This window comes from Centroberyx affinis, unplaced genomic scaffold (assembly GCF_046629955.1).
Source record: "Centroberyx affinis isolate AG114_WGS23_722 - 3 ecotype Tasmania unplaced genomic scaffold, CSIRO-AGI_Caff_v1 ptg001260l_1, whole genome shotgun sequence".
Classification (NCBI taxonomy): Eukaryota; Metazoa; Chordata; class Actinopteri; order Beryciformes; family Berycidae; genus Centroberyx; species Centroberyx affinis.
The window spans coordinates 161756-232993 of record NW_027279771.1 but is presented as its reverse complement, the minus strand read 5'-3'; the positions used below and the strand labels follow the sequence as shown (position 1 = coordinate 232993).

Here is a 71238-nt window from a genome sequence, read left to right as displayed (position 1 = left end):
GTCCTCAACCTAACTCGCCCACTCGCATTGTCTCTAGACTTTCCTCAAGAATGCTGATTTCTATGGCCAAAGGCAGGCCAGACAAAATTGCCAATTGCATTGTCACCTCTTGCGGTTTTTCTCTGTTGGCAGCAGAGTTCAGGAGAAACCCTCTCAAGGCTCAACAAAAGCATCTGTTTTTGTAAATGCTGGAGTGAGAAACAGCCTTATGTAAAGGACAATGCTGATGTTACTTAAAAACATAACCCTCAGTATGCGTAACACAGTATTGCCCCTCATTTGACCAAACATTAATTTCAATTTCAATTCAAATTCTAATGGAATCAATCATGAAATCAATAATGTGTTTAAGTTTGAGTCAAAAATGGCAGCTGTAACACCGGAGCACGCTCCATACCCTGAGTGCTTTTTTATAGTCTGAAAAGAAGCTATGATGAAGGCCATTTGCCTCCTTCACTTCAGCACAGCAAGAATATTTCTCTCATTATCCTGCATTCAAATACAGGGTGCTCTGATGCCACAAGAGGAAGTGGCTTTGGCAGAAAATGCTAAACTAGCGTTTAACTGCAGGATTGAAGCTGGTCTGATGTGGATTGGATCAACTTGTTAAGTCAAATGAAAGGTCAAGATATTTTCCACAGCGCTGTGCAACCCGAGGCACTGCTATTTAAACTGCTCTTAAATGGAGAGTGCCGCGCTGGTCACCTTATGTGAGCGAGGCAAATAAGCCCAGAGATGTAGAGTGAGGCAGAAAAAATTCAAATAGAGACAAATTTGCATGATTACATGGAAAAATAGATAGTTACCTCTTGCTTTCATGGTAGTGCAAACTCTGAATTTCCCCCCTAGGTGTTTGGTTCTGGTTCACCGTTTCTTACATCACTGCCCAACATCTAATCACTCAAGAGTTTTTGGCAAATTTAGCAGAATATTCCGGTCTCCGCCTGCCGGTTTCAGACATGAGAAGTGAGAGATGCTGCTGAGGACGGCGCTCACTCGGCCCCCGTCTACTTTCTGTCATGTCAGCAAAAGTGTCCATCTCCTCCAGGCCCGTACCTACAGCTCTTTGTGCCACTGTCAACACATCTCACAGGTATTGGGTTCCTCGACTCCCTCACTCTTCTAAATGATCTGTTTGTTTGTCGGAGGGCCTCGCTACAGCAGGGAATTCACACATTGTTGGTTTTAGACAGCCTCAGCTCACCTGGACTCACACGGAGTCGGGGTTCATCCGTTGGTAACACACCATCACCAGAGGAGAACTGGCTCGATTCAATTCATTTAGAAATGGAATGGATCACTCTGAGTTAGGGACGATATGTTTATCTCATGATGCGATTCGATGCGTGATCTTGGATTCCCGATCCGATACAACTACGATATGACGTAATAAATAAAGGTTCAACGACAACAAAGTCTGACTGCGGAGAATTATGTTCATTTCTGAGACACACATCTTTCTAGCGATGGCATTGTCTTGCTAGAATGTAAACAACAATTTAAAAATGTCATTACAAAGTGCAAATAATATAATTTGGATGGAGAGCTTGTGAAATTGTGATGGGCGAGCTGTCTTATTTGTGATTCCTGCAGCAGAATAAAATGGAGCTAATATCACGATTCATATTTCTGCCCCACGATACGTATTGTCATATTTTTGTATGGCGATATATTGAATTTCGATATATATCATCCCATCCCTACTCCTACTCTACGTCTCAAATGCGTATGATGATTCCAAAATGTAATAAAATGAAATTTTTTGGGGCTCTGTTCACGCGTCGGTCGTTTAAAAAGCATATAAAGTGAGTCTCGCTTTGTTTTCTCACATGGCTTATCGCGCCTCACCTCGGCTTTATGAACTGGCTTAAGTGGTTTCATGGAAGCATGAAGAGTATTGGAAATGGCCCCCGTACGTACATGTGAAAAAGTTTTCATTTGCGGTGCCAGCTGAGGGGAAAGTGCTTCCCATCGAGCTCATGCCGGCCTTGAAGGACAGATCTGCTTTCAAACTCAGTAACAACTTCTGACACAGTTCACTCGCCTGCATGCTGTTACAGAAATGTCTTTTGGGGTAGGGGAGAGGGGGCCAAAAGCTAAATACACTGGACAAAACACCAGGGGAGGAGAGGCGACTGTACTTCTTGTGTAGATTTATCTCTGGGTGTACCTGTATCGGATGAATCTCCGTATGAGTCTGTGCGCTCGACGGCTTGACTCTCATCCCCTCCTTGCACGACAACGCGGTCGCTGGGGTTTAAACCCAAACCAGCTGGGTGACGAGAGGCCCTGGTGTGCGAGGAGACAGAGAGTTAGTTTGTCAGATAGGAAATGAAGGAGCCGACTCAACATCAGGATCTACTCAAGTCGAATGATCAACCAAAGTTGTGCTTCTTACCTGGGCGAGGGGTGAACTGTTCTCTGCACCTGGGGGTTTTCAAGAAGCGGTTCATCAGTGAGCTCAAGAAAGCTTTTTGTCAATAAAACAAGCTTTTGTCTGCTGTTGTTTCCTGGGAAAGGGCAATGAACAATCCCTTAAAATTGAGCCCATTTCAAGTATTTGAGTTACATGACAGTCATATGCTATGACACGGGGTCATAAAAGACAACCAATTACTCATGGTTCCTGAACGACACAATTCAAATAAGTTAATTATTCATCGTCTAATCCAATTAAGATGCATGTTTAAGTGTGAAGAGGGCGGATGATGTAATTTGTGGAGCAAAATAGCGAGGGAAGATGGAGATCTTGTGTTCCTGGATCGACCACAAGCTATTTTCTCATTGGCAACCCTTGAATGCTGGGTTAAACCAATTAAGATAAAGACAGATCAATCTTCTGAGCGCCATCCCCTCTTCTCTTCTCACTTAACCAATTCTTAATTGTGTATTTGATACTGCTGATGACTGTCATGCTCTCAGTGGGGTCTTGGGATGGGTTGGACTGATGATGCTGCGGAGGCCATCTTGTACTGCTGACTGTATATAATATGGGATCAGGTTAGAAAAGCAGACGTAGATTGTATACACCATGAAAGAGTCTACATCTTCCTTGGCAAAGCGACGACATTCTTGCAGGGAGATAATTATTGAGTTACAAAGAAATACCGAATGTACTAAAATGTAATCCTAAACTGACTTGATGAAATTTAATGCACAAGGAAGTGTCAGTAAAGTGAGCTGTGTTCATTATAGCAGGCCATACTCTTGGTCTGCAAGCATGCATTGCTCATAAGCACATAAACAACAGAACACATTAATTACTGTGGAATAATTAATAGTTTCATCTGCTGCAGACTTTTCCCCAAGAAGATGGTTCTTTGTTGGAATTCAGATAAGACTATTTTTTACTTAATTAAACTATATTGCTTTTTTCTCCTGCTGTCAGAAAAAAACAACAACATTCAGGCCATAATGGTTATATAATGTTTGTGTCATTATTGTTATTGTGGTGTTATTATTTTTCTAAAACAAAAAATCAAGCAACTCGCCCATCATCCGTTTTAAAAGCTAGACGTGAAACAGTTAACTGTCAGAGCCTGCTTCCTTCCAGCTACATGCAGTGGACTATGAAATATTTCGAGGACAATTGGTTAAGTGGAGTTAACCGTTGCCTTTTCTCCCTGAGGTATCTTCCTTTTTGATCCTGCCGAGCCTGGCGCCTTCCAAAACACAACTTGTCTGGCTTATTAAATAGTTTGACCTGGAGAAGAAAAAAAACGCCTGTTGCTTCTCAACTGAGGCTATTGTGGGCCGAAAAGGGCCCATGACAGGCCTTAAATTGCTGTAATGCTGTGTGACCAAGAGTCATACCTAATCAATTTCTTTTCTCGTTGCGCACGCTTTCTATTTATTTTTTGTTTTAAATTCTATTGCGTTGCTTATGTTTTTTTTATATATATATAAAATGTATATATAATTAATTTCTTAAAATAGAAATCTTCATTGTTACTAATTTTCCACGCTACATCTGGCGGGTCTCTTAGCCTGTGGAATAGACATATTAGAGCCAGGCTTACCCCAAAAAAAGACAGCATATGGCTGTTTGATAAAAGTGTTATTCTGATTTTGACTGTCATTCTTTCGTTTCTATCCAGCTTTACGGTGGTAGTAATTCAACGAATGGTACCAAAGAGAAACCCGGCTAATGGATGTAAATGGTCAAGAGAGTCCTCCCCACTGGTTAATTGCGCTAAAATTGGTCTACTTTGTGTGAGCCATCAATAGCCCCGCGCCGCATGGGGTCTGTATGATTAACTTCTCCTTCCTTTCAAAGGCCTCTTGATGTCCCCTTGGAAGGAAGCGGGCCAATCAACACCAGGGTCGGAGACGTCATGAGGCCAGCTTGACGAGCTGATTGGTCGGGCCGGGGAGGGGGAACAGCCCCTGTCCTTTTATAGACGACCCCGTCTAGTGCGTAAAGCTACTGGGCACCGCTGACAGCGCGGAGACGCATTGGACACTATACACCTCACCGACTCCATTCCGCTGAACGGGCCAGACGGAGGTGCATGGCCCCATCCCCTTGTATAATGATGAATCCTATACAGGGGTCGCCGTCCCAAGACGCCAAACAAGTTCCTCAAAAGGAGGAGACGGACACGGAGGGCGAGGAACTCCAGCCTAAAGATATGACAACCGAGAAAGGATACAAACCGCGGAACAGCCTTCCGTTCAGCGTTGAGTCGCTGATTTCCAAGAAGACCACCTGTCGGACTTCTTACTCTCCCACAGATTTAGGTCTGGCCCTGCCGAAGCCCGCGGCGGCGCAAGGCGCACAGTTCTCTCCAAGGACTTTTTACGCGGAGAGGAAAGTTTCCGCGGAAAGCTCGCAGAGTGTTTCCAGTAGTCCGAGCGACGACAGTCCGCAGTTTTGTGAGAAAGATCAGAGCACTTGGTTCCAGACGTCCTCCTTTTCTACTCCTCCTCGTAAGTCCGTCCCTCTGCAGCTCGCACGGCTCCTGAGAGTTTTACTCAGCAAACAGCCAAACAAAGGAAATAGCATTCATTCATCATGTCTAGTGTGAATAATCGCGACCACATTTATTTATTGTTATTGCAGCTGCACAAAATAAACCGCATGTTGTTTCCCCTTGTTGCGTCAAAGCAACATTGTGCTGTGGCTCCACAGACTGTGCGTAAATATCTTCCCTGCGTTTTGCCTTTCACTAATCTTGTACAAATACTACAAATGTATTATGGCAATGCTATTATACAGTGATAATACTGTATTGTTCTCTGCCAAAGTGCATGTAAATAGCATATTTGGCCGCATAGGGCGTCTTTGCCAATTTGTTCTTTCTTACATTTCGGAATATGCAAAAGAAAAACATTCGCCCTCATTACATTTGTTATCTTCGTCTGTATATTTTTGAGGATGATACGATGCACATCTGCAGGTTCTGCGTATATTATTTCCATCTGTACATCTGTGGAAGATAATGTGTTTGCCTTGACAATGTTTATTTGCACGTCTGAACAGCCAGTGATGCACACTTGCACATCCGCTTCATTTGTAAACAAATATGCTGTATCTTTATTTGCTGTATTATATTCATTATGTTCGGTTATTGTAATTAGGATACTGCTTTATAATCTTCAGTACTCTCCATTTCTCTAGTTCAGGCCTATTTATATCCTATTCTATCCTGCTGTGACGACCCACATTTCCCATGATGATCATTAAAGTTTCTTCTAATCTAACCTAAACATTTTTTTTTCTTTGTTGTTTATCCCCCACAGGGAGCACAAGTCCAACTGCGTGTACTTTAAGGAAACACAAAAACAACAGGAAACCTCGGACGCCCTTCACTACCTCCCAGCTGCTGGCGCTGGAGCGCAAGTTTCGGCAGAAGCAGTACCTCTCCATCGCCGAGAGAGCCGAGTTCTCCAATTCTCTCAACCTGACGGAGACTCAGGTCAAAATATGGTTCCAAAACAGGAGAGCCAAAGCCAAGAGACTGCAGGAGGCCGAGCTGGAAAAGTTTAAACTGGCCTCCAAGCCCGTGCTGCCCGCCTTCGCTCTGCCGTTCCCCCTCGGTGCGCACATGGGCTCTCCGACGTGGGGACCGTCAAACGCCTTCCCGAGGCCCAGCCTGCCGGTCCCGGGACTGTTCAGCGGACCCGTCACTTATGGGATGTACTATTTGTCTTAGTGTCCCTGTGTTTTTGCTTTTGAGAACATAAACAAAATCTTGCTGTCTTCTGATCATGGTTGCAATACACTTATGAATGAGGATGATGCATTTTTCTCCATCTAGGAAAACCCGTTTGTATTTTCATTTGGGAGTTTTAATATGGTTTTAATTTTTCCTAACCTCCAGCACAAAAACAAATTAGAATTTGGGACACATCTTGAAATGTAGAATTGGATGTATAATTGGACTGAGTGAATTAACACGCTCTGCCCAATTATAGAGCCAGATAGTTCAGATGTGTCCAGTGTTGTGGATTGTGGATTCACAGGCCCAAACCACTCAGGCGACAGTCCAAATGTGAATGTCAGGTTTTTAAACGACATGCCTTAAATATCTCATTCCAAACCGAACCACCGTGTTCCTTATTGCTATGCTCATGTTTGTGAAACTGGACATTTCAAGCTTGTCGAGACATGAACGCAATAACCTACTGTAGCGAGAGAAAAAAAACTGCTTAAAAGCAACAAAAAAGTACTTAAACGGCATCAGTGCCTTAAGACCAGCGTGCTCTCTAGATAATCACTTGAAGTGTTTCTCCTCATTCACCATTTGACTGTTTGTGTCCTCGGGTAAAACTGCAGTTTCCAGCAGAGTTGCTGTCTGAATGTCTCTTTCCTTACAGCAGTTCCTTTCATGAATTCTATATTTTGTAAACCTAAGGAGCAAAATTATATTTTAGAAAACATATGTATTAGGTAAATGATTTTTTTTTTACTCTCACAACGTGGCCTTTATGGGAGTGATATGATAAGGAATAGATTTTCTCTTTTCTTTTTTTTTTCTTTTTTTTTGAGAAATTTTGCTGTAACGATGTAAATAAAATGTGTAGTGTTCATAAGGCCTGCAGCATCGCTTGAAGAGCACGCAGGAAAGTGGTATTTATTGAATATCTTTGTATCTGTACTGTGTACATACATTCTCCTATCTAAGTCTTCAGTTACTTGTAAAAACTGATTTCAGTAAATAAACAATATAAATTACAGGAGTTGGATGTGCCCCGCTCATTGCAAAGCCCTTTGACTGTTTTCGTTTTGGTCGACAGGTTGTGGGGGTAAATGAATATGAACTGATACAGACTAACAATATAATCACGAGAATGGTCAGTTTTTTCAACGCCTAATAACACTCAGGCTATACTGTAGGCTATAGGCCTGTGCATAGTGAATCAGTGTAACAGGAGTGTGGACATGGGCTTTAGGTCCATATTAATACAAAGCTTATTCTCCACAGTTCCTGAAAATGAGACTATTCCTGTAGCTGACATAGGCCTGTATGATTTAGATGTATTGATTTTTATTTTTAAACTAAAATCTGTGTTTGGTAAGTGCAGGCCTTATGCATCGACTCTATAGGCCTACCATCGGTGTTAGGCTACCTAAAATTGCATTGCCTCATCTACATTTATTTTAGGCTATTGTTATTATTAGGCTATCTTATTTTAAAACGGTCCAATAGGCTAATCGCCGTTTATTGTATCGCCTGCCATACCATTAGATACATTATGTTATTGTTGGAGTAGGACTGAATGCTATCCATTTTTAGTTAAAGTCACACAACATGCATAGGCTGTCATTGATTTGGTTATTTATCATTGACTGCATTGACAGTAAATTGTCAGGCAAATTTCAACTGTAACGTAGGCTAATAAGCTAATATAAATCATAAATCAAATCATTTGTGCCCTTATTCTATTAAAGTGGTCGTTTAGCTTATAGACAAAAACCTCATTGCCAGTAGGCTAAAAGTAAACCACACTTTCACTGCAAATAAATATCTCCATAGGAGAGCTTTAGTACAACTGAAATGAGAACAACTTTATCCCGATGCTGCCCATTTCAAGAAGCGCCTCTGCCCATCATGCCAAATGCGTGTCTAGGTGCTACCTTCAGGTGCTGTCGGAAATATGAGCGCATATGAACAACCCAACACAGTAACTGTAGATACAACTGGGAAAGTGACAGTATGATACCACAAATGCCAACATATGCGATTTAGGAGGCGAAGAGCATAGAGGCTGTGTCAACAACTGATGATAAAAGTAGTGTATTATTATTGTAAATAATTGTTTGGCATTCTGTGTAAGACATTAGTAGCTATTGTATTTTCACTCTTTGTTTAGGTGTTCTAGAAGTTCTCGTGCTGTTTGTGCATACTAGATCAACATTTGACTCATGGATTAATTAAAAATCATTTACATGCCTGATGCAGATTTTCTCTAGGCCTCCTTCTTTTGCCACTGCAGCAGAAAGTAGTCCTAGGCAGCTTTTTAAATGAAACAACAGCCAAAACTACTTTTGTTACAGAGTGCATTTTGTTATTATTTACGACTAAAAGCACTTGAATGCAAAAGTCGTTGTTGGGACATCCCAACTCACATATAAAGGCTTACGATGACAACTGAAGGCAACATAACCTATAAGTAAGTGCTCTGCTCCTCCAGCAGAGGGCGACAGCGGGCTCACTGCTGGGGTGTATTTCTAAACGAAGAAGAAGAAGCACTACCGCAGTTGCGCACTGTCAAACAGAACGCTTGGTGCTGCGAGGTGAGTCTTTTGAGAGAGCAGTTTAATTAATGAAAGAACAGTAAATTAAAATCACATTAAACGACGCTTCATTTAACCCACGCATTTACCACGCGTGCATGAGATGCAAAACTAAACGTCGCCTTCATTTGGCATTTTGGGAAAACACTGGTGAACAGACTGTATTCTCTGACCTTGGCTAGCTACAATGAGCTAACGTTAGCTAGTCTGTCAATGGTCTTGACTTTAACGGTACATGCGTGCTGTCAGTCACTTAAATAAACATATATATCTGTCTGTCTTGTGAAAAACATGCTGTATCATGGAGTGCCTGCCTTGTTCTTGTTAGTCCCCTCTTTAGCTTGAAGGACTTAAAGAGTATTAGTCTATCTTTACTGCAAGTTAGCTAGCTTACATAATGAAAAACACTTAAGTGACTGCATAAATGTCACTATCTGTCATCATACTAACGTTACCTGCGTTGCTTGTCAGCGTGATTTTCGCAAACAACAAAGTGACCCCAGCCTGTGCATGCCACGCTTTGAATTGAGCTGTTGCATTGTAAGTAAGTGTCTACTGTTTGGGGAGTTTGTGAGGACTTAAACACAAGTTCCCTCTCCCTTTCCAGAGTCAGGATGGCAGGTCGCCGTGTAGCCCTGAAGGCCATTGACTGGGTGGCGTTCGCCGAGCGGGTCCCACCCAACCAGAGGGGCATGTTCAACGCGCTGAAGACCCGCAGCGACGCCATCTCTGCCAAGTCAGTGGTACCAACAGCAGGCTTGAGAAACAACTGAGTCTCTGCACACACATGAGGCTTTCTGTTTACCAATTGGTAGAGTCTGCATACCCCCTTAAAGTGTCAGTTTCTCTCTTTTTGTATGGGAACTTATTTCCCAACTTTCTCACCACAGGAGGAAGTATACTGAGTAGTGTGAATCAGAAGTGTATTGGGAATATTGCTGCCTGGTGGATCACATGTGCTTACTGATAAGCAAACATTAAACTGCTGGGATTCTCAAATGAGTTTGATTTGATGTTGTCTCCCATGTAGGGCTGGGTATCGGTACTCGATACCTTTAAGGTATCGACCGAAATAACCCAGTACCAAGTAGTATCGAAACTTCTCCAGTCAAACGATACCTGCATTCGATAATTTTTGTACACAGATCTAGAAAAAAAAGACTATTTGTATGGTTTTGCTCGCAGCCAATCACCGCAAGCGTTCTTCGATTTAATGCAACGTGTGATTGGCCCACTACCGCTGCAGCCCATACAGTCTGTGGTGGTGAAGTCGAGCGCAGTGTATGTGACGGAGTTGGTAGTTCAGTGTGCCGAGATGCCACCAAAACGTAAAAAAAAAAAGGTATCGAATGAAGTACTCTATTGGTATCGGTATCACTTTAAGGGTACTGGTATTGTAATTTTTTTAAACGATACCCAGCCCTACTCCCATGCAAAGAGAGAAACAGAACGGCACAATCAGGGCTAAAGTCAGAACTAACTAATTACCACATTACTCAGACATTTTTCAAAGAGGGGTTTGATCAAAGTTACTGAAGGTGCATCCTGATGGAGCGCATGCAGCATTGTCAAACGTGTGAGGGAAAAAAATTCAAAGCTGCAAAGGGTGTCTGTGGCAAATGTTAAATTACATTGCCTGACATTTTGTTTGTTCTTTACTGAATCTTGCATGCATCGTATCATGTCCTAATTACTACCAGAGTATTGCACTGGGTTATTAGTTTTTCATTTGGATCTAGTCTCCCAAGAGTCCTTTCATAAATAATAATAATAATTATTATAATAACAGAAAATACATACATACAGTAACTTACATATCTACAGATCAAAAATAATCAAAATCCCAGTAGAAAAGGGGGAAAAAAGAATAATTTTCTTGCCAGGACACACCTATTATTTCATTGATCCCTTTTTTTTCCTTTTTTTGAATATGCATGCTCACACTTTTTGGTTTCTATCACTTGCCCTCCTCTGTCATCTCTTACACTCCTATCTTCTCTCTACACCAGGCTAACCTCCCTGCCAGAGACTCCTGCAGCCATCGACTGGAGTCACTACAGGAGCGTAGTAGCCAAACCTGGGATGGTGGATGAGTTTGAGAAGAAGGTGAGCTTGACTGGAGGTTGGTCGGTTCCATAGGTTATTGTACAGTAAATGTCTTATCCTATGGGTGTCCTGTGTAAGAATCGCCATGTCATATTGACTGGTGGTCATCCAGCTCAGTCATAATTATGTTAGATAGGAGTTTGTTCATCATTTGTTGATGTGTCGCAATGGTAACTAGTGCTGAAAAGATTAGTCGATTAATCAGTTAGTCAGTGAACAGAAAATTAACCGATTTTCATTTGTCAAGTAAAAATACCAAACATTTGCTGTTTACAGCTTCACAAATGCTAAGATTTGCTTGCTTTTTTTCGTTTCAAATTATTATAAAATTAATACTTTGGGGTTTTTTTTGGCTGTTAGACCAAGTAAGCAATTTGAAGACATCACTTTGGGCTCTGATAACTTGTGATGGGTATTGGTCATTATTTTTTTTACATTTTATAGACTAAATGATTAATTGATTAATAGAAAAAATAATCAATAGATTAATTGATGAAGAAAATAATCGTTAGTTGCAGCCCTAATGGCAACTTTAATGTTCCTGTTCTTTATGCACACAGTTCAAGGCCCTGCAGATCCCTGAGCCTGTCGACACACAGACCAACGCCATCAATGCGCAGGAGGCTGAGGCTGTAAGTGGTCGTTTGTTTATTGGTCAAATTTCAGGTCTGTTTCAGCAATCTAGAATGTTTTGAGGACTGTTAACTTGAATATTGTTGCTGTCAAACCAAGATTGGCAATAATATATTTTTGTGAGTGTGTGTATATAATGTGTATAAATGGTCCAAGGGTCATGAAATTCCCTCAACACACAAAGGACAAAATGAAGAACACAAAAGCTGAAGTTATGAAGCTTTCAACATGACAGCATTGACATATTTTGTTGTTCTCTACATTTTGCATCATCAGAGGTAACGATTTGTTTTCTCCAACAGAACAAAAGTGCAGCGGCCTACATTGAAGAATCTAAAGGCCGCATTGCTCAGTATGAGAATAAGGTGAGACTCTGAAGTGTATACACTAAAACGCCTCCATAAGATGCTTCAGGGAATTTATACTGGGGGAAGAGGTATTGCATAACAGGATATCATGGTGGCTTACCAGCCCAAGGTGCATAGCAGGCACTTGTGCAGATTTCTAATTTAAGGCACAACCTTTGTTGCATGCAGTTCCCTCTCTCTGTGTGCCATCTTTCCACTGTATGCTATCAATAAAACAGAAATAGAAAGAAGTTGATGTTGAAAGATGTTTTGTAGCTTCACATAAACACACACACCAGTTCTCCTCACCTTTTCCTTATTCTCTCTCTTTCTTTCTGTCCTTTTTGTTCTCAGCTGGATAAGTTCAAGAACATGATCCCCTTCGACCAGATGACTATCGAGGACCTCAACGAAACCTTCCCCGAGACCAAGCTGGACAAGGTCAAGCACCCCTACTGGCCGCACAAGCCCATCGCCGACCTGTAAATGCATCCCTGGAGGCTCACCTCTCAATAAACATTATGTATTTTAATGAGAACCGTGTGATGGTTTGCTTTTTTGATGAATACATGAAGAAAATATGTGTATGCCAGTTGTTTTGAAATGTGGTCAACCCAGTGAGTAAATCAACCTGTGTGTGTGTGTGTGTGTGTGTGTGTGTGTGTATATATGTGTCTTTATTTGTACATATTGGTTACACGTTAGTACTGTATAATGAGTCTTCAGCCACGAGAGGGCAGTGTAGGCACAGCTTCAGCTTTACTTTGGATTTGTCTTTGAAAGGTGAGCCTGCGGGGTCACAACAGCTAATTTTCAACATTTCCACATTTAATATAAACGTATTATTAGTCTGCTTTTCTTTTGGATTGATATCTCTCGCTACTGTATTATGGAAGACAAGTGTCAGATGACCTACATTGCTGTGCGTCCCTCCCTACAGTGGGGATTAAATCAATCATCTCGCTATCAAGGTGGGGTTCCTGATTCAATTAGCGACAGTTCTGAGATATGATACAGCCGGATACAGTACAGGATGCAATCAGGTTTCTCATTGTAATGATTAGGCTTAGATTAAAGATTACACCAAATAATTATATTTTTATATATTATATATATTTTAGAACAATAAGAATTGGGATAACATTCACCAAATCAAGTTGCGGTGATGTAATGCGGTGGATTAAAATGTATCTGTATGTATAGGTAAGGTAATATGTCAATCACTGCTGTTGCTAGCCAATTACAGATCGATTGATTGTGTTCCCCAATGATTATTGGACACTGAAATTATATTTCCATAAAGGTGGGTGGGACATCTGGCCCCGGCCCCATCTTTGGATTTCGATTGGTTTAGGGTTACAGATTCTCAGTTCTTGATTGGCCAGAGTTCTTGTGCAAGTAAAACAGGAGGGGCTTGGTGAGAGATGATTTCCGTTATGTGTTGTTTGACAGCCAGTAACGATTGACGGGAGTCCCTCAGTTCAGGTAAGCTCATAAATCCAAACATCTTCTTTTAATAACCTGTCTGTAATGTATCGACCTACCTCTAGTCGGGTTTGTCTTAGCTAGTTGCTTGATTGTAGAGATTTTTGTTCAGTTTTGGTGAGTAACCAGTGGTGAATAGTATTCGTTCAAGTGTGTCAATAGAGCTCAGATTGCGCTGAACTGTCCCCGCGGAGGTCAGAAGAGAAAGAAAAGGCATCAGGAACGATCTTAGTCTCATCCTTTCTGCTGGTATCGAGTTGTATTATCTCCACACAATGATTACAGTAAACCGCCATCGATAGCGTCAATTGCTAATCTAGCTAGCTAACGTTTGTCAGTGTTTCTAGAGCATCGTAGACTTAGCCAACGTTAGCTACCAGTAACTACAGATTACGTTAAATACGACAGCCAGCTGAGCCAAGTGCCCCGTGCCCTGTCTGGTGGAAAGATGCTTAATTCAACCCGTGGATTTAAATGACGATTGCCAGTAGTGTTACCAGGAAACGTTAAATGTTTTCTGCTAGTGCAAAAGATACATTTCGTGTTCTTCTGTGAACGGGTACCAAGGCCTACAGCTGTTTCCCGGCTGTCACCTATAGGTTTAATGTAACTGTTAGCTAGCTAGCCGACTTTAGTCCCACTGCGTCAAAACAGTCTCGGTTTCCGCCGGCGTGAGTAAAGTCGTAGAGAGGTTCAGAGGGAGTTTAATGGAGGAAAGGTCCACTGTGATATTCTGTTAAGCGACTCCCTGTCAGCGTCCCATGTTTACAACACGACCAAACAATCCTGCCAGGTCATTTACGAGGGGTCTGTAAGGAAACACCCCAGGGTGCAAATTATGCAAAACTATTTTGGCAAGAGGGAAATATGAGCTGATCTCGTCCTCTGAATTAACCTTGGTTGTCAGTACTGACACGACTATTTGCCTATGCTATTATCCAGTGCCCATTTAGTTGTCATTTGCTGAAACCTGAAATGACATACTAGTTATTGCCAGGCCATAGACTTATATTAGTGTGCACGATTTGGTAGACTTTCGGGGTCAAAGGTGATGGACCGGTTCATGTCTAATCCAGTTTCTGTTCTCTAGGAGAGTTTGCAAGTTTGTGTTGGGAATATAGCACACTCAGCCAAATATCTTTTTCTATGTAACCTTCCTCTTTTACGAAAGGTGGAAACTTTGTAACTTTAAAAGATATTTATCTGGTAAATAAAGAAATTGCAATCCGTGCAGAGAAAATCAACAAATACTGTATATTTGTGCCAGTACACCATTTTGAATCGTTTTATAATGCACACATGCCACCTTCTAAGCATACATCTATATAGTCTAGGTTCAAATACATTACAACTCCCCTAAAACCTATAGGCTTGGTTGTTATTGTTATTGTGAACCCCATGGCCCAGAGAGTGTGTTGTGTGTTGAAAACAGACCTGGTTGTGTCCGGCCCTAGACAGTGGAGGTCAACACTAGCTTCATTGTCTCTTGAGGACAATGGGAGTAGGCCTGCATGGAGGGAGGCACTGCTAGGAGGCTAGAGGTTGGCTACTGTTTCAGCTCAAGGAGAAAGCTGGCCTGTGCTTTTGTTACTGTGTTATTATCATGTATGAGGCTGTGTAGAGAAAGAATAAACTGAAGCAAACTGTGATGTTGTGTAGCAATAAGTTGTGGTCAACTTTCTGATGTGGAACAGTCAAGGCCTTCCTTTTGCTATAGAAGGTGCTACACTGGAGGCAAGGCAGAAAACTTTTTCAAAATTCACAAACCAGTTTCACTGCTCCACCAGACAATTTTCGGAACATAGGACCTCCAAATCATGGTTGGCTACCTGCCCAAAATGATAGAGTAGACTGAAATAGCAGCCACAGCCAAAATTTGCCAGCATTTGTATTGTGTTAATTTCCCAATCTTGAGTGAATGTCAGACAAATAGCAGGTCATGTGAAGTTGCCAGACAATTTTTTTTCTTCCCTTTGCATATTCACATTTTCAGTTTCTGTATTGACGTCTGGGAAACTAGCCTATTAGCCTGTAAATGCATATAAAGAGATGAGGATTGTGTCATGTTAGTGTAGTTTTATTAAACACATGTTTTAATGTTATAAGTCAGTATTGGACACCAGAGCAGCCCCGTTATGTCTATATTAAGATTCTCAGTTGAGAGAATATGGCTCTGTTGAAGCCTTGTGAGCCTCACAGCAGCATCCTGTGGTTTGTTTTCTGACAGACGGGCTTGCTGTATGTAACATGACACTCCATCCTGAGCCTTTCACTGATTTAATTTCATCTGCACAGCAGTTCAGCTGCCCGCTCCCAGGCACTGATGTCATAGATTAGTGTAGGAAATACAATAAGACCAAAGATCCAGTTGATGCTAGCTTCTGTTGTTATTACTCTGTTGTTATTAGCTACTTTAGGCTAGACAAAATCATTGCTAGAGATTTGCCCCAAATTTCTGTAGGCATAATATCAGCACAACACATATCCACAGATATCATTTGTAGCCTAGCTAAATGCCGATTATGAGAAATTAATGAACAAAAAAGGCTTCTTGTCATCACAGTGAGAGACAAGGTGCGTGTTACATGCTATCACATCACATCACATCACATTTTATTGGCAGATAACATGGTAATTGATTATTTTGCCCTTTAAATATCCACATCAATATCTCATGCCACTATCCCTTCTTTAGACCAAGATAGCCTATTTGTAGTCTACCCTATGGGTAACATGCTGTCTTCTCTCTAATGGCCCCAGTATTATCTGCCATTGGCCGTTAGCCGCTTGCTTGTTTACAGGCTACACACTACTCAGTGAACTAGCCTACTTTGTATGCCCTCAGCAAGTATAGAGCCTATGTTGTTAGCCTGCTTGTTTTCCCACTAGCTCACTTTCTGCTGGAGAGTAGGAGTGGGAAACCAGTGGAGTTCAGTGAGCTAAGCTAGCCTAGCTGTTTATTTGTCCACAGACAGTGAATGAAGCCTGTTGTCCCAGCTACATATGCCTGTGTCAGCTGAATCAGTCTGCATTAGCAGAGGCAGGCAGAGAGGTGGAATGTGGCAATGCTGGATGGACTTTTGGAAGTATTGCTCCTGTACAGTTGCTCTGGTTATACTGGGCAGCTCCCAGATGTGAATGAGTCTGGTTATATGACTGTGTAGCATGGCAGTGACTCCTAGAAAAGAGCATGTATACGTAGCCAAGACTCCTCCCTGAGTAAATAAAGGTTACAAAATAGATTTATCTGTTTCCACTGGAATTCAGGCGCAATGTGTAGATAAGTGAGATGAGAGAAAGGAAATAAATTGGATGGGCAGAGAGAGAGAGAGAGAGAGTGACAGTCCCTGGTAAACTGCAGCAGACAGAGACTGTTTGCTGCTGACTCTGTCAATCAAGCCTCATCCAGGAAGGGAAATAGAGGGAGAAAGAACATATTTTTTAACTTGGGAGGGTGAGAGCAAAAAAATAAAACAACAAAATTACAATACTCACTAATGCCATGCCCAAAATGGAAGAGGCTGCATTTTTTTTTCTCAGAAGGAAAGACCTCTCAGATAGGTTTGTAAACAAGGTATTCTGGTCCTGTACAGAATCCCTGGCTTACACATCAGGTTGTACGTTGGAGAAAATCTCTCCACCACTACTACCAACACACACACAGACACACACAAACACACATTCACACAAACACACACACACACACACAAGTGTTAAAATTCTGTAGAATAACTACAGCAATTGCAATTCATACAACCATCACATTTTTCAGTATGATTTCTTTTTGTCAATATCATGCTGCCCATTCTGAAATGCTAAATCCCCAAAAGAAGTAACCCAAATTGATGGGTAGGGTAAGAGGATCATCCCTTGGGGAGATGGATGGAGAGAGGAGGATGGATGGATAGAAAGAGGGGAAGGGGTTACCATCTGGGTAGGATTTTATCTGGTATCTAGACGGCCTGGCCTTAGTGTGTATGTGTATGTGTGTCTGTGTCTGTCTGTGTTTGTGTGTGGGTGTGGGAGAGAGAGAGGGAGAGAGGGAGAGAGAGCCTCTGACCCAGTGTTCTCAGAGGGAGGGGGGGGGGCAGTGCTAGAGGATGCAATAATTTGATTCTTCTAAAGCTCAGAAAGAGGGGTTTTGAAGGAGAGATTAAGTATGGGTTATTACAACCCGGGAAGTTAAGAGTACAAAGAGTCCAATTATGGGCTCTGTGAAACCCTCTGCCCACGGGAAACCTCTGTTCATATTCTCTTTCTGTGTCTTCTTACGTCTTCTGCTGGTGTATCTACAGTATGTGCATGTGCATAGTAAAAATAATACATTTTATCTACCCGCGTAAACACATCTCAAAGCACTACAAGAAAAAGGCAGTTGAAAGCAAGTGAAACACAGCAACTAGGAACTAAGAACTAGGGCTGCAACTAACGATTATTTTCATTGTGATTAATCTGTCTGTTATTTTCTCGATTAATTGATTAGTTTTTTGGTCTATAAAATGTCAGAAAATGGTGAAGAATGTCGATCAGTGTTTCCCAAAGCCCAAGATGACGTCCTCAAATGTCTTGTTTTGTCCACAACCCAAAGATATTCAGTTTACTGTCATAGAGGAGTAAAGAAACCAGAAAATATTCACATTTAAGAAGCTGGAATCAGAGAATTTTGACTTATTTTTCTTAAAAAATTACTCAAACCGATTAATCGATTATCACAATAGTTGGCGATTAATTTAATAGTTGACAAATAATCGATTAATCGATTAATCGTTGCAGCTCTAGCAAGAACCAAACAAAAGCAAAGCAATGGGGGTAAAAACACTGGTGAGGTAATTTCGTGGTTCACAGAAAAGACATTTCTGTAGAAAGGTGTGTCCCACAGGCAGGGAGCGGCCTCACAATCAGCGTTTCACTTGCTTTTAATTGTGTTTTGCTTGAGGGTATGAGTGGATGTTTGTGGGGTAACAAGTTCCTGGTAATATGATGGTGCATTTCTATGTATGTTTGCTCCTGTGTGTGTGTGTGTGTGTGTGTGTGTGTGCATATCTGATGAACATTTCCTTAATGTGTTTGTTTCCAGTGGCCGTTGATGGACCATCCCTATGAAGAGGCGGGGTTAGAATGGGACAGAGCACCTCGGAACAAGAGGTCCAAGGAGACACCTCCGAGGTTGGTGCACAGTTTTGTGTTTACTTCATGTATTTGCACGGTGATGAAACACAGAAGTCACATGATATAATGCAGTGGGGAAATACAATGCTGAAACACAGAAGAGAAATGACACCACAGATTTGGGTAGTTGAGAGATTAAATACAACTAGAAATGAGACAGTACATCGGAATAAGAAGTCCAAGGAGACGTCTAAAAAAACATCTCACTTCAAAAGAGAAAAGGGGAAACACACACACAAGAACAAACACAAGAAAAACACACACACACACACACACACACACACACATGTGCGTGCTTTATCTGTACCTAGGAAAATGATGTGATTAGCATGAGATTAAAATAGCAGAGAGGTTCAACTTGATCTAGCGACATCTAAGGATACAGAAAACATGTTTACACCGCTCAGCCCGGCTATCTAGTACAAACTGTACAAACTGAAGGGAATTTTGATAGTTGTATACAGGCTTGCAGTTTTTCAAACTCCAAACAGTTTGTGCTTACACTTCCAGACTCCATTGCACTCGGAGCCTCCTGTGAACCATCAGCTATCAGCTACAGTACACTGGTGTGTGTGCACATGCCTCTGCCTGTGCTCTCACCATCTGTCTGTCCATCGTCAATATCCCCGGTCTCCAGCTGAGGCCTTTTAACGCCAAATGACCCTCGCCTCCCCCCACCAATCAATAACCACTGATAACAGACATGCAGTCTCTGATTGGCTCTCAGCCAGAGCACTAAAAACCTATAGGACTTCCGCTAAGAATACTGTATCTGATGACTAGCTAACCACACACACACACACACATGCACACACATGTCTTGGGTTCTGATATTGTAGTAAAACAAACAAGCTTATCTTGGCCACAGGATCTTTCCACTCCCTACAGCCTGGCTCTGAAAACATTTCCTTGATGAGTGAAGAAGTACCTGAAGTACCTTGACCTGATGTTATTGAACTTGAGTGATAAAGGTCTCATTGATCAAGCTAAAGGGGAGGGCTACTCTGCTTTCTATGAATAGTTTGGGTTCCTATTATCTTCCTCTGTGGCCTACTTGTTTGAGGAAAACAGTGCATAAGATTAGAATAGACTTTCTCTTTGTTGTTGATTATTTTCTTGTTCTTATGTTTTTTTCTCCTCTTGTTTGGTGTGTTCCTTTGCTTTGCTTTCTTTCTTGCTTGCTTGCTTCCTGTCTTTCTCTCTGTATGTCTCTCCCTCTCTCTCTGCCTCACCCGAAGCCCATCTCTGTCAGATTGCATTATATCTTGTTGTGTACCTATGGGCCTGTATGTAGAGAAGCTTCATCCTATCATGTGAGCAGAAGACTGTGTTATTACTTACATCCATCTCTTACTGACAAGACTGATAGATGGAAATCAGTTAAGGCTAGGTCACACTAGATGTGTTCCACGCCTATTCTAAGCATGACTTGACCTTCCAGATCGAAGGAGTGACTCAGGGCTGGGAGGTGCAGATTATCCTGTAGTGTGAACAGGTTCAAGACTGCAGACTTTGGCCCTTCTGACAACTGCAGACCAGTCAGAGCCCCACAAGGCCCTTCCCCATTGCCTTTGGTTTTGTCGGGCCCAGTTTGTGCCCAATACTGTGCAAGAATTTACTCAAGACCAGTCGTTTAGTCTGTACTAAATCTTGTTGTCTGACCTGGGCTTTACTACAACGATGGTCGTTTACAACATGCAGGCCTGTTGTCTGCAATCTTAGCAGCTCCACATCTGGAACCCTTAATCTGTGTACATAGGGAACAAAGCAAGGGAGGACAAGGCAGCTGGGAGTTCATAAGATGCTGGTTATTGTAATGGAGTTTTTTATAGAATAAACAGTGGAAATGAAACACTGGAAAAGGACTGGGAGGGCGGGCATGTGAAAGGGCACAAGTTTAGAGAAGGGTCACATTTGCAAGCCACTGTGTCCCCCCACCCCACCTCTCTCCCTATACACTCATCCAAATGCATATACACACACACACAAACACACACACACACATAAGCGGGGCTAATTCAACTCAGATGAGATGCTACATCATCATCCCCCTTCTCCTGTCTTTTTCCCTAGCACTGATAGCCAAACATTCCTGCCTCCAGGGCAAATCCCTTATTCCCACATTCCATCACACTTCACTGGAGCTGAAGCCTCCCAGGAACAGGCTCACACAGCGCTCCACTCTGAATATACTAACTAGTTGTAGCCGTGAGGTGTGCTACCAACCAGCTAGCAGGCCTACTGTAGCAGTTTTTGGAGTGGTTGTTCGGTCAAGTTAGTCATGTGTCTCTGTGTTTCTCTGTTGCATCAGGAAGGGTTCAATAACATCAAGACATTCGTGGAGGAGGAGCTACAGACGAGCATGGTGAGCGTTTGATGAGGTTTCATTGAGATATTTTGTCATCATTGAACTCATTCATTCATCTCAGCAAGATTCCCACGATTATCACTACCAACCGCCATGGCTAGAGTAAATCAGAAATTAAGAAAATGTAATTTAGCTCAGTATTATTCAAGAAGCATGAGTAAGTATAGGTCTAGTATAGGATAATGCTTCTATCATGATTATGTGTACAAATAAATATAATTTTAGTGCTGCAACTTGTACTAGATTCAAACCTGGGACCAAAATGGAGATGAACATGCAACCCCTGCTACAGAGTACTTCAAATAATAACGCTGATTTTGTTATATTGTAATTAGGTTTATAATTTCATTGCTTTTGTCTTTGCACAACCTTATACTCTCCCTGCACATACAGCAACTCTCTCTCCCTGTCTCTTCCCCTCTCTCTTCAGATGGTGGGGATGGTGATTGGCGCAGGCATCGCCATAGTCCTCATCGCCATCCTCATCTTCTTCATCCTGCGGAGGATCCAGCTTCGAAGTCAGTAATCGGCGAGCGTTTCTCACCAAGCGCTGATAACACATAATGACAATTATGGCAAAAAGAGGACTTGTTTCATCTGTTTATTTCTGTTCCAATTTGTCATTTCCCATGTTTCACAGACCTAGAAGCCCAGGAAGCGCCCAAGTACCGTTTCCGCAAGAGGGACAAAGTCATGTTCTATGGGCGAAAGATCATGCGTAAGGTGAGTGTCTAGCATGGGGATGATGCCTCAAGAGCCACTATACTAGTCAATATGCTTGTTGTCCTGGGCTGGCAGGCTGGGCCATCTACTCACAATGCCAAGGGTTCAAGTCTGACTCACAGCCTGTGTTGCATGTGTCATCCCCTCTGGCTTTCCCATTTTTCCGGTCACTTTCCTCTTTCAGCTGTCCATTGAAACAGTAATGCCATACGAATAACCTGTAAAACAATACACTAGCAGTCCTTGCTTCACCTCCTTTCTGATCATAATGTTGCTCTTTCTCATCAGGTCTCCCAGTCTACCTCTTCCCTGGTGGGTACATCCTCTTCCTCCCGCCCACGCCTAAAAAAGAAGCAGAAGATGCTCAACATTGCCAAAAAGTACGTCGGAAAGCTCACTCTCACCAGCCGTTGACCTCCATTATCGTATAGTTCATTACTTGTTGACCTCCATTATTATATCAGCCAACGGTTTCCCATCTCTTCCTCCCTCTCTGTCTGTCCCGCTGTCCCTCTGTCTCTCTCCTGTGCAGGATCCTGCGCTTTAAGAAGGAGGTGCCCACCCTGCAGGCCAAGGAGCCCCCTCCCTCAGTGCTGGAGGCTGACCTCACAGAGTTTGATGTGGCCAACTCCCACCTGCCCTCTGAGGTGCTCTACATGCTCAAAAACGTCCGGTAGGTTGGCCCTCTTTGTCATGTGTATGTGATTGTGAGATTACTGTATGTGCCAACTTATATAGATTAAAGATGTGTGCATATACAGTATTTGGAGTAAAAGCAGTTGATTTTGTGATAGAGAACATTCTCTCTAGGGCCTAACATAGGGGTGTTCATGGGTGTCTTTACGTCACAGAGCTGATTTGCATGGAAGATAAGCAGCTCTTGCAAATCATAAGGGAGCTTTGCTACTGTCAACAGACACGCCTTAGAGATGTGTGGTTGTCAGGCATTTGCTTAGCAAAAGTACAATTTAACACATATTTTAAAAAGCCCTGCATTTCTGCAGACTTGTGTTTAAAACGTGAAAGATATTGATTATGCTGAATATAAACCTAGCCAGAGGAGCTATATGTGTGTGTTTACATAATCTGCACCAACTTGAAAGTTAGACAAATTTAACATTAGCCGCTACCCTCTCTGTTGTCCTGCAGTGTACTGGGTCACTTTGAGAAGCCGTTGTTCCTGGAGCTGTGTAAGCACATGGTGTTTGTGCAGTTCCAGCAGGGGGAGTACGTCTTCAGACCGGGACAGCCTGACAGCAGCATCTACGTGGTTCAGGACGGAAAACTAGAATTGTGCCTTACTGGAACGGTATGGGGGCTAATATGTTTGTATGTGTGTGTGCATGTATGATGGTTGCTTTTGTCAATGTGCTCTTTTGTGTGATGTGTGTGAAAATTTAATGCATACTCATGATTATCCATACAAACGAGTGAGGAACATTATTAAGGGGCTTAACCATGAGCCTTAAATTAAGCAGAATTCTGGCTTTTAACAAATGATTAGCGCCTATTAGTGTTTGAGTCAGATAATCTCATTAGGGATTTAGGGGAATATGGCTATTAGCAAAGGTTGCTCTCTGAATGACATATAAAAAGCTCACAGCCAGTCGCAAGGACATTCAGCAAGTCTTAGATGGGATATTTTTCTTAATTGAGATCTCGTTTAAATCTAGGATTAGTCTTAATCCATGTCTGTGAAACTGAGTTTAGGTACTCTAAATTCTGAGGAGAGGAACTTTTAAACAAAAAGCTGTTGCCTTTTTGTGTACCAATAACTTTAAAACTGGCATTCAATCAGATACTTTAAATGTAAAAAATGGTACAGTAGATTTTATTGTCATTCATGAGTCATTGCATTTAAAATTGCTTTTGTGGAATAACAGCAACTCCAAGAAGCAGACTGCAGCCAAAGTTTTGAACACATTAATCTTGTCTTTCTTTTGTCAAACAATAGAGTACAAGATAAATTTTGAAAAAGCCATTATTGGCGGTGCTGTTATCCCATGGGGGGAATTTCTGATGAGGTTTTCTCTTTTTGGACAAGCACCCTTGTCCCACAAAAGCCTCATGTAAAGTGCCACTGTATCTCTGTCTTTATTAGTCACATCACTACTTCATACTTCTACTTGCTTATTCCTGTTTTACAGGATGGCAAAGAAAGCGTGGTGAAGGAGGTTTATCCAGGCGACAGCGTCCACAGCCTCCTCAGCATCCTGGATGTCATCACGGTCAGCCGCACCTACTTCTTGCCGCACCTGAAAACACGCACATACATGCAAGCTGCGTCACACACACACACACACACACGCATCTCCCACACATAATGTCATAAACACACACACGCACATATATATATTTTCAAATACCATCCTACCACTTCCAGCCACAAATTCCTTGCTCCTTACATCATGGCGCAGTCACTTCCTGGCTTGCTTAACCAGCCTTTCGACATCGGCTCACGCTTTACTCACACTTTGAACTCTTTTTGCGCAATGCAGTGCAACATCTTGCATAAGTTGGATGGGCAATATTCATCAGACATTGGACATCAGAGATTGTGATTAAACTTCAAAGTCCATCTTAAATGGGGAGAGTTAAAATGAATATGGCCATGAACATTTATATATTTTGTCTATAAGCTATTAACATCGAATTAACATTGAATTTACAAGCAGAAATTTCTCACTTCAGAGCTTCTGTTAATAGATTTAGGAAATGTTGTCTAAAGTATTGACTCCCCAGTATGTCCTAATGTGTGTGTCTGTTGGTTGTGTGTGTCCAGGGCCACCAGAAGCCATACAGGACGGTGTCGGCACGGGCAGCTGAGGTTTCCACCGTTCTCCGTCTACCTGTAGAGGCCTTCCTCTCCATATTCGAGAAATATCCTGAGAGCCTGGTGCGAGTGGTACAGGTGCGTTGTGTGCAAATCTGTTGATCCTCTATTTCAGTTTGTATTTTCCATTATGTTTTCTATTATTTATTATTTAGCTCGGTAGGAAGGGCATGATGCTAACACGGCCATATTTAGGGCTTCAATTCCCACTGGGGCCACCCATGCTAGAAATTGTATTTAAAAGATTTTGATTTTGATTTCAGACAGCTGCTAATGCTCTCAGTTATACATTTGATCACTTACCAAGTATCCTTAAGATTTACTGTATATGATTTATTGATATTTGTTGTACCAGTTTACTAATCACTATGATGTAACTACATTTCAGTAATTGTATTCCCATTATTGTAACTACTTAAACTGAACTTTCAGTGTTTGTAACTTAATTAGTAATAATCTCGGTGAGGTTTTGATATAAGCTCATTTTGGGCTTTTTACCTCACCTGCACATGTACATTTATTTCCCTTTCTTTCTTTGGTAATTCTCTTCATGTTTTTGTTGTTGTTCTTTTTGCTTGTTTGTTTTAATATGTACAAATAAATGAAACTAAACTAAATGTATGTACTCATGGTACTCTAAGGGATTTTGGATAAAAGCATCCATCTGATTGGATATGATATGTCAAATCACATTGTTTCTGTTTCATCTGTTCAGATCATCATGGTTCGTCTCCAAAGAGTAACAGTCCTGGCCCTGCACAACTACCTGGGGCTCACCAATGAGCTCTTCAGTCATGTGAGCTTATCACATACACACACACACACACACACACACACACACACACACACACACACACACACACACACACACACACACACACACACACACACACACACACACACACACACAACCACACACACAGTGCTACCACCAAGACAGGTTTTTCAGTGTACCGCCACACACAGCACACCAGATAGTCCCATGCAACATCTGAGGCTAATTCAGTTTGGCATTCATCAGGAATGCTGCATCATTAGCTCAGTACACATGCTGTTTTTATTTTGACTTGAGTCGGTCACTGCTAATATAATGCCTCTCTGCCTAGCCTCCCACCACACACACACACACATACACAAATGTACTGTCTGCTACACACACATGAACTGGCACACTGTCCCACAGGAGATGCAGCCCCTGCGCCTGCCGCCCCTCTCCCCCCACCCAACTCGCACCAGTCCCATCCGCCACGGCAAGCGCTTCGGCAGCCTGACGGTATCTGAGGAGCACCGGGAAGCTGCCGTCAAGGGTGAAAATTCAGGTGGGGAGAGAAGACTATAAACAGTCTGATAGGGTCTGTCTGAACAAGGCACAAGTCAAAAATGTGGTGTGTAGCTTTTAAAATGACTAAAAAGAGAGCGAAGAGTCTTTGAAAGGCTAAGTCTGGCCCTATCAAAGACAGTCAAAACCACTGTGGATTGTTGAGAAACTTAATATTATTTATGTATTTATTGGTTTCTATTAAAAGCATGGCATCATCACCCTCCAATTTGCTCCGATGCCGATTTTGTGCTTGGTAGCTCGTTAAAACGCTGCACCTGTGGTTTATGTACAGGAGGGGAACAAGGGAAGGATGGAGCAACAGTGCCAACTCTTAGCAGGACCATCTCCATGCCTGTGGACATCGCTGGTGAGAGACTTTTCTGCTGTCATAATAGGGTTTTCTCAACATTTTCTTTTACAAATACACACGGTATGATGTAACTATCCCATGTGCTGTTTTGGGTGAACACTTATATAGAAGCATTGCTTGGACGCTAGAGGAAAAGAGGGTGGGTGAGGAGCTGGTATGTGTTTGGATTTAGCAAGTGGATAGCTTCCTTCACAGATTATTTGATGAATTAGGACCACCAAAGGGTTCAATGCTAAGCTCTGGTGTCCCAGAACCATGGCTCTCAAAACTCTCAATACTATGCCCATCTACTGTACACTACCTGCTGTAACTAGTCTTAGGGTGCATTCACACCAGTCATGTTTGGAGCAGTTTATTTGAACTCTGGAGCGTTTACTCCTTTAGTTTGGTTCATTTGGCCAGGTGAGGACGGTGAGACTTTCTCCATTCCAAGGTTCATGCAATCCTTTAATTCAAACATGAAAACAATACAAAATTGAGATGCAAGCAGTTTTCAGCTGACAACAGCGGTTTATTGGATGAAGGCTGAAGTCTGAAGAATGCTATCTGATTTTTGTCCGTGCAGGTATACAGAAAAGCCTGAGATCAGACTTTGACATGGCATACGAGAGGGGACGGATCTCTGTCTCTGCAGAGGATGGCAACACCCCTCCCACCTTCACACGGGTCAGTACACTACAGACACTTACACAAATAAGATAAGATAAACTTTATTGAGTCCCTGAGAGGAAATTGGGTCACTGCAGCAGCAAAGGTAGGGGTGTTGGTTTGAGATATGGATCAGAAGGTAATAAAGGATGTTACTTATTATTAAGGATATATACAGTATACACATACAGTATATGAAATGTAGTGTCTCTATAATGCTAATAAAAAATGTTCTACTTGATGGCTGACAATAAATTTTCGACTATAACTACATGTACATTATTACATTATCCTGTAAACAAACATGGCACACTTCTAAATGTCCTTCCCCAATCTTTAATCATTCCAAAACACTATATATCCATTTTGAAAATTTTAGTGCAATTTTCATTGTTCAATATATCAAAATCACAGCTTTTTTATATAATCTGAAACATTACTGTTTTGCAAGTAAAGGTCTTAAGATACCTAATTATCTCACTAATAATTCATAGCGAGTTTTATTTTTGGACCAGCAATCATTTTGTAGGAGCAGATGCTCCATTTTTCAACTGGAGGAAGCCTTTTTTTGGAATGAGACTCATCAGAGTTTCTTGTATATCCTTGCAGTCTGTGTCCCAGGACCAGCGGGAGAGGAGGGTGACGGTGGATGAGGTTCCCTCCGGAGTCTACCTGTACCCAGAGGAGGAGTCAGGGGTGGACAGCATTTTTGCGCCTCTGCCCGGTCGGCCCAGCGCTGCTCTGTTTGAGGAGGCCCAGAAAGAAATCCTCAAACTCATGAGGATTGAGGTTGGTTTAACTTCTTTTTAATTTATTTTTTGATGATGTTTACCAGTGGCATGTTTACTCAGTTACTATGTAGTGGTATCGCAGGGTATTTACGCAGTCTGTTTATTATTATATGTAACAGCCACTATTAAAAAGAAAGGAAGAAAGGAAAAAAAAATCTGCTCCTATCACAACACAAGCTAACATTATGTCATTTTGTGGATGCTTTGATCCAAAGCATCTTACAGTACCATAACTATGTACATTTTTAGCATGAGTGGCCCCAATTGGAATCAGACCCCTAACCCTGGCATTGGTAAAAATGGAGGCAGGGCAAATGCATGTAATGTCTGTGGAAGGAGGCGGATGGAGTGAGATAGATTCAACTTCACTCTAGGCGGCACAAACTGAGACAAAGCGGCATTTGCTCAAGTTGAAATTTTCAGCTTGAGTGAGAAGTTTGCCTGACACATTAAAGCTTCAAACAGGACTCTATCCAGGTCCCTGTAAATTATTTCCAAAATGGTGACTCATTGTAGCACTATGTAGCATTTACTGCGGAGAAAAAAGCAGAAAAATGTCTCATTGGCTAAAAAGTTTAGTCAAGAAAGATATCAACTAAAACCACTAATCATAATGGCTGTGACCATTCCGTGGATTGAGGAATAACAATAGACACATTACATTATTCTTTTACACTTGAATGAGCACACTGTCTTAAGTCACTGTGGCATCCTGGAGCATCTGCTGAAAGATTAAAATGACTAAGATGTTGAAAGGAGGTCAGCCAGCCAGTCATCCCAGTAGGCTCCATCTAGACTCATGAGCTATGCCCAGTCTAGATGATGGGAGGGGGGGCATCACTATCAAGCCACAGCCACTTAAATGCTCAGACAGCAGCTTTCTCTGTCTGGGTTTGGAGTTTAGAGTTCATGGTTTTCACATAAAACAATGATAAAACAGAAATATGCTGGTTAAATAAAACCCTAAGGGGCTTTACCTCATTTCACCTCAAAACAATGGCATATGAGAATGCAATTGAATTGGATAATAGAAGCTAAATGTGCACTTTTGCACATTTACCATTGTGTACTTCAGTTATACTGCTCCACATTCAGTCTTGTTATTGTACTGTTTTCACTGTTTTTATTAATTTACTGCTTTTATTGTACAATGATTTGTGCTGTCTGTGGTATTGTGTCATGCTGCAAGCCAAATGTCCCATGTGGGACAATGAAGAACTGAACTGAACAAAACAGCAACAAAACTCTGTAACACTTTATTTGGATAGTCCAGTGTTGATACTTAACTAACCATCAGGCCTGAGCCTAAGCCTAAACCAGACATTGATTATCTATAGTAAAATTGTCACACTATTGTGCGTTAGTAGTGACAAATTATAGTCACTTGATAGTTGATTATCAGCGTTGGACTAGCCAAATAAAGTGTGACCCAAAACTCAACAAGGAGGAAAGCAGTATAAAAAAACAACAAAGTGAAATAAATGAAAAGTGAGGAAAATAATATTGATTCAAATATACCTAACGCTGAAAATGAAATCAAAGGGAATCTGAGAGCGCAGTAATGACAGGGAAGATGAATGCATGCGAGTGTGTGATGTGTGTGGTAAACTTTCTGTCTGTGCGGTTCTCAGTAGTTATTGCTACATGTCATATTTCAAAATGTCAAGTTGGTGTAAGCACAAAGGATGAGAAACAAACTAAGTTGCGGCACCCTCCGCATTTTGGTTTTCATCCAAGGACGAACACGGAGAATGAAGACATTGTTTCACCAACGTTGATTCTCCTCATTGCCTCACTTTCTTAAAACTGTTTGACTTTTCCTCTGATTGTCTGTCTCCTCTAATCCAGGACCCAGCCTTGTTAAATGGGAGAGTGACTCTGCACCATGCCAAAGCTGGGGCTGTGTTAGCCAGGCAGGGAGACCAGGTACTTGGCACAACACACTACATATTGCTCCCTTTTCTGGAAACTTCAAATGGATTGAACTGTCTGTATTTACCTGGAAATAACAGCGTGGCAGTGTGGCTTGGGGCGCGTTCAAAGTTTACGCTGTAAAACATTTTCCGGTTGAACAATGTGTTTGCTCATAAAACCTTGCGTCCAACGCACTACCGTTTCCTTTTTAATTTCCTGTTTGCTACTTTTGGGGCAATTGAACGTGCCCCTGGTGGTTCCAAAGACCATCCTGTAACCTGAAAGAGCAAGAATTCTGAACCCCTACCTACTGCAGGGGTGATGCTCCTGATCCTCTGAACTCTTATCCATCTGGTGAAATATATGCATGTATGTGAGACTCACAGGGAAAGAAATTCCTAATTTCACTGTGTGTAATATGGCAATTGAAGCACCGTAACAAAACAAAAAACTGAAGGTGGCAGAAAATAAAACATTATTTTTCTCCTCTCTTGCTTCTTTTTCTGCTTTCTCTGTGTCTAATCTTCTTCCTCTTTCCTCTCAGGACGTGAGTCTGCACTTTGTGCTGTCTGGCTGCCTGCATGTCTACCAGCGGATGATTGACAAGCAGGATGCGGTGTGTCTGTTTGTGACCCAGCCGGGGGAGATGGTGGGCCAGCTGGCCGTGCTAACCGGAGAGCCGCTCATCTTCACCATCAAGGCCGTCCGAGACTGTACTTTCCTCAAGATCTCCAAGTCCGACTTCTACGAGTGAGTCGTTTGTCTAGAATGGTCAAACAGCTGAGCCTTATATACAGTATATGATCTCATTAACAAAGCAACAATGTCCCATTATACATCCCACAATGCTAACATACATCCAAAGAACAGAAGAAGCCTTGTAGTTTGAATCACAAATTGAATCTTTTAATATCTCCTGAGACTGATCCGTCTTCCAGAAATTCCTGAATCTTTCATTTTTTGCCATAACCATCCAGTTTAACTTTCATTAGGATGAATGTAAATACTGTGTACAAAGTATTCCTGAAGTCTGTCCCTGTGCTGTGCGCTGCCCCCTGCAGGATCATGAGGGAGCAGCCCAGTGTGGTTCTGAGCGCGGCCCACACTGTGGCCGTCCGCATGTCTCCTTTCGTCAGGCAGATGGACTTTGCTATCGACTGGATGGCTGTGGAGGCCGGCAGAGCCCTCTACAGGTATTCTACCACACACTTTAATATGGAAAGAGATGCACAGTCATAGTTTGCTTCTCTGTGCGTGTGTAGATGAGTCTGAGTACTTTCATCTCCTTATTTGGGAGTCACAATCGTGTTCATTTACTCAATTTAAGAAGAAAACAGGCAGTATACTTCTCAACTCCTGGTCCCATTTAAAAATACTCAAGTCAGTGTGTCTGTAATACTTACTGTGACCTCTCCTCGCCCGTCTACAGACAGGACGACCAGTCAGACTGCACCTACATCATTCTGAATGGCCGTCTGCGTTCAGTCATCCGCAAGGCAAATGGCAAGAAAGAACTGGTGGGGGAGTACGGCCGAGGAGACCTCATCGGAGTGGTGAGAACAAGGCTTTAGTCACACCCTCATTCTGCCTGTGTATTAGAGAAATTAAATGTGGAGCTGAAAGTTAATAAGTCAAAAAGGGCTATTAATCTCAGACCTGAAGTATCATTTGTAAATAATGCTCAGTGTTTGTTTTAACCTGCATGGAGTATGGTTGGGGTTTACTGCATCAGGACAGTTAGGACAAGTTGTCTTTTCTGTGACAGAAACGTATACTTCACTGACTTTCAAATAAGGCTAGTTGTGACGACGTCAGGAACAATTTTATTTTCAATAATTATTTTCAAATAGAATGAGCATTTTAAATGAAATAAAATGTCCAAGTTTGCCGATATGGCATGTTTAAAGTAAAATTGCAGTATAAATTTATATGCAACTAATTGTGCAACCCTACTTTAAAATATCTTACTCCAGTTGTCTATTTTCTGGCATTTACTGTCTGCTTTCCAGCAGCCATTTCTGACACTTAATAGATTCTACTGTGGGCCAAATCCCACCCATCTGGCAAGCATTTTCAAGTGGTTTTTGATCTAGTCAGTCCACTGTATTGTCTTCTTGCTAGTATTATACTAATGCATTATGAAGTGGTCTCTCATGGTGTCCTGCCATATGTTCTTCAGGTGGAGGCCCTGACCAGACAGCCAAGAGCCACCACCGTCCACGCTGTCCGAGACACGGAGCTGGTCAAGCTGCCAGAGGGAACGCTCAACAACATCAAGAGACGGTATCCCCAGGTCAGTACCTTCGCCTTATTCACCAGTTTCCTAACTTACTTGAAAATGAAAATCCAGTCTGTGTTCGGTGTTGTGTACAGTTGAAATGGAACTAATGCTTGATCTCTGTCTTAAGGTGGTGACGCGGCTGATCCACTTGCTGGGCCAGAAGATCCTGGGGAACCTGCAGCAGGGCCGCGGGCCTTTCTCAGGTGAGATGATGAGGATGAGGATGTTAATAATAGTAATGGTAATAATAATGGTAATGTTAGTAATAATGATAATATCAGCAGTAATATTTCTATTTCTCTGTTGGTTCAGCCTGATGCATTAAACTCAGTTCATACTCAGTTCACACTCTATGGTCCTGTCATCCAGGTTCAGCCCTGAGTCTGCCCACTGTGACCACCAGTGCTGACGTCACCAACCCCGCCAGCAACCTCTCCACTGTGGCTGTCCTGCCTGTGTGTGACGAGGTGCCAATCAACGCTTTCAACCTGGAGCTCAGCCACGCCCTCAGTGCCATTGGTAGGTCCACGATGATGTCATTCAAGCAAAACAGCCCTTCTTTCTCTTGGAGTGCAAGATTTCTATTCAGTTAACTCGTTACTAGTTATACATTACAGCAAAGGGCATTAGAGCCATTTTTGTTTGATGTAAAAATGTATGCTGCTTAAATGAAACCGACCTAGCATGCTATAGTAAAGCCAATTGAAATAAACATGGGGAAGTGTAAAGTTCTTTACAAATTGGTCTTGTATGCTTACATATTAAACTGTCTGTCTGATGATTAGGGCCCACTCTGCTGCTGACCAGTGACATCATCAGAGAGCGACTGGGCGCCTCTGCTTTGGACAGGTCAGTTTGATGACATCAACCAGAGAGTCATCTCAATCTTCAATCTTATCATATCAACCCAAAATCTCCTCAAGCGCCAACTAATGTCCTATATAGTCCTATATCCTCCAGTGTCGCATTCTTATTTATCTCTATTTTGCTGTAACCATCTCCATCATTTCCACTCACTCTATCTCCTATTCTATTTTCCAATATCCTTTTGCTATCCTCTTTCTATGGTTCACATTCCCCCTGTCACTTTCCATTACCTCATCACGCTTTTGTTCACTGTCTCTGTCTGTTTTGGTGTATTCAAACTGTGTTACTTCTCTTCATCCGTGTCTTTCCCTTCTATCCGGCAGTATCCATGAGTACCGTCTGTCCGGCTGGCTGGCCCAGCAGGAGGACATCAATCGGATCGTCCTGTACCAGACTGACAGCAGCATGACCCCCTGGACTCAGCGCTGCATCCGTCAGGCTGACTGCATCCTCATCGTGGGCCTGGGAGACCAGGAACCTGCCCCAGGAGAGGTATGTGTGTGTCGCGGGGAATTTTTATGACTTTTTTGCCAACAACAGACCTTTCAAATACAAGTTTTCCCTCTCTTCCTTCTCCTCTTCCCCCTCCTCCTCTTGTCTTTCCCTCCAGTTGGAGCAGATGCTGGAAAACACGGCGGTTCGGGCCCTGAAGCAGCTGGTCCTGCTGCACAGGGAGGACGGGCCGGGCCCCTCCAGGACCGTGGAGTGGCTCAACATGCGTAGCTGGTGCTCTGGACACCTGCACCTCAAGTGTCCCCGCAGGGTCTTCTCCAGACGCAGCCCCACCAAACTGGTAAGAGGCCTTGCAAACTTTTCTACCATCTCTCCCTGGTTTTTCTCACACTTCTCTAGCACACATGATAGTGACACAGGAATCCTTGTTTCATCTGTCGTCTGGTTGGCTGGTTAGCTGGGATTTAGCTTTGCTGTGAACAAGATGATAGTAAACTACCCGGCTAATTTACAAGCCCTGATTGATTTTTTTGTTTTGCTTTGTTTTTGTATTTGTTTGTTTTTTTAAATTGAGATCATGGTAACTTTTTAATGTTGTATTCTACAGTTCTGGAAACTCACACACAGAATTAGGTTCTCCTCCATCCTCCATCTCCACACATCTATGCATACGCCACATAAAGCTTTAATCTGATTGGAAGTGCTTTGAAATGCTGACCAAATTTTGAACACTGACCAAAATTTTAGAATCCAGTCAAGAAATTAAGTTTTGGACAAAGTATGGAGCTTCAAAATGAAAAATGTGTAAGAACCCTAACCCTGAATTGCTGAATGGTGCATGTGAAGTTGATGATTTCTTTTCTCCATTTTTCCTATGTGTTTGTGTGCAGAGGGAGGTGTATGAGAAGGTGTTTGAGAAGACAGCAGACAGACACAGTGATTTCTCTCGACTCGCCCGGGTTCTGACTGGCAACAGCATCGCCCTGGTCCTGGGTGGAGGCGGAGCCAGGTGAGTCGGAAGAACCACAACCAGCCTTAGGAACTGGTGTGGAGCAGGTCGTGTTTCAGAAGGGCTAGAGTTGGATATACCCATTCCCTGGTAAAGTGTGTGAATATTTAATGTTTGTTTTGTGTTGGGTTTTTTTTATTGAACTTCTTGATGCCCGCTTGCAATATTGACATTGCAGTCTACCCACACGTCATGCAGTATCATGCAGCATGCCTGCAGGCCATTGGAGACTGATCATAATATTAAATAAACCAAGGAGACGTAGATTGTGGATGCGTCACACCATTTAGTGGAAAATTTCTGGCCTCAGTTCCTGTCTGGAGCCTCCAGCACTGGCTTTATTACATGTCTTCCACAACAGAATCATTCTAATGGAAAGTTTTCCTCTTTTCCTCATGCAATCTTGAAAATGATTTAAATTTAAATGATTTAAATTATTCAGAATTATACAAACTGTTCTCGATTAATCTGATTTTGGGGCATCTGTTGTATCTCATCCTCATTTTCCATTACTTAAAGCTACACTAGACAAGACTGGTATATTTTTACTTAAAAATCTTATCAGCCTAAATCACAAAGCAGAGGTTGCAATAGAGAAGAGCGTCCCATCCCCTCTTATTGAGACACCGCTGAATTGTCCTTTTTGCCCAAGTGAATTTCTGGTTTTGGGAATGAATACTTTTCTACTCACATGAAGTGACAAATTAAGAGGAAAGCTGGATTCACCAGTGTTACATACATTGCCTCTCTTGTCCCTTTGGTATAAAGTGATCACAGACATCACATTCAGTGATTTTTGGATACTGAAGTTCAAACAGTTTTCAAACAGTTACCTCTCGCTGCCATTTGGAGCTGGCAACATGTGAAGTTGCCCAGTGCAGCATTTCTGATTGCCTGTTGTCTAACTTGTTGTTGTTTTCACTCATGCAGAGGTTGCTCCCATGTGGGTGTGATCAAGGCCATGGAGGAAGCAGGGATTCCCATTGACATCGTGGGCGGGACCTCGATCGGCTCGTTCATTGGTGCACTGTATGCTGAGGAGAGGAGTGCCGTCCGAACCAAACAGAGAGCCAGAGAGTGGTCCAAGGTACACGTCTCCATTCATGCCAACCAGTGGAAACGACTGACTGCCACATTCAATCATTTCCCTCATTCCTCATGTCCAAAATGATATTTGTTAACATCAGTCCCAAAATGAAAAAAGTCTAATCTAGCCAGCAGCCTTCAACTCCATCAAAAGGGAATACCTTGTAACTGATGAGAAATGAAAACCTTTTGGTATTGATTCGAGCGAGAATGTAAACAACACTCTCAATTTCTCTCTATTTTGCCGTCTCTTACACATTGTTGTTCCTTTACAGGCAATGAACTCGGTATTCAAAACGGTCCTGGACCTGACCTATCCCATCACCTCCATGTTCTCTGGATCCGCCTTCAACACCAGCATCTACAAAGTGTTCCAGGACAAGCAAGCTGAGGTGAGAGGTCGCGAACTGGTTTGCCATTGCAACATGGTCTGCTAAAAGAAACAAGTGGGGACAGGAATAGCTTTGTTTTAGAATGAGGGAAATAAAGTTAAAAATTGTAAAATGAATAATGATAAAGTTTAGTACAATATAACTATTTCCTTTGTGCGTCCCCAGGACCTGTGGCTGCCGTACTTCAACGTCACCACTGACATCACGGCCTCAGCCATGCGTGTTCACCAGGATGGTGAGTGACAGCTGACCTGACTCCGGGCTCCGGCCCCCTCTACCATATCGCTGTTTATTGATTGGCTGACTATAGTTATATATACTGTATACAATTTATTAAATTTTTTATTTCATTTTTAAAGCTTAGGATAGTAACCACGTGTATATCAAGACAGAAAAGCGTTTGCTAAGACACACACATAGATACAAAACACACACACACATTGAAAAAAGGGGCATGACCCTAACCCTATGCAGTTAAATGCGCTTGCTCAACACTTAACACAGCTCAGTCCAATCATACTGCCCAGAATGACGGAAAACTAATGTGTGAAATTGGCATGGTCATGAATATATGTTTTAAAAATAATTAAACCGTCAGTGATTACGCTTTTAGCCCTCAGTCACTTAGGTAATAGCTTTAGTCACTGTGCCATTTTACTTCTAAGTGAATATACTGGCAGTCAGTTAACCTTCAGAAGTGGCACTGTTACTCTTCTTGCTCTGTATAAGACAAGACTCATGAATATTATATTCTCACATATGAAATAGGCTTGAGGCAATACACACCTTTTTATAACTTTAACTTGTGTATGCATAATCTATACTGAATGGACTGCACGCTTTCTAATGTATAAGGCTTATACAGAGATTTTATAAACTAGGGGAAACATGGAAATATGGACAAAAGAACAAAAATTTAGATGTTCCTATGCTTGCGTCCTGATGCATCGTCACTGATATAATGTTTCTGAATTGTGTATGTATGTTTGACTGGCAGGGAAAATGCACCATCACTAATGTTAGCTAAAGTAGAATTAGCCTGGGACGACCCCTATCAGGCCACCCACCCCCAAATCCAGTGTGGAATTAAGCGCCACTTTCCATGGCAGAATCTATTTTTCAAATCTACTATAATCACAATAAACAGCGTTATGCCATCTTCTAATGTAGTGTAGATCCAATTGAGACATTACTGGTTTCAGTGTAACATCAGTGTTTTTGATGTGGGCTATTTAGACTTGAGACTGATTGCTGGATTTGGGGGATTTTGTGGGTTTTGCAGGCCTGGGTCTTCCAGAGAAATGTTGAATGCTCATGATTGCATCTTGGCATGTGTGTACTAACTGCTGGAGCAAAGCCTTTATCTCTCTCTCAGTCTCATTTCCCCTCATCCACCTCTGTCACTTCTTCTTCACCATCTAGTTTCCATATCACTCTTTGTTTGTTTGTTTCTTTTTCACTTCTTTTCTCTCTCACCAACTCTGTCTTACTTCATATCTTTCTTTTTCTCTTTCTCTCTTTTTATTATTGATCTTCTTCTCTCTTATTACCCTCTACAATAGGCTAATATGGTGACGCTGTAGCCTCTTCACTGTTTTTCTTTGCCCTCATTTACCTTACACATCTGCTTTGTGTTCAAAACGTGTCTAAAAACTCCCAAAACATGCCCTAGTTATTTCCCTAATGTCGGTTCCTTTTGCACAGACAGACATCGCAGTGCTGTCCATCCATAGGCTACGCTCTAGGCAACATAACTGGTTTAGTCGCTGATCCCTAGACGCCTACCTCCCCTCCCTCCATATCAACTTGTAGGATCCAGAACACTCCACCTTGCCTTTTTTCCCCTTTGCTCCTTAATCCCACTCCCACCCTGCTTCCTTCACACCTTTACCTCCTCTCCTTGCTTCCTCTAGTTTTTTCCTGGTGTGCCTTTCTTCATACATTTCTAGTGTGGCGCTACTCTGAATATGTCACTTTGACTCCAGTTATTGTAACAGGAACAGTGTTTATGCACCGTTTTTTTCATGGGTGCGTTCACGCTAGGCCCCTCGGCAGTGTGTTCAAAGAGGATGTTAAGTGGTTTTCTTTCGACCACACAGTCTGATATGAGCTTGCAATACTTCCTGTGGTTTATCCAGTGAGCAAGATGACCAGAGGCTGACAACTCAAGGCAGTCAGTAGTCTGCTAAGGTTGAGATCTGAAACTTATGCCTGTGTAGATTCATTTCAGTCATTCAGGTAGTAAGATGTCCAAAAACATATACAACCAAAATCCACTGGACTTAAAATGAAGACTTGAAGTGGTGAAACGTCTTCAACTCTTCATTGTAAGTCCAGTGGAGTTTTTTTTTTTTTTTTTTTTGGACATCTGAAACTTCTGTGAAACTAAACACCCAATCTAGCTTGTTTGTAGATCTCCTATCTCTTCATCCAACTCTCCCCTCTCTCTACGGTTTGGGGAATTTTGTTAGAGGGCCTACTTCTTCAAATGAATCTCTCTCTCTCTCTCTCTCTCTCTCTCTCTTTCTCTCTCTCTCTCTCTCTCTCTCTCTCTCTCTCTCTCTCTCTCACATGCACTCGCCCTCCTCCTACCTCTTGCCTCCCTATCTAACAAAGCTAATGCTAATTCTTTAATATGATATGCTTAATAAAAACATCAAACAGACTTAGCATAACTGTTCTAAGGCTATAAAGCTAATTTGTTGTCACTCATCCAACAAATTTGTTGTCATTTATAATGATAGGCTGGTTTGAATTCATGAAAATAATAAGCCTAAATGGTATTCTAAATTATTACAGCAGTGTTTGGTTAAATTGTATTGTGGTGATATTTTAGCATCTTGTTCTGTGTCATTGTTCTGAGCTGAAACTTACACTATTTTCAAATGTTGAAGTCTTTAATTGGCCTTAGAGTAGATTAATTTTATTGGCCTTGGAATAGTCCTACAGTATGCTGTTACATGACATTGGCTTCATCTCAAATTTGTTATTACATTTTGTTAGAAATTGTAGGGACAAAAAGTAATTTTGTTCAGATTGTGTTGTGTAAGAGCTGTTACCCCCTTTTCATCCCCCTTCCTCTCTGTCTCGCTCTTCGCAGCCTATTGCGCTCTCTTCCTCTATTTTGCCAGCGCTCTTTCTGTCTCTCTGTCCCTCCCTGCTCCTCCTCCTCTCTCTTTCCATCTGTGACGTGGAGTCCGGCCCATGTTTGATGTGTTCCTCCTTCTCCATCTCCATTTCCCGACAGGTTGCGTCTGGCGCTATGTTAGAGCCAGCGCCTCTTACACCCCCTATTTACCTCCCCTCTGCGACCCCAAGGATGGCCACTTGCTTGTGGATGGTTGCTATGTTAACAATGTCCCAGGTCAGACTTCAAACTCCCGCTCACCAAACCCCCCTCTCCCCCGTCCATCAAACGACAGTCGACCACTTGGCTACCCTCCTCCTCCTTCTTGTCCTCTCCCTCCCAAGTTCCCGACTCACTCCTTAACCAGCCCCGCCCTGACCAGCTGGACATTGGGTACCCATGGTTTGGAAGGAAAGACTAAATCCAATACATGTCTTTGGATTGATCAAATCAATGCATCATGTTTCAGTGGCCAATAGGATATCTTCTTCACTCCAATTGGCTCTGTAATGCGCACACACTACACACTGCACACACTGTCAGATCCCAATTGGCTTGACCCCACACCTGAATACGACCCCTTACCCACACTCTCCGATTGGCTGTGAGGTTTTGCCCATGCATGTTTGGATATTCATGGGTCAGAGAGAGAGAGGTGCATGATGGTCCTGCTTCTTGTGGCCCTCCTGTTTTTGCTGCCATTTCCCTCCCCCCTTTTTTATCTCCAAAGTTCTGGGCTTGGCTAGTAAACCCTGACGTCTTCATGCGCCACTTCACTTGCTTGTTTTTAGGGTTTTAAGGTTTTATGGTTTTGCAAAAAATTTCACAATTTCTAAAGCAGTGTTGCAAGTAGTTCAGTTTGTCGGTACATTTTCAGTTTGAGATTCAGGTGTGGAGAAATAGAAATAGCACTGTGTATTTGGGTTATAGAAAACCTGATAGTGTTGAAGATGGAGGTACTTTTCAGTGCTTTTCCCTGCCTTACTGGAGATTGTGTAGGACTGCACAAGGTCATCATTACATCTGTCTGTTTATGTCGTGGATCACTGTCGACTCTGTGGGCCTAAATGTTTCTGTCATGTGGACTCAGCTGCGGCTTGTTCCTGGTGTTTCTTATGAGGAAGTCCTCGTGGCTTTGCTTCTGTGCCATATGAATCATCTGTACCTACAGGGACATGATGTGCCTTTCCCAAAAAGCACCTGTCTTCTCCCCCCCTGGCTTTGCTTGCTTTTATGTGCATGCCAATATTCCACACAGTATGAGCCAATCTATATATTTCTCATGAATATATATATTGATGGCGTGTCATTTTGTTCCTTTTGAGTTATTTTGGGAGTAAGTGTTCTGGATCCTACTGTTGCCCATCCTGGTCCCCGTACACACTGAATAAGCTTCTTTGCATCACAGATGCAAACCCTCAACTGATGATAATTAGCCTCTATGGAAAAATTGAAATCTGTAGGCAGTTAAGTAGTCCCTTCAAAGTCCCTCTTCACATAAAAGAGAATTCTACCTCGGCATTCACATTCTCCTCCTGCCCTGCTCAAAACCCCACGCACAGTTGCACCCCTCTCTTTTCTCTTGCGGTGCTCCTTATCCTTCCAACCCATGCAGCACCCGGCCTGCTCCTGCCCCCTGCTGGCGCTGAGCTGTACTGCAGGACTGGACAGGCCGGTTGCCCCCTGACATGTTCACTGTGACAGATCTCCAAACAATGTCACAACATCAGCTGCTGCCGCTCCTTCTCTGACCGGTTTACTGTTTACTGTTTACCGTTTTAGCTTGGTTTCTCATGATCAGTTTCAGCTTCAATATGATTACTTAACATTCAAATTATCAGACAATTTTGCAGAAAATTAGGAGAGGAGCTAATTGATCAGGTGACGTGGAACAAACGCTGTTGTTGAGACATCATTTGGAGATCAAAACAGCCTTGCTCTGTGATGGTTGCCATATACTCTTTTACCTTATGCACGGGTCCATAGTCACACAAGGTCTCTGTGCAAGGTAATGAGGTTTGCAGTGGTGTACATCAGAGTCTAAAGGTGGGCAGAACCACAGTCCTAGCCTTTGCCGGGTCTGGCTACCTCCCTTTGGCCAACCGCCCTGTGGGGTTGGGACTGTGGTCTGCGTCGGCACTAACCTGAGACGTTTAGGCAACGTTATTGAGATGTTATCCCCCTTCCTCCTCCCTCCTTCCCTCCCCGGTGTGCCAGGCTCACTGTGGCGCTATGTGCGGGCGAGCATGACCCTCTCGGGGTACCTGCCGCCTCTCTGCGACCCCAAAGATGGCAACTTGCTAATGGACGGTGGCTACATCAACAACCTGCCAGGCAAGTAGAGGTGGTACCCCCCCTACACACAGTCCTCCATGTCCACCAAACCCCTGTCCCCCAGAGAAGAGGAGGGGTGAAGGTGGGGTGAGGGACGGGGATGATTTTTAGAAGGGGTTTTAAGGAGGTTAGAGATGTTTAGAGGCTGGGTAAGTATGTAGCATTGGGCTTGTCTTGATGCTGATGGAGGGTAGTCCGGTGGTAGTGGAGTGGTGTGTTGAGTTTTCCCCATCTGAATAATGAGTTGGTTCAAACCATTCAGGAACATAAATTCATCTGATAAGGCATTTGGCAAATGTCCAAAAGACCTCCTCATCTAAGTCCATAGAAATTAATTAAAAATAAGAAATTTTGATTATTTTGATAGATGGGGAAAAATCAGCAATGGTTGTTGTATTGAAGGTGGATTCTAAATAAGGACAAACTATCACTTTAAAAAACTAAATCCACATTGAATTGAGGAATGTGGTTTATTTGTCTGTCAAGCAGCCCGGTGTCAGATTGCTGTAGAATTAAAAATGGGGAGAGGGGCTTCTATTATTATCTAATTTGAACTTGACATTTAGGTGACTTATACCTACATTCATTGGTTCAATTGGTTTTTCAAGCCGCTGAGCTTGAAACCACAGCGTGATTCCTCAGTTACTTTTGAGCTACAAGACACCGGGCTGCTTTGAGATTTCTTCTCCTCATGTTGAAATGAGTAAACACTGAAGCTCACATTTTAACCAAAAAGCAGTATTTGCTTCCATTTCAACCAGAGGAAGGTTCAGTTGTCAGTCCGTTTGGATGGAGCGGTGAGGGGGGGGGGCATTTTTTTCTCTGCGGACCATTAAATGCATCTTGATTTCCTGAAAGCATTTGCAAATGCACCAGACCAAATCTACTTATTCCAATAATGTTTATGTGAAGCAAGAAGTAAACAGTCCTTGGCTTTCATCATGGTGCGCAGATGAATCCTCCCCTGAATCTGTCTCTGTGAGTTATGATAAAGTGTATACTCCATACCAAAGATGAAACGCACCCCGTATTTCACAAAGCTCTAGACTGAGTTACTGTGATTGTCTGTTTGGTACAAAAGTGATACCAGTTTTTTGAGGTTTGTGAAATACAGGCTAATGCTTTCTGGGCCCAAAGATTGATCCATCAAAAGGGAGCCATGGGAAATCAACATCTTTTTAATTTCTGAATTTTAATTTTATTTTCTATGCCTTTTCCTCATAGAGTTTGTGCTCAATCAGTGCTACAGTAACAGTTGTTGTTGGCGCAGTGGATCAGTGCTTTGGGCTTGTGGGACGTCTTCCTGTTTCTGTCTTTGAATAGGCTCAGCACCACAAAAATGCTCACCGCCCCAAGGTTGCTTTTAACACTGGCAAGTCAGTGAGAAAGGTCATGACCTCATGCCCTGTGCTGGCCAAGAAAATACAATATTTTGTAAATTGGTATATCTCATAAATTGTCCAAATTGGCCCTGCAGTGGGTCTGACAACTTAGAGAACGGATGTTTTTGTGGTGTAAGTCTGTCTAAACACTATGGCTCTCAAAATGGAGGCTTGAGAAAACTGAGATTACCCTGATTCAAGCTTAGTAACACAGGATTGGTTTTCTTATCATCTCTGCTGCCGGATTTTTTGTTTTGTGTGTGTGTGTATGTGTGCGTGTGTGTGTGAATGCTTGTGTATACGTTACGTCCCACAGCGGACATTGCTAGGAACATGGGTGCCAAAACAGTCATTGCCATCGACGTGGGCAGCCAGGACGAGACGGACCTCTGTAACTATGGCGACAGCTTATCCGGCTGGTGGTTGCTGTGGAAACGGATCAACCCCTGGGCAGAGAAAGTGAAGGTACAGTACGGGTGGGCAGCACAAGCCACCGGCAACCATGGATGACTGAGCAACTTCAAACATGGGCTGCTGTATCTGAGTCAAAGTGACGGCTTTAACACAAAGCGTCCGATCAATGTGCAGCATTGTTCCCCCTGCCACAGAATCAGCAGGCTGAGCCACCCTGCCTAAAATAATCACATTTCTATTGGATTCAGTGGAGAATTCTGGTATCACATGGTGTAAATGCGTTTTCAGAAGCCTCTCCACATCACCCAAATTCCTCAGGGAAATGCCAATGTGCAGTATACATGCTGACATTTGTGTGTTCATACATACAGAGTGATTTTTAAGACACAGTACTATGAGTTCATTGGGATTTTCACACTCACACACACCCCCCCCACCTCCTCCATCCCCATCTCCCCATGGCATGGCCAGGTGCCAGACATGGCAGAGATCCAGTCTCGGTTGGCCTACGTGTCGTGTGTGCGCCAGCTGGAGGTGGTGAAGAAGAGCGCCTACTGCGAGTACATCAGGCCTCCCATCGACCGCTTCAAGACCATGGACTTCGGCAAGTTTGACGAGATCTATGTGAGTTCCTGAATCCTTCCAGCCTGTTTTCATTTTTTTGTTGCCATGTTTGGTTGTTTGTTTTCCTAAGTAAGCATCTGCTCTTTGTCTATGAATTTAAATTTGTTCACAGTGGCAAATGTTAGTGAAATTTTGCTGTGTATTCAAAGTCATGTTATAAAATGAAGTACAAGATGCATTATAATCACAGACATTATGAGAGTCACAAAGTCTGGTTTAATTGTAATACCTCGTCCTTCAGGATGTGGGCTTCCAGCACGGCAAGCTGCTGTTCACTGGCTGGGCCCGCGGTGACATCATCGAGAACATGCTGAAGGACCATCGTTCAGCCGACTACAACGACAGCAAGAGGACGGATGTGAGCTGAGAACACACACACACACACACTTACACACACATACACCATAAATGGTATTTGAAGTGGTTGATGTATAGACTTTCAATTTATTCTACTTTTGCACTCGTAAGTCGCTCTGGATAAGAGCGTAAAAATGCCTAAAATGGAAAATGTAAATCATGTCACCATCAAAGCTATTACTTTAACATTCCTTTCACCTTGCTTCAATGCTCTCGCGATGATTTCTGGTCTCTTAGTCCTGCACATGTCCAGCGGCCGACTTCACTGACCTTGCAGAGATTGTATCCAGGATAGAGCCGGTCCAAAGCTATGTCGCCGCAGAAGGTGAGGGACCACCAGCCAATTCATTTCACTCTAGTAATAATTACTCTACTACAGAAGATCAACAACTAATTTTCTGGTTTTAGATCACTCTAAATTACTTTAAACCCTTGTGATTTTGAGTTGTACCCCCCTTGCACAATTCATGTCTTCATTGTCTCAGGGCTTAAACATCTTTTTTGAAGTTGTCTCCTCCCCTTCATCTACTGTACATCTCCTCTTCATGATTGTAGTGAATTTAATCTGTAAAATAAATGAAGGATCATAGCTTTCACCAGGTCTGTTTCAGATATTTTATGTGATGACTTTCAACCTGGAGGGCCAGTCACATACTAATTTGTCTCTTGTAAATCTTTCCATCCAGCAGAGGAGTCGGACTGTCTGACAGAGTACGAGGAAGACGGGATGGACACAGTGAGAGAGGAGGAGGGGGAGGAGGAGGAGGAAGAGGCAGAGGACCCCGAGGACCACTCCCCTGGAGAGTGGGGCCAGAACGGAGTCTTCCAGACTGTGAGCGCACACAGCCACACACACACAGCCACACTTACCCACACAAAAACATTACAACATCTGGAATGAGGACCTTTCACTGATAATGTCCTCTTTTTCCCCAAAAGACCTCACTTATGTCCAGAACTTTAAACTACAAATGTAAACACATACGAAAACTTGTACCACATCCCAAGTGAGGACTCTCCACTGACTACATTCTTGTTCCAACCCTTAACCTTAATCATTATCCTTCACCACTACTGCCTTAAGCCCTAGGACAATCTAAGCCTAACCCTGATTTTAACCCTAAGCCTAAACCTATCCTCTAACCTTTAAACATAAGTCCCGCCATTTTCGACCTGCACTCTATTTTCCCATCTTTTTGCAGCATACCAATCAATTCTGACCAAAATCTCGTCATTTGCTTCGTGAAAGAGATACTTAACGTCTTGCTTGCCTGAGTGCAATGCTCTCCTGTACAGTCCTATTGCGCCAGTGGATATTAAAAAAAATCTATCAAGCGCAGGGAAGTTGTAGCAACAGCACCAGTGGTGGAAAGCTGTCAGAAACGAGAGAACAGCGAGGCTAAACGTGTGGCATATAAAGCCAGTTAAAAAAACCTAGGTTAATATCGGCATTGTATGTTTTTTTATATTTCTGTTTCCCTCATTCGTGGTCTTCTTCAATCTGTTGTGGGCTTTACAGCTGCCAGTTACCTCAGTCTCTGGCTAGATGCCGTTTCAAGATGAGTGACAAGTGTTGAGGCGAGATCAAGTGTGGGGGAGGAGGGCAAGACTAAAAATATACTTCTGTCTCAAGACAAAAAGTTGCATGTTGTAGCTTTAAATGGCCCCTTTTCAAAGTGAGGACGTTTTTCAAAATTGCTCACTTACATCCAGAACTGAACCTAGCCCTCAAACTAGCGACACTTAAAACTGACACTCTCTTCTGCCTCTCTTCTGCAGGATGAGGAGAAATCTGTGCGCCAACGCCGGAAACTCGATTCCAACACCTGCTCCGAGGTCTCCGACTGCTGACAGAGGGCAAAAGAGGAGCAGGAGAGGGGGGAAAAAAAAGAGAACAGGGGCCAAACTCTGGGTCCAAAAATATCAAGTAGGGGATTGGAAGTTGGACCTCACACTCAGCTCCTGCAACTTTTGAAACTCTGAAAGACTTTTTTTTTTTTTTTTTTCTTCTTGAGGGAATTACCTTTGATCCTTTCCCCCGAACTGATGAACCTTCATCTTTGAACGCACATCAAAGTGGCTTCCTCCTGGCTCTCACACCGGCTTCAGCTCTCCACCCTCCGACTTCACTGACGCGTGGTCTCAAATGCAGACCGTCTCTGGAGGTCTAACCCCACACGGCGTCTCTCCCACCACTTATACACCAGACAGAACCCCTGCCTGCCAACTCGACAAACCCTAATGGGATTCCCTCAATAACCAACGCACACAACACAACCGGGACACTCGTTCTCAAGAGTCACTCAAGTTTCGGTTTCGAATGAACAGGGAGACGCCGCCTGCATGCCCCCGTCTGTCTCTCTGAATGTTTATATACGTCTCTAATGTCGATACAGCTTCATTGCACTTCATTACTGATGAGGAGAAGTATTACACGGTCCATGCATCTCCTGTGCGCCTGTGTGCGCTTGTTCGGACGAGTGTGTGTGTGTGTGTGTGTGTGTGTGTGTGTGTAAACGTCGGTGTGCCTATACGCTCACCCGTGTGTGTTTGTGTGTTGGGAGATGTTTTCTGTACTGAGTGAAGTGTTTCTGAGAAGTGGAAATAGCGAGAAGTTGTAGAGGAAGATTTGATACTGTGTTGTAGTTATAAATGAATGGATGTAGAAGTGTAGTTACTAACAGGCGAGGTGAAGTTGGGAGTTAAGTTTGATGCCAAGTAGGGAGTCAGGTAGGGAAAGATGTGTTGAATATGTGTAGTACTAATTAATGAATGGATGTAGCAATGCAATTACTAACATGCGAGGTCATGTTGGGAGTTAGCTTTAATGCCAAGTAGGGAGTTATGTAGGGAAAGATACGTGAGAATAGATGTTTCATGTAGAATCCAATGTAGTATTAATGCTGAATGAATAGAGGTTGAAATAGAGTTAGAAAGCAGGGGATGGGTAGATTAAAATAAGGAGGAGATACTTGAAAAGAGAGAGACTGTTGGACAAAATGGGTAAAGAATTGGATGAGCTGCTGTAGAAAAGGCAAAGAGTTGAAAGATAGGTTTAAGAATAGATGAAAGAGTGCAGACAGAAGGAAAAAAAAAAAGATGGACCAGTGCCGGAAAAAACATGATTAGCGTTGAGATGTTTTTGTTTAAATCTGCACATACAGTTGAGTAAGCTTGATGTACTGTAGGTAGACTAGATCAGACAGAAGGAGGAGAGAGAATGTAGAGCGAAAAAGTAGGGATGAATGAGATGATTGAAATGCTTGGATGCGATTGTGTGTGCGTGCGCTTGAAATTGTGCGTTTAGTGAAATTGTGTGTTTCAGCCATAACTGTTCACTTGAGATCAAAACGGACGAAGATGATGCCTTTTCAACTGGAGTTTGATCCGTTCACAGCAGACAATGACTATGGAGAGGAGAGCGGGGGGGGGATTTGCCAATTGACTGACACAATACAACACACCCTCCATGTCTTCCCACCTCTGCTTGCATGGGGTCACATACAGCACTCAGGATTCCTACACGTAATTTGACATTTCATTTTCCAGGTTTTGAAAAGAATCAGAATAGATAAAAGGAGGAAAAAAGTCTCATAATGTTGAAAATGTTATGAAGAATAATCCTCAGCTAAGGGGCGATATGGACCAGCCACTATCATCATACCTCACACTGTAAATCGGTTAAAAACCTCAAAATCTGTTAACAAATTTAAGTCTGACAAAATATGGAAGTTTGAAATGGAAAATGCGTAGAAACCCTGAGTAAACCACAACTTCAAACGGCCACAAATTCACCTCATGTAACGACGCTTGATTAATATGGACCTCTTGTAGAAATTGTAACAGAATTATATTATAACATACACAATGTTGATATTCATATGTATATGAGGAGGAAATTTGTAAGTTGATGCTTTGCTGCAAAACAAGGGAACACCTAAAAAAAAAAGAAGGGGATCCCTCTTAAAATCCATTCACCTGTTCTGGATGGTTGCCAGTTTTGCTTTTTTGTTTTTATTTATTTGTGTTACTACTGGCTTTTTAAAAAAAAATCTTTTTTTTAATATGGGGGAGGGAGGGGGGGGGCATCCAAATGAATATAATGAACTGAATGGTTCTTATCTTAATTAGCTTGGCTTTAGCTGTTTTGCACTGAAATATGTGGAATAATTCCTTGCTTGGAAGATGGGATGTTTTGGTTTATCTGCCATCCACCTTGAGATGCCAAGGGAGACTGAAGATGTTCTGACTTGACAAGAGAGAAAGATGTTAATTTAATATGCATATTGGATAATAAATATAAAATATAATATGCATCATGTCTTGGTTCATTTGAGTTATTTTTTTCCTTTTCATAATGTCTCAGAATGTTGATTAAGTTAGTTACAGAATGAGCATTGTTTGGGATGACTTTAGAGGGACAGTTCGGTTTTGGGGGAATTTGTCTAATTTTCCTACTTACCCAGAGTGAGACGAACTCATGGGAGCAGCCGAGGGCATCGGGAGGCAAATTCAGGTCAGTCAGTCAGTCAGGTAACGCTTAGTGAGATGATGCGCTTCGTCAGATGGCCTCTAGAGGGCGGTTCATACGGAGGCACAAAATCAAAAGTTGGCCAGTGTATAGAAATGGATCTAAATCGATCTGTAATGCGCCTGATGTCGCATCACTTCATGTCTGTAATTTGGAGATGTACAGACAGCAGACCAGCAGCACTGAACTCAATCCACAGAGTCTCCCGGTGTGAAAACAAAAGTGAAACTTGACATTCCACAGTCAGTAACGGGGATTTGCAGACAGTAACTCGTCGCTGCCCTACAAACTTTAACGGTAGGTGACGGTACCTTTGGTAATTTAACCGCATCACAGTGCTTCAGTGGGTCTGTACAGGATCTGTGCTTGTTTATGTCTCTGCCTGCAGTTTGGACGAATGGGAGCTGTTAGCGCAATTGCCAGAAGTCTAGGGGATCAAGTAGCAGCTCCTGTCAAAAGTAGGAAAATAGACCTTTTAACTTGACTGGTCTAACAAAGCTGTACATTGTAATTTGAGTATTCATAAAGTCGTTATTTCAACTAATAATAAAGAAATTTGATTTTATCAACTTCCTATCAACTCTCTCATTCCCGGCCGGACTTCTATGATGCGTTCAAAGAAGTCTGCATCTCTGATACCTTCAAGACAATTGGGAACTGGGAAACTTCTCACTTCTGAATAGGAAAATAGATAAGGATGACACACCTGACTATGACTTGACAACCTGACCTATTCTTTATGATCATTATCAAAGACAATGGATAATTTTTTTATTTTTTTTTTTATTGTTTGGTTGATTGGAAAAAAATCAAAACTAGCTCACAAATCCAGTCAAGAATACAACTTCTGGTGAAGTTAAACAGAGTCAAATCAGGCTGGAGAAAAAAAGTATCTGTCACTCCGCTGCCAATAGAACCGTTGTCCACCATTGTAAAAAAAAATTGAAAAATCTCCCATAGGAATGAATGGACTTCCAGCGTAACGTAACGCAAAAGTCAGCTGAGAACGACACGTCAAGGCTGTTTCATGCTTCATGGTGAAATGCAGGTGATGCAGTGAGAGGTTCAGCTCAGATGTAGAGTCCCAGGATCAGGGAATGTTGTTAGAACAGGACAGTTAGGCCAAGCTGCTGTTTGCATCAGTGGTCGGTTCCCAAAACCAAGATCAATATTTGAGTTGGCCCCTCTGTTCAGCTGATGTTTGCTTTCCAGGTATGGGAACACCATGTGTTTGTTTCATGTCAGGTGAAAACTGCAGTCCTACTCACTCTCAAACCACAATTTCAAATTCAAGTATAATGCACTTTTATTTTTTGGTTTTGTTTGTTAAAATTATTAAACGATTAATGTGCATGGGCGTGATTTTCAGGGTTTTTTTAATGTTAGGATTTCAGTTTTTTTATGCACAAGTAGTAGTAGCACCCAACAGTATATAATAACATCAAAAGCTGTTTATAAGTCATTAAATGTATTTAAATGCCTATATTGTGCATAGTTTGCTAGCAGTTGAGAGATTTCATCTACCTTGTTGTGTTTCCCCTATATTTGTATTTATTGTTAATGTTTTTACCAGTGGAGAGTTTGGGTGATTTTGGTTCCTGCTTTGGAGCCACGTTTTGGTCTCAGATACTCTACTGAAATGAATGTTTTCACTTGCCCCACCACAGGGAGGTCAGAGGTCAGAGGTCAGGGTCGGCTACACACTTGCTTAAGGACATTTCAGCAGGGCGGATTCTCACAAAAAAGTGCTACTTCTTGACATTTTTCCCAATACTTGTTTACATTTATCAGGTGGGTAAATAAGAAACATGATTTTCTCTTTCTCTAGTGGAGTTCGTGTTACGCTGTTTTATAGATGACACACTGCTGCCTTGTGAGTAGAAAATGAAAAATGACATCTCTCTTTGGGAAGCTACAAGCCAAATTTATTTAACAAACCATTTCCCTTCTGATTAGCCCCTTTTCCCACATAGGAAACACATTAGAATGGACAAATACAAATACATCAATTTCTATTTCAATTTTTTTCTAATTCAATTTCAATTTATTTTTGTTTGTTGTAAAGGTTAAATGCTATGATTCATCATTTCAATCAAAATGTCAACCTTAAATGCAACTAAACAACATGCAATCCACTTCTCTACCAACAATACAACAATATTACTCAGGCTCGTAACACCAGTGAACGCTTTATTAAGGTATTTTTTACCTTCTGCAATCAGAAGTGACGATGGTTTTATTCACAATCTTGTGCTCTGTCTAGACTTGATTTCTTTTTTGTTCCATCCAAGTCATTTTGTCTGTTGTCGCTTCCATGATTGCTGATAGCAAAACAAAAACAGTTTCCCTCACAGGATCAATGAAGTAGCTTTCTGCAGCTCCAGTCTTCAGATGAGGAAGCACCTGACTGTGAGTCGACTACCTGACCCGTCCTTTATGGTCATTATCAAGGTTCAACTGCAGTTGTTTCCGTTAGAAAGGACTTATCTCTGAACTGTCATGTGATTCAGCTTCATCTCTTACCTATTTTTACCTATGGGCTAATGGGGTCATAAAAGGCCTTCATCATGTTTGGGTTGTCAAGTCATAGTCAGGTGCGTCATCCTTATCTATCTATATCTTTCCATCTCTCTCTCTCTCTACATATATATACTGTACTCTTTAACAAATCTACTTGTTAAGTAATTTAATATTTTTTTAATACTATTCATTTCATAATGGAAATCATTTTTGCTACCAACTAACATGAAAAACATACATGATACAACACACAATACATATAATAACAGAGGAAACCAGTCAAGACTCAGCAGCACAGTATATTTCAGATGTAGCAGAAGTAACACTGAGGAAAGGAGACATGTAAGCTTTCATTGTACTTTAAGGTCCTTTAGATAAGTGTCCATGAAATAGCATAAAGCATGTATAGCAGTGTGTTGTTGACAGTAGCTGGCTGAGAAGCAGGCAGCTGGCAGCCACAGTGTTGGAGATACGGGTTTGAATCCCTGGAGCAGCTCTGTCCCCTCGCTCTGCAGCTTCCCTCGTCCTGCTCTTGATCAGTGGTGGAAAGTAACTAAATGCATTTACTCAAGTACTGTACTTAAGTACAATTTTGAGGTACTTGTACTTTACTTGAGTATTTCCATTTTATGGTACTTTGTACTTATACTCCACTACATTTTAGAGGGAAATATTGTACTTTTTACTCCATTACATTTATTTAACAGCTATAGTTACTAGTTACTTTTCAGATCAATATTTTATATTTAAAACATTTGATCATCTTTATAAAATAACTATAAAATAGCATTGTTATAGATTAGACTACCCAAAAGTATAGCTAAATTGTTAAGATTAGCTTCACGTTGACAACTTTAAAATGCTGCTTACATGTACATGTATATCAATAAATCAGTATTAATATTCCAATAATTTATGAAAAATATAACTCTCTAAAGGGGGACAGTTTGCATAATGAGTCCGTTTACTTTGATACTCTAACTACATTTTGCTGCCAATACTTATGTAAAATCTGCTAAAAAGGTAAATATACTGTATATACTGTATATAGAGAAAGACAGTGTACATGCTATCAATAATCTTACTATATATTATGTAACAACAGATAATCAGGTTACACTTCTGGAAAAAGGAAGGGTGATATTTTATTTTGAAACAAGATATTTGCTCAAAAATGAAGATAGATCTCCAGCACAAGCTAAATGCTTTAAATGTGGTTATCTGTATATTGTGAGGTTCTATCTGAATTTATAATAGGCTAGTTTTCATATCTCATACAACAAAACTATTAACCTTTTTTAATTTGCATACTTTAACCATATCAATGAATATTTTCAGTGATCAAGTAAAGTTCATTTGGCATTCAGCAAAACATTCTGTCATCTGTTTTCAGCTGCATGTACTACAGTTTATTGTGTGAATAAATTACACATTAGTGACACAGTGACACATTATGACTGATTTTCTTGTTATTTCATGGCTTTAACATGGAAATAATAAATAAAACTTTATTTGTATGGCACCTTTCAAGACGAGTTAAAACATAAAAGACATACGCAATAAAAAAAAAAATACAAGCAAACACATGAGTGCATCACAAATTAGGGAGTGTAATATAATAATCTGATGAGCCTGGTGTTCGAACAAGAAAAATAGCATGTGACAGATTGCATAACTTTACCACCATTTATCATATCAACTTTTCCATAACACCCAATCTAGGCGGGAAAGCTGTAAAGTGTTTGGTGATGTTTGCTCTCTTGAAGACCCTCAGAAATGTGAGCGGGGCCAGCTGTGAGCAGGTATATAAGGAGGCGTGTGTGACTCCCGGAGGTCAGATCGCTCTCAGGTTCTCCTCGTCCGGGTCCTAAAGGTTCTCCCACAGCTTCTCCCACAGCTTCTCAACATGAACTTCCTCAGTCTGCTGGCCTGCCTCAGCCTGGCTCTGGTGGCTGCTGCCGCCCAGAAGCCCAAACCCTGCGGTGAGTGAGTGGGGACACTGGGATGGGTAGGAAAATAACTCTTATGTTAGTATCCAGTGGTATTATAGTATAGTATCTACTGACCATATGGTTAACAATGTTGATGGACAATAGTTGGACTGGACATGGTGGTACTGGTGCCAGTAACTGGGTTCATGTTTTGTTTTACAATATGAGTGTCTGAAGCTGGAATTTCAGTACATTTTTTATCGTCTAGTTTAGTTGCAAATGTTAATACAGAGGGAAGAAAAAATGACTAAATTGTGCAGGTTAAAGACACCCAAAGGGGCTTGAAAAGCATGAAAAGGAAAATAAAATTGGCATGACAAATGCATAACTGAATAGTATAGGCTTTGTAGTGTTTTCTGATCATATGCCTATTGTAAAATACTGTATATGGACAATAGATTTACTGGACATTGTAATACTGGTGCCAGTAACTGGCTTTGTTTTTTTTGTTTATTTTGTTTTTGTTTTATGTCTGAAACTGGAATATTAGTAAAGTTGGGAAAAAATAAATGTTGGGTCATTTAGTTTAGTTTAGTTCAGCTGCACATGCTAATGATAAAATACAAAAGGAAGAGAGAAGAAAAAGTACCAATTGTGCAGGTCAGATAAAGCTTACAGCTTACAAGAGTATCTATATGACCTATTTTTATTTATGTTTTGTATATTTCTTGATTATATGCCTAACAATACTGATGATGTGTAATATATGTACAGTAGTTTGACTGGACATGGTTATTATTTTACGTGCGCCTGAAGCTTGAATTTGGTGGTAAATTTAGTCAAAATTTGACTTTTGGTCATCTTTGATACTGGATTTTGACTCATTATTTTCCCTGACCTAAGCATAATAATATTGAAGGACATACATATGAGTTCATTTCTATTTTTTATCTTTCTTGATACCCTAAAATTCAACATTCAGTGTCTCTAAACAAATTTTAACAAAGGACTTTACCTTAATTTTCACCTGTTTTTTGTAGGAGTACATTTTGTTTTGGGGTTTTTTTCTCAAATGAACAATATCTAATTTTGGTAAAATAAAAAACACTTAATATAGATCATAGTTTTAGCTGTTTTGGACCCATATTCAGTTTGTTAAATTTGACACGCAGAGCCTGTTTGTTAATAATTTTGACCTCCTCTTCCAGTTACTCCACCTCTGATGAGTGGAGGCTTCTCTCTGGTGAGTATGGCCAGATGAAATATCCTCCAGAATCTATTTTCCTCACATTTTCTCTTTGCTTCACTCTTCACTCTCCTTCCTCTTCCTCCACCCTTACATCAGTTTCATCTTTTAAATCCCTTCTAAAAACACACTTTTATATTCCTTTATTTACTTATTACTGTCTATTTTGATGACAACTGGTATTGTCCGGGAATTCATGTGGTTCGGCACACACACTTTTATGTCAAATTCTATCTTAGCTATTTTAGCTAAGATAGAAGCTATCTTAGCTTTTTAAGATAGCTATCTTAGCTTTTAGCTATATCTCTGTTTTCTAGTTGTATCTGTGTATCTCTTGTATTACCTTTTATTTCTTATTTCTATTTTTTATTTATTCTTTTTTATTCAACTTCATTTTATGTAATTATGGTAAACATGGTGCTATACAAATAAAGTTATTATTGTTGTTCTCAGTTCCATTCCCCCTGTTGCGTGTGTGTGCGTGCAAAAGATGGCCTCATGAAGTGACCCCCTTCTCTCTCTCTCTCTCTCTCCCTCTCCCTCTCCCTCTCCCTCTCTCTCTCTCTCTCTCTCTCCCTCTCTTTCTCAGATGGCGGCCGATGGCCTCGTCATGTCCACTGGAAAGATGCACTATGATGCTTTTGGTCAGAGGATGCGTGTCAGAAACTATGGGATGGCCGGCAATGAAACCTTTGCCATGGACCAGCTGATGCTCTTCAAACAGGTACTGCACACTGCACAAACCGTGGTCAAACATATTTTTCATAATTCGTTTTTGCCAGGTGGCTGGGCTTTGCCACATAGGATAGAGCTATGAATACCAGACATTTTAGACCTTCACAGTAAAGTATTTCAGTTTTGTAGACTTCACTGTGAATGACAGGGAACATGAGTGATCTGGTAGTCCATGCAGGTTAAAACAAAAGGTAAGGATTACCTGCAAATACAGTTTGACAGTTTGAAATACAGTTCTTACAATATAAGAATAGCAGGTTGGATGTCACTTCCCTAACAGCTGACTGGTTATTAGTTTCAGTGAACCAGATTTTCATTCAAATTTCACTTCATTCCCTGTTTTCTCTGCATCGGCATCTCTAATCCCTCCATTTAAACTACAGTTAATATCCTGTAAACGTGAATGATGTCAGCACTCCAAAGCTCCTTTACACCTAACAATGCACTAAAGAGCAATAGAAGCCAGTGTTGCCACTCATGAACTGAATTTAGAATGCATCATATTTTAATTGAATTTAGAATGCACATAGAATGCATCTTCCATTGAATTCCACTTCTAAGAGAGTTTGTCTCGACTCTCAAAACATTATAAATTAAACATTATGAATCAAGCAAAAGACAGTTAAACAAATCAAATACATTCAATCATAATGTATGTATGACGATTACATGTTCTGCATGAAAAGCTCCCTTTAACATTTTATGATATTCAGTATTGATAATATAGAACACCACGTGTAATCTCAGATATGTGGTAGGAAAAAAAAACAAAAAATACATGGGATTTGACAGAATTTCATTTAATTAAATTAAACTTCATGAAATTTCAACTTAATTCCAATTCTCTTTCCTGTCGTTTTTTTTTTCAAATTCCAATTCCAATTCCTTAGGTGAAGTGGTATTTATGAGTTCATGAATTGACACTGATAGAAGCAGAGAATTCATTCAGAATTGCCTCCCAGGTCGTGCCATAGCAGTTGCTAAATCCTCTACAGGTTCACACACACAAAAAAAACACTAGACAATACAATACAGGCAATAAAATACAATACTTAACAACAACACGGTATAAATGGAAATAAAGTGTAAGTTACTACACATTCTGACTTCCTTCCTTCTCTCCCTCCCTTCAGAAAGTCTATTATGAGATCGACTGGAGCAAATTCTCCTGCAAGAAGAGGAAGCTGGATGCCACCTTCGTCCCCATGCAGGTGCCTGCTGACGCTCAGCTGATGGGTCAGGTGGTCATGGGCTCCCTCTCCTCCTGGGGAATGGGTGTGACAGTCAACACTTGGACTGGAGTGCTGCCACTCAACGGTAAGACGGGCCTATTATAATATAAATCTCCCGCATGATGGAATCTGGTCTTATTTTCACAAAACTAGGAGAGATGATGCACCGTGTTCTGACATTTAAAAGATTCACCCATTAGCCTGACGGGGGCGCTGTAATGAAAAGTTAAAATTTTAAACCTTGAAAAGCCCAAAACTCCGGAAGTCAGACTGACATGAAACTACACCGATCCAGCTATGCTTACAAATTACACTAATTTGTTTTTGTTCTGCACTGCCTATGCAACTTGATTTTAATTCTTTATTTCTTCTCTCTTCTTATACACTATCTCTTATTTGTTTTTTTTATTTATCTTATCCTGTATTTCTTATCTAATGTCTTGACCTTGTGTAGCTTTGTGCACTTTGAATTGCCTTTGTGTATGAAATGTGCTATATAAATAAACTAGCCTTGGCCTGATGAGGGCGCTATGATTGAAGATCAACATTTTAAAGTCAAATGTGATATTTCAGACACGACTTTCCCACTTTTGACAAAATTTGTGAGACGATGCATTTTGTCATGTTCAAAAAAATACACAGATTGGCTTGAATGGCTGGCCTGAGATATGATGCAAGTAAATCTACAAAGACCATACTCTATACAATATGAGAGGAGTAACATAATTTTGAATAATTAGCTCAAACACATGACATGACATTCCATTCTACTTCCACTGTGTTTTGTGTGGTTCGATCGAGTTCTCCCATGTGACCCGTGCTCCCTGTCTGCAGGCATGTACATGAGCGTCTTCACTGAGGTTGGCTGCATCCCCCTGACCTCCATGGCCTACACACCGGAGTCTGGATGGACCACCATCAGGTGAGTGAAGCCATCAGGGAGGATGAGAGCCTGAAGTGTGTGATAGGTACACTCTAGTCTGCCGACCATCGCATGTCTTGTCTTGTGCTTGTTTGTTCTTAATGTGCAAAGTCCTGTTGTTCTTGGATTATCTGTATCTGTGTCATGTACAGGGAAGTTGTCAAAACTGTACGTCACCCAGAAAATTTCCTGTACATGTATTTTACTTTTTTAATTCACCTATTCCTAAAATGCTCAATAAAGCATAATAGCACATACACAGCAAATGTGTCAGTTAAAAGTGAACATTGTGTCATTGTTTAAGTGTCACAGTTTTCTGTGCTTTTCTTATATATGTTGATTGATTGATTGATTGATTGATTGTATTGGGTATAAAAGTACAGACAATAGTACATCCCAGAGGATAAGCATACTTAAACACTTGTTTCCAATGTGGTCCTCGATGGAGAACAAAAAAGAGGAAAAAAACAGTACACAGAATATAATAATAATTAATAATAATAATTGTACAAACAAATAGAAGAAATTCCACACTACAGCTAAACTAAACTACAAAGCGTGGGTGTGTATGGGTGTATGTGGGAGTGTGTGGAAAAGTGTGGAAAAGTTCACACCCATCAGAGTTAATGTAACACTTTTCAATAGTTTTGAGCAGCCACCCTGGAGCCATATCAGCTCTACAAGTGGACAAACAACTCTCCAGTCAACTCTTGTCAACTCAAAATAATTGCCACCAAAAAATCACTCTTGCTGTGTATGTATGCGACTTTTAGGCTGATTACAGCAAAAAGTAAAAGTAATACGCCAACGAGACATTTCACAAGCCGCTTCTCCTTAATTGTACCTGTGTCCTGTGACACTTTGTTAATTATCACTACATCTGCGCCATGACAACAAGACGAATTCCTGTACATTTATTGCAACTGGTGAATAAAGTGATCCTGATTCTGATATTGAAACCACACTGTACAGTTTAGAGTTTGCACCGCCGCATAAACCGAATTGTTGCTCCTATTTCAGCACCTTCAACTGGGTTTTGGGCAACACAGACCCCATGGAGTTCATTCCTCCTTTCTTGTGTGACAAGTCTAAACTGGAGGAGACGGAGAAAGCAGAGACCTTCTTCACTGCCTTGGAGTCTCTGGCCAAGCAGACCAAGAGAGAGCAGTAATGACATCACAGTGTCTCCCGCCAAGCTAATCACCAATACCGCCCCCTTCAAGGCAACAGAGATACATTTTTTATCAAATGATCTAGTGAAATTAATTGAAAATACATAATAATCTGGATCCATGAGCAGACCTGACCTGTCACAGTAGTATTTACTTTTCAAGGTTTTAGTCTTGCGTGGGTACCGCATAGACAGCATTTGCTTCACAGGATTATACAGTAAATCACAAGGAAGTATTTGAAAATCAATATATACTTTTACCTCTTTTCTGTGATTGACATCTTACTTAACCCGATCTGAATTGTCCTAATGTAGTAAAAACCCATCCGGTACTCCAGTACTTGCAGGTTAAAACAAATGCTAAAAATAAATCTGGAAAATATTGTTTCACCCAGATCAGGAGTAGAGTTGAAGTGGTGTCAGGACATTCAATGTAGAGGTACGCAGTGAGGAAAAAAGTGAGGGAGACTTTGGAAAGTTGTATCCCTGCATGTATTACATCTCTGTCATCCTCTTCAATCAAATAAAGTGAAATGCATCGAATACCAGTTGGTTTGTTACAAAGTGGATTACAAAGAAAAGGCAGTGGTAATAAAAATGGAACAGCACAGATATAGAACAAAAATATATAAGTTAACAGTTAAAGCAAGATTGTATTTAGTCCTTACAGGAATAACAAACAAATGAAGCATACACATGGAAATTAAGTGATTATTGCTCAAACACAGATGACTTCATCCCCTATAATGTTGATATTTTGCAACTAAAGGGCTCAAGATATTATTGTAATAACTACAATAATATTCAGTATATAAGAAGTGTAAATATCCCATTTTGCAGTGAAACTCTTCATGTGATTTGTCCTTGTTTAGATGGCCGTCTGTTCCTGTGTAAATCCCCTCTTAGAAAACTGCAGTACTTCTTCTCCTACAGCAGATGGAAGCAGCATTGTATTTATCTCCCCAGTCTCTGCTCTCACTCCTGTATCTAGCATATAATTCTTCAGCAAATCCTACAGGTATCGTTTGCAGTGTAACTAGTTAATTAGTAATAATGTGCTAATGCACTAATGTAATGTCAAAATTAGATTAGCTGCCGGCTCACGAGGCCTCACATGATTTTTACTAAAGATAAAGCAATAAAACTGATTTAACAACACAGAAATGATAATACAGGCTCCTAAGCATGTGGGTGAAACGGTTTTTCTTAGATATTCCCACTTAACATTCACACAAAGCTAACACACAGCACATCCCCACACACGAAAGGAGTAGCCGTCCATCAGAGATGTATCCTTTTGTTATTCCACTGTTGATTCTATTGGACAGAGTCGTGGGCAGGTGAATCACACCTCAGCGTCTCCTTACGGTAAGAGCTGACTAACCCACTGAGCATCAACACTGAGTGCATTTCTTTTCCCCGGGAAGACGGGAAGAGACTTTTCACACTCGTTTCTCCAGGCATTTCGTGAGTCACCTTCTAATAATGAAAATCAAGGTGTTCAGGTGGGGCTCGCCGTCCTTGTTATGCAAAAAATTACCCATGTGCCCCTGTGCGATGAGGGACGAGCGGCTACTTAAACTCCGGAAGCATTAGCAGCAATAATAGCCTTGCTAGTCTGTCCAATTAGCGGTGTAATGATCGTCTGAGCATGGTGGGACTGTGGCTCAGGAAGGGATTGCACTGGGTGTAAACTCCCTGGTGGGATGACAAAATAACATTGTTATTAAAGTCCACTCCACATCCACATTTCACCAGATTCAAATGCTAAAGCAGGAGGCCTGTTAAGCAGATCTGTTAATTTTGCACCAGTCAATAAAAAAGTCAAATCTTCAGTATCCCCATGGATTGACCTAGCCTGAGACTCATTTAGCAGCTGCAGAGAAACAGTGGACTTGCATACAGAATTGAGCTGCATATTGAATGTTGAACGTACACTCAATGTACAAAATATGAGTGACACTTTCTCTTTTCATGAAGTGCACTAATGAGGTGAATCCAGGTAAAAGCCATTATTTACTTATTGATTTTCCTCATTAAATCCATACCGGTCAAAAATGAGGAGAATGTAGATGAAGAGACGCAGAAGCAGCCAGAGAAGGATTTTTAAGATCTGAGACAAATTGAGATGTGGATTGTGCAAAAAGGGGCTGTAACTCAATATCAAGGAGATGTCGCTGATATTTTGGACATTCATTACAGTAGAGTGGTGTACTCTACTGTCTGTCATGTATCCTGTTCTGTTGTCCTTACACCATGTTCGTATGTACTGGGTCTTCAAGACGAATCCATCAACATTCATTGTCCTTGCCAGTTAAAATGAATTTATGCGCCTTACTTAATCATTTCCCTGTTGTAATGGCAGTGAATGGATTTCCGAGTCTGTTCACAATGCAATTCACTGATTCGTGATTGAATAATATGCATCAAGAAATATAAAAGTGTGCTTCAAGGTGTGTGCTGTTTTGACCATTTGCACTAAGCTACTCTGCTCCCTCCATCCTCCCCACTCCCCCTCTGCCCACAGTGTTGTGTGTTGTGTTTTCGGAAGTGATTTTGTTTGACAGCCAAACGGTTTCGGTACTGAGCTACTGTATGTGTTGCCATGGAGCGCTGAAGGTAAAGAGGAACAGAAAGCAGGATTGTTATGATACTTGAGATCATGTGAATAATATGGATTTTCACAAGCTCATTTAGAGGAGATGTACAAATGATGTTATTAGTATTATTAAGATAAAATGATAAAAAGTAGATGGCACAGTATAGGGACACATTATCAACTGCTCCATCTCTGATACCTGCACAGTGGGACCTATTCCATCATTATTTGTTCACCTTATGCCGGTGCTGAGTAGGTGTGTGACAGACATTAAGACCTGAATGTCACATTCATCTTTTAGTTCCAGAGGTAGTTTGCCAGTTCATTTGAAGTATACACTGTGGCTGAAATACAGCACAAAGCAAAACTCTTGATTTACCGGCCAGTCTTCCTTCTGACCCTCACCTGTGGTCACAAGCTTTGTGCAGAGACCGAAAAGAACGAGATTGTGGACACAAGAGGCCGAAATGAGGTTTCTTCACAGAGTGGCTGGCTTCACTGTTTGCGGTTGACATCTCGGAAACTTTGTCACTGGATTCAGCAACTTTTCAAACCCTCTGGTGACTTCATGGATGGATGGATGGATGGATGGATGGTTGGATGGATGCAGGGACAGACACACAGACCATAGCTCGATTCTCTGTTCCACATCTTTTGTTCCACCTTTTCAATTAGTTGTGGATTCTGCCAGGTGATAGAAATGTTGGCTACACAACATTAACCTGCTAACACCTGGCCCTGTGTTAAAGTGCCTAAAGACTAGAATTCCAAATGTCAGTGTTGCCCTTTAAAGGTCCCATATTTTACTTTTTTTTTTTTTTAACACAGTTCTCTATAGTTTTTAAAAAAAAGTTTGTGAAGTGTTTAGCAAATAAACCCACCTAAATCCAGCTTTTATAGTGTGTGTTCCAGCCTCTCAGTGTCTCCATTGTAAAGAACAGGCTGTTTTCTGCAGGCAATGATTTTATGCTAATGAACCGTGATTGGCCACCTCATCAGTTGAGCTTTCGACTTTTGACTCTGACAAGAAAAGCTAGAAAATGAGACTCCGTGAGTGGGGGTGGCTATTCATGTCACCAAGGGCTCCAAATCAAAACGGCTTGTAGAGACACATGATTTTTTTAAATCCCATGAAATGGCATCTTTACTTCCTGGACTTTATGCATTACATGATGTTGGGGCGGGACATAGTGCTGTGAGGGATCATTCAGAAGTCTAAACCAGGGCTATTCAATTATATTGTTCAGAGGGCCTCATTGTCAGAAGGCTAAGGGCCCGGGGGCCGGACATTTCATTATGTATGTACACTTGACACACATTTCATTATGTATGTACACTTGACACAACGCGCCACCACGTTTTCAAAACTTTTATTTCGCTACATTGCAAAAGTAGCCTAATCATAAATTAAAAAAGAAAATAAATAGGCATTCTTTAAGTAATTAGGCCAAGTGCTTAATTTCATTTTTTTCTTTTTCTTTATTTACACATATTTCTCAGTCCAGTCGCTGTTGAATTGCCGATTTTCGGCATCAACTTTTCTTTTCTTCAGCGTTGATAGTGACACTGATGATGTCATACGATAATTTGCATATCAATATATAATGCTGCACTTGTTATGCACTCCGCTGACTCCGCCCACCCGGGCCAGTTCCGGTGTACGCCGGTAGCAATTACAAGTGGACCCTATCCTACAGTCCCTGCTCTCAGCAGAGGGAGGCAGCTACGCGCTGTGATCATCAGACCTTTCTGGATTAGACAGGCAAGTAGAGAAAACCGGCATCAGCCGTACCAATTTATTGCCAAATGCTTTGGGATTCAACACATTAACATTGCTTCCCATGGTCAGAAAAAGTCGCCAGATTTGTCGCTAGTCGCTTTTGAGAAAGGGGGGTCTGAAAAGTCACTAAGTCTAGCGACAAAGTCGCCAAGTTGGCAACACTGAACCTACCGGAGTATGTAGAACAGCCTCTAGTTTACAGTACACAGGAGCGCTCTGCTGGTTTGAAGGATTTATTGTGGCAAAAATGTCCGTTATTCGTGTGATTTTTTTTTCTTCAGGTTTCAAATTTTATTTATTTGTAAACAGAACTGATCGGCGGGCCGGTGTGACTTGATTGGCGGGCTGGAGTTGGCCCGTGGGCCGCCAATTGAATAGGCCTGGTCTAAACCAATGGAATATCAGTCAGGGTGGGATTGTTTAAAAAATCTGATGGTTTCATTGGTTAAAAATGTATATTTACGCCTACTAGTGCAGCATGAGGTCACCATGAAAGATACTGGCCCTCATTTATCAATCTAACGTAGAAACCAGCGCAGATCCGAGCGCAGAAATCATCTTACGACAGGCTTCACGTGTGATTCATGAAACGTTCGTATCTCGCCAATCACAGCGTAAGAATGATCGGGCGTTGATAAATGTGGAGGCTGAAAACAATCGTCATTTAAATATCACGCCCCTAAATATTCTCGGTTTAGAGGCCTCGCCCCCAGAGTTTACGACATGGAGAGGCGTAATATGTCCAAGAAGAGAAACTTCTCCGACCTCAAAATAGAAACTCTAACGTCTAAAGTCCAACTGAACCAATTAGTTCTATTTGGCAGCCTGAAAAGTGGCATCAAAAGAAGTCAGAAAAATGCAGCATGGAAAGAAATAACTGCTGCGGTCAACAGCGTTGCCATCAACATTCCAGCTGAGGTTTGAATATTTAATTTATACATCCGTGATATGTATAGCCTATATATATATAATAGTAGCCTAATATAATAGCTTGTATTGCAATTCTTTACATTTTGATGAAGAAGCTCAAACCTCAAACAAGTAGGCTATCTCAAAATGAAAGAGAAATGAATCTTACACCAGAAAACTGTTAACCCCGTTAATTGCAAACAATTTGAAAATACCTATTTTTGTTAGGGATAGGCTATATGACAAAATATAATATTTTGCCATAGGCTACATATTTTTAAGTGATGAATATGTGGCTGCATATGCTTAGATGCCAGTCAGAATACTATATGGTCTAATCCTAACAGTTCTCTGACTCAGCCAGATTTACTCTGCTGCACCGCAAGTCCACGCTGACTCCAAAACTTGCGTACACGAGTTGAGACTTGACGTGAGATTTGATCGTAGCCTCCGCTCACGTCCAAATTGATAAATGCCAAGCTTTGTGTGGAAATAAGGCCTAAAACAGCTTGTCGGTTAGGTTCAGTAAGCAATGAGCGTTTAGTTCAATAATAACGGCTAGAAAAGGTTTTCATGAACAACGACTTGGTTACGGGTAAGATATGGGTTAGGGTAGGGCTAGCATTAGCATTACATTCATTAGCATTATTAGCCCTCCACCACCTCCTGACCAACAACAACTGCTCCAGTTACACATCTCATAACTGTTCCAGTGCTGTCATATGACTGGAAAAATCCGCCCTCACATACTGTTACACTGTTATATATCATCAGTCTGCGGTGATCATCTCAACCTGCTACTTCAGCTAGTGATTTCCTACGTTTCTAAAAATGACTGTGGACAGCCCCCAGAGAAAAACTCTCTAGTCTTGTGGCTGCATTGCATTCTGGTCTATTGACGCTACTGTCAGTGGAGAAATTGCTCTCTCTGCCTGTTCTACGATGGATTTCTCCCTGTGTGATTGTTGAACATCGGTGCAAAGTGGCGAGTCTAGAAAGAAGCTCTTGTTCTTTGATTCTGAGGCACTGACACCAAAACCTGATCTACTGTTGATGTTTTAGAGAGCTGAAAATGTGTTTGCTGTCAAACTCCATTGTAGCTGCGCTGACTGCATCTCATCTACTGTATGTTTGGCCAGTTATCTGTGGGAACTATAAAAATAACAAAATGGGCCCAGAAGTGCAAGGAACATCACCAATAGCTGTTTTTTGAAAGTAAAGTGTTTTCAGTTGGATTTTTCCTTCAAATAGATGATTGCAGCATTGCTCGTTTTAGTGTTCTATTCCCAAAAACACAGTATCAGGCCCGGCACAATGTTTTCATGTGTGGATAATCCCTACATATAAATATATACTGTAACTATCACATTTCTCTTTCAGCATGCATACACCTTGAAAAAGTGAGACAAACCCCATTTCTTAAAAGTCTAACGAGCCACTTTATGTGCCGAGTAGCAAAAAGAAAAAGTTAAATTAAGTTACAATAGCGAACACATGCTTGAACCCACTTGTCGTCACACACACAAACAGGCCACTTTACTTCTTCTATTACTACTTAACGTACTTATTGAGTACTCATCCACCCTGATCAAAGAGCCCTAATTACAAGTGAGAGCGAGTAATACACATATACATTAGACTCTGTATGCGAGTTTGTGTGTGAATATGAGTATTTGGCTGTGTGTTTGTGTGCAAGTTTGCCTCTGAGTGTAAGTTTGCTTGTGTGTACCCATGTGAGCACGTGATGCGGCTGCTCCCAGTGAACCTGAGCAGCGTTAGTCACTGTCACCCCTCTATTCAGCGGAGGATGATGGACGCTGGAGGGTCGGCCACCAATTATCCTCTCTACTCTGATGAGAGAGGCCGGCTCTACCCTCCACCCTCCCCCCTCCCAGCTCCTCCCCCTCCTCCTCCTCTCTTTCTTGCTCTCCCTCACCCTCTCGTTCTCTCCATCTCTTGCCTGTGTGTGTGTGCAGGTAGATATAGTCAGGGATGTAGAGGAGAGTTTACCACCCATTTTATGCTGACAAATTAATTAATTAAGATATATACATACAATACATCACAGTAAATAGCATCAAAATGATTTAGGTTATATGAGGGGTTTTTTAAGGGGAAAAATGCTTTTGTGAAAATATAATGATTTTAATTGATGTTAGTGTTTGTTTGCCTCTTAATAATCACCAGCTGGAGTTCATATTTACCCAATTTTATTATACTGCATCATTATACTGCATCACTGGATACAGACAGACAGACAGACAGACAGACAGACAGACAGACAGATAGATAGATAGATAGTACTGATGAATAAAGGGATTCTGGTGTCTGAGTTGATGTAACTTTCCTGATCATTCTCCTGTTGTCATGGCAGTTAATGGATTTTCAAGTAATTTTCAGATGCAATTCATGTACATTTACTGCACTTGGTGATTAAAGTCGTTCTGGTTCTGAAACAACATGGTGGAAGGGATGAATGAGGGGGGAAGGGTTCCTCCTCCTGTGAACGTCGTTTTTCTTTCCTCGTTCCGGTGACAAATGCTTCATCTCCCATTAAATGTTGTGAAATTGTTAGTCAAGGGGAAAAAAAAGAAGTTAATGGACAGTGCAACACCTTGTCACTTCACTGAGTGGCTTGTTCTGTGCACTCTGCGCACATGCGTGTTCAAACACACACACACACACGCAGATACACCCACACATACACATTGGTATATGGCCATCAGCACGTTTATGTAGTTACACAAACACAGTCCTAGGCTTCCACACCAACTTGACTTGCAGAGTGTCTGCTGTGTGTAGGAAAAAGGGGATGTCATTATTCAATTTGCATCACATGAACACTTACATAAGTGCCCAGTCCAGCGGGTACACGCTGTACATTGGCCATACTCTGCTGTAATGACTGGCCCTGGTAATGACGTGTGAAGGCTACAGGTGAAGATTGGAGGGCACCAATAGAGGAACCCAGGCCATTAGTCTTTGGCGATATCTGTCTCAGTTAATTAGCATTGCTCTTACCGGCTCGCTGGGTACAAAATGTCCAGGCAGTCCCCCAGAGAAAACATATTGTTCCCTTCTCCTCAATGATCCAAGAAAATCTCCCCACACGGGTACCCCATCTGAGCCCGCACCTCCTCACAGAGGGTGACTTTTAGCAAAAAGTTTAACAGGATTAGAAACGGCTTATCCTGAAACGTGCGGTAAAAGCCAACCACCGGCAAAAAATGTTGACAGAGGGTGTTAATCTAATTACACGCCTGTTTTAAGGTCTGTCTCCAGAGTCCCATGGTCCTAATTTCAACCGGTAAGTACTGCTGCAGTTTTTGTTCCATCCCCAAGAGGAACTGTTTGGAAAAGTCAAGTCTTACTCTCTTTTTAGCCTTTGCAAGGAAGTTGTTCTGCTATCTTGTGGATTAAGAGACACCAGAGCTTTGTTTTACAATAAACGGTTTGGTATAACGCTAAAAAAAATGACAATGGCTGCCATTTCATTCTGAGGCCATAATAAAGGCTCAAATGTGGCCTAACATAGTACAATGGGCCAATATCATGTAAACATAGTCACACTAGGGCTCTTTTACACAGCAGGGTCACGTTCCACACGACGCACTGTGGGATTGTTTTGTTGTTCCCAATGGCTATCAACCAGCAGGAGGCACCTTCTCTGCCATCAGCAGTGTTGTCAGCTTAACTGTGCATCACAGCATTAAAACCACAAAGTCTTTGAGTATATATTTGAGCAGCAGGGCAGCTGGATCCTCCCATAATCGGAAGGGCACAGGTCCAACCTCTCTGGTGAAATGTGTGTCAGAGGAATGTGCGAAGAAGCAAATTCCTAATTATACTTTTTCTACAAAAAGAGCTTCACTCAGTGAATACAGGCAGTTGTGATTCTGAGCCACAGCCTGAACAGGTCAGGCTGGATCTGCCAGGCTAACCCTCATTTACAGGCTGAGTCTGATTAGACCACTTTATGGGCCAACGGCCCTGACACGTCTGTTGTAATAGATGGGCATGCCAGTGCCATCAGCTGACACAAACAAGGCCCCAAAATGAACAAACTAATTGATTTGTGTGGTAGAGACTGAGCAGACCATGTCATCATAAGCTATAGGTAGAGAGAGAGGCAAATCCGTCATTACTGAGGCTCACAGGGGGACTGGGAAGGTCTGGTCTAATTAGTTGAGTGTCATAGTGTGTGTGTGTGCGTGTGTGTGTGCGCGTGCATGCAAATATAAGTGCAAAGTAGGAATGGAAATGTCAAAAACCCACTACACCGGTGTACACACTACCACATACCCCTACACACACATTATAACTGCCTCAGGGCTTTTCGTCACACATGACCTCAACTTTAGAGATGTAACTGATTTTTAACTTGTTGAAAGCCCACACTGTTATTTAAACATCCAGCACATTATTGCAGTCCTTTTTTTTTTTTTTTTTTTTTTTTTCATTTTGCTCCCATTTTAAAAAGGTCACTCTCTTGCAGTAACACTCCCAAAGTCGTTTGAACTAAACTCACTCTTGATAAGCCATTAGAAAGATTAGAGCCACATTTTCGGGCCCGCTGAGCTATCAGGCCAGCAGGCAAAAACCATTCCAAATGATAATGAGAGACTGTAATTTGTAAAAGTACAGGTTACTTAAAAAATTAGAAGAAGAAAAAAACCCCCACATTATCCACTTCTCTCATATAGTTCCTCCTGCTCCTGTTTCACTGCATCCTTTTCCCTCTTCCCACTGCACACAAAAACAGAAACAGAGGCTCAAATCAATGTTTAACATGGCAGCCCCTGTTGACTCTTGCTCCAACTTGCTCAAACATTACCGTCGGACAAATGAACACACCGTGTAGCGGTTGTGATCTTAGATGTTACGCTCTGCAGCTCGCTATTAACCTGCGTGGTCACTGGTTTCACACGGTGTGGAGTTTCTGTTGATTTATGCTGCTTTACTCAGCGGACAGCAGTATCACGCAGTGGGGGGTGGAGGGGGGGGGGGGGATCCGGCTCAACATCCGTCACCTATAGGTCCGATCACTCTTTATGTCAACGCTGCAAAGCAAATGAGAAGCTTCAGTGGAAGAATGGGGCTTCAGTGTATGTGTGTGTGCGTGTGTAACTGGCTTAGTGTGTGTGTGTCTTTGTGAGATATTGAGAATACACTGTTGAACTCGTGATATGTGGGTGTGTGTGTGTGTGGGACTGGTTTTGTGTTTATATCTGCGTTTGTGTGTGTGTGTGCGTTCGAGCGTGATTATATGTGTTTACCCATGTGGGAGGATTGTGTCTTAATACTATCAGGGATTAGCGCCATACGCTTGATGGCTGTGTCTACATTTTTCATGGCATTTACGCAGTTCAGTCAGCCAGCAAAACTTTGAGTATGAAATATCTTGTTAATTACAATTTTTGACATTTAATAATGCAAAACTGTCATTGGAATAGTTGTGGTCGGGGCTGAAAAGATTGTTTTAATGTCACAAAGGATCCAAGTGCTAAGCCTGTGAAATAAAACAAAGTTAAAGCAATAATCCGCAACTTTTTCATATATATATGAATATCCATTTTGCTACACTATCACCAATTGATACCATACAATAGTTATTCCACCTGTAGCCAGTTCATGAAAGCTTTAACATTTGCTGTTCTAAACACCATTGGTTGCACAGGGAGTGATGCGTTTTACATATACGGAAGCAACAACAGTGGTTTGGAATAAATGTAAGAAATTAGAAGAAATATAAGAAACCGCAGTGCTATATTGAGTGTCTTTATTGTTCCAGTACTGTATCTTAGGCCAGTACCGACATTGACTGCAAAACACCAAAGCAATGAGCGCTTATCACCAAAGGTGGCGCCAAAATCAAGAATAACAAGAATCTTGCGGATTATCACTTTAATATATTCCAAAATATTACATATCCATTTTGAACCTGACGTTTGCAAATCATCTCCACTCCAAAAAGCATCATGGATCCGTTTTGATATCAATCATTATGTTAGAGTAGGTGTGATGTTATACACTCATCGAGCACTCATCGAGCACTTTATTAGGAACACCATACTAATACTGGGTAGGTATCAGCTTTCAGCTCAATGTCAACCAGCTACCAAAGTGCCATCCGCCTCAAGGATCGATGTGTTGTGCGTTCTGAGATGCTTTTCTGCTCACCACAGTTGTAAAGAGGTTATCTGAGTTACTGAAGCCTTTCTGTCAGCTTGAACCAGTCTGGCCATTCTCCTCTGACCTCTCTCATCAACAAGGCGTTTCCGTCCGCAGAACTGGATGTTTTTTTTGTTTTTTTGCACCATTCTGTATAACCTCTAGAGACTGTTGTGCGTGAAAATCCCAGGAGATCAGCAGTTTCAGAAATACTCAAAGCAGCCCGTCTGGCACCAACAACCACGCCACGGTCAAAGTCACTGAGATCAAATTTTTTCCCCATTCTGATGCTTGATGTGAACGTTAACTGAAGCTGCTGACCTGTATCTGCACGATCTTATGCATTGCACTGCTGCCACATGATTGTCTGAATGGATAATTGCATGAATAAGCAGGTGTACAGGTGTTCCTAATAAAGTGCTCGGTGAGTGTATCTCAGTTTGGAACGAAACCTTTCCATATTTAGACGCGGGAGGAGTTCTGCAGATCTCCATCTCAGCTAGTCAGACTGTTGACCTGCAGCAAAGGACTCCCATCCAAAATAAAAAACACCCACCATTACCGAGACTGTTACCAAACACGCAACAACGGATGATGGAAGAAATAATGGACGCAGCCCATCAACAACCTGCCATTATCCACTCGTTAGTCCCCAGGTGTCTGTTTTAAGTTCTGTTGTCTGTGCGTTTCCTGTTTGTCTGCGTATCGGCAGCTGCTGAAATAGCTCGCTGAGTGGCCCGCCATGATGCGTAATGGGGAGTCGGGGTTAAGATGGGGTGGCCTCCATTACCTGCGCCGCTGCTACTCTCAACCGAGTGGCTCCTTCTGTTTTTGTTCAGGTGTTCTCCAGCGATCTGATGTGATTTATGTGCGGCCTCCAGACTCGGGAGCCATTACGAGCTGCGGGTAATTCACAGGATATCTGCCGGTTTGCAGATGACCCCGTGACCCCCGTTCACTGTCTTCATCCTCTTCCAATAATGATGCAACGGTGAAAGGTCGCTCCCAATGGGCTCGTTTGTTTGATACAGTTTGCATGATGCACGCGTCATCATGGTAACCTCTTGTTGGGATGCTATGATGCTGTAGAGTCGTTGTGTGTGCTGTGTCACTATAGTGTCGTCCATACGCAGTGTAGCTGTTTTCTGGTCGAAATGGGCTGAGAGAAAGAGAGAAAAAGAGAGAGAGACACAGTGTCAGCACTGAAAAAACAGGGAAAGATTGGTTGTCAGTTCTACAAAATCATAATATGTTATTTACTCAAAGATGTTATGTTTCTACTCTTGCAATCATACACAATTAATTCAATCCAAAGCAAATCATTTGTGTTGATTAAACATATTTCAAAAATACAATGAGTTCAAAAATGTTAGATAGTGCCATAGTATAATATCTTTGCTAAAATGTCTATGTTGGGTGAAAACTATGTAGCTACAGTACCAGCTACAAGATAAGGGGCAACTAGTGGAAAAATTAGCCAGTTTAAGATTATGTTCCTATACTTTTAATTAAAGCTGCTCTAGGCAAGAGTTTTATGTAAAAATACACCCATTTTATCAGCCTAAATCACAAAGTTGGACTACAACAGAGAAGAGCGTCCCATTCCCACTAATTGAGACCCTGTAGATTTGCCCTATTTGCCCAAATTAACTTCTGGTGTCGGGTATGGTCACTTCTCTGCCCAAAGAAGGTGACAAATCAAAACTGAACAGTGAAA

General features: G+C 41.7%; 4 protein-coding genes across 8 annotated transcripts; all 4 read left to right on the top strand.

Moving 5' to 3' along the window:
- The first annotated feature begins 4511 nt into the window (after window positions 1-4511).
- Window positions 4512-6155, top strand: LOC139648832 (homeobox protein MSH-C-like). The gene is made up of 2 exons (XM_071525067.1): window positions 4512-4933; window positions 5747-6155. The coding sequence occupies exons 1-2, from the start codon at window positions 4512-4514 to the stop codon at window positions 6153-6155; spliced, it is 831 nt and encodes a 276-aa protein (XP_071381168.1).
- A 2536-nt stretch (window positions 6156-8691) lies between these two features.
- LOC139648829 (ATP synthase subunit d, mitochondrial-like) lies at window positions 8692-12364 on the top strand. The gene is made up of 6 exons (XM_071525065.1): window positions 8692-8740; window positions 9348-9476; window positions 10750-10846; window positions 11407-11478; window positions 11782-11844; window positions 12181-12364. Exons 2-6 carry the CDS (start codon window positions 9355-9357, stop codon window positions 12310-12312), a joined length of 486 nt encoding a protein of 161 aa, XP_071381166.1. The 5' UTR covers window positions 8692-8740; window positions 9348-9354; the 3' UTR covers window positions 12313-12364.
- A 902-nt stretch (window positions 12365-13266) lies between these two features.
- On the top strand, window positions 13267-46284 carry pnpla6 (patatin-like phospholipase domain containing 6). 5 transcript variants are annotated; one of them, XM_071525057.1, is made up of 37 exons: window positions 13267-13311; window positions 18389-18477; window positions 20792-20845; window positions 21279-21366; window positions 21489-21571; window positions 21860-21951; window positions 22104-22244; window positions 22721-22880; window positions 23719-23799; window positions 24354-24482; window positions 25120-25200; window positions 25588-25723; window positions 26018-26092; window positions 26661-26761; window positions 27353-27532; window positions 29383-29460; window positions 29993-30198; window positions 30510-30641; window positions 30878-31001; window positions 31628-31741; window positions 31857-31932; window positions 32099-32248; window positions 32515-32578; window positions 32920-33088; window positions 33207-33389; window positions 33940-34058; window positions 34989-35145; window positions 35420-35536; window positions 35702-35771; window positions 38784-38900; window positions 40881-40997; window positions 42696-42844; window positions 43265-43417; window positions 43659-43775; window positions 44012-44099; window positions 44464-44606; window positions 45554-46284. In XM_071525057.1, exons 2-37 carry the CDS (start codon window positions 18430-18432, stop codon window positions 45623-45625), a joined length of 4164 nt encoding a protein of 1387 aa, XP_071381158.1. In that variant the 5' UTR covers window positions 13267-13311; window positions 18389-18429; the 3' UTR covers window positions 45626-46284. The 5 variants fall into 5 exon arrangements, with proteins under 5 accessions (XP_071381158.1, XP_071381157.1, XP_071381162.1 ...); XM_071525056.1 differs by having other exon boundaries at window positions 44461-44606; XM_071525061.1 differs by lacking the exon at window positions 38784-38900.
- A 6447-nt stretch (window positions 46285-52731) lies between these two features.
- Window positions 52732-58062, top strand: LOC139648825 (ependymin-like). Its single transcript, XM_071525055.1, has 6 exons — window positions 52732-52807; window positions 53965-53999; window positions 54592-54726; window positions 55871-56054; window positions 56804-56891; window positions 57912-58062. Exons 1-6 carry the CDS (start codon window positions 52732-52734, stop codon window positions 58060-58062), a joined length of 669 nt encoding a protein of 222 aa, XP_071381156.1.
- The last annotated feature ends 13176 nt before the right edge of the window (window positions 58063-71238 follow it).

Coding starts and splice junctions, on each gene's coding strand:
- LOC139648825 (XM_071525055.1), top strand. CDS start 52,732: ATGAACTTCCTCAGTCTGCTGGCCTGCCTCAGCCTGGCTCTGGTGGCT. Junction 52,808..53,964: donor CCAGAAGCCCAAACCCTGCG/GTGAGTGAGTGG, acceptor CTCCTCTTCCAG/TTACTCCACCTCTGATGAGT. Junction 56,892..57,911: donor TCTGGATGGACCACCATCAG/GTGAGTGAAGCC, acceptor CTCCTATTTCAG/CACCTTCAACTGGGTTTTGG.
- LOC139648832 (XM_071525067.1), top strand. CDS start 4,512: ATGGCCCCATCCCCTTGTATAATGATGAATCCTATACAGGGGTCGCCG. Junction 4,934..5,746: donor TTTTCTACTCCTCCTCGTAA/GTCCGTCCCTCT, acceptor CCCCACAGGGAG/CACAAGTCCAACTGCGTGTA.
- pnpla6 (XM_071525056.1), top strand. CDS start 18,430: ATGGGACAGAGCACCTCGGAACAAGAGGTCCAAGGAGACACCTCCGAG. Junction 34,059..34,988: donor CTGGGTGGAGGCGGAGCCAG/GTGAGTCGGAAG, acceptor TCACTCATGCAG/AGGTTGCTCCCATGTGGGTG. Junction 40,998..42,695: donor CTACATCAACAACCTGCCAG/GCAAGTAGAGGT, acceptor TACGTCCCACAG/CGGACATTGCTAGGAACATG.
- LOC139648829 (XM_071525065.1), top strand. CDS start 9,355: ATGGCAGGTCGCCGTGTAGCCCTGAAGGCCATTGACTGGGTGGCGTTC. Junction 10,847..11,406: donor TGGATGAGTTTGAGAAGAAG/GTGAGCTTGACT, acceptor TTATGCACACAG/TTCAAGGCCCTGCAGATCCC. Junction 11,845..12,180: donor TTGCTCAGTATGAGAATAAG/GTGAGACTCTGA, acceptor TTTTGTTCTCAG/CTGGATAAGTTCAAGAACAT.